The sequence below is a fragment of the Euleptes europaea genome, chromosome 1, assembly GCF_029931775.1.
Source record: "Euleptes europaea isolate rEulEur1 chromosome 1, rEulEur1.hap1, whole genome shotgun sequence".
In the NCBI taxonomy this organism is placed as follows: Eukaryota; Metazoa; Chordata; class Lepidosauria; order Squamata; family Sphaerodactylidae; genus Euleptes; species Euleptes europaea.
The window spans coordinates 175,443,374-175,501,026 of NC_079312.1; the positions used below are offsets into that span (position 1 = coordinate 175,443,374).

The 57,653-nt window shown below is 47.9% G+C and overlaps 3 protein-coding genes across 3 annotated transcripts; 1 reads left to right on the forward strand and 2 right to left on the reverse strand.

Moving 5' to 3' along the window:
- Positions 1-1,055: 1,055 nt before the first annotated feature.
- WDR13 (WD repeat domain 13) lies at positions 1,056-10,939 on the forward strand. The gene is made up of 9 exons (XM_056859478.1): positions 1,056-1,142; positions 3,378-3,618; positions 5,886-5,995; positions 6,721-6,851; positions 7,891-8,198; positions 8,829-9,009; positions 9,667-9,808; positions 9,968-10,086; positions 10,755-10,939. Exons 1-9 carry the CDS (start codon positions 1,102-1,104, stop codon positions 10,937-10,939), a joined length of 1,458 nt encoding a protein of 485 aa, XP_056715456.1. The 5' UTR covers positions 1,056-1,101.
- Positions 10,940-16,062: 5,123 nt separating this feature from the next.
- Positions 16,063-29,837, reverse strand: SUV39H1 (SUV39H1 histone lysine methyltransferase). Its single transcript, XM_056861938.1, has 6 exons — positions 29,819-29,837; positions 22,214-22,359; positions 20,831-21,496; positions 18,300-18,446; positions 17,628-17,757; positions 16,063-16,199 (listed from the first exon to the last, which is right to left on the reverse strand). Exons 1-6 carry the CDS (start codon positions 29,835-29,837, stop codon positions 16,063-16,065), a joined length of 1,245 nt encoding a protein of 414 aa, XP_056717916.1.
- A 5,805-nt stretch (positions 29,838-35,642) lies between these two features.
- WAS (WASP actin nucleation promoting factor) lies at positions 35,643-52,609 on the reverse strand. The gene is made up of 12 exons (XM_056852385.1): positions 52,496-52,609; positions 46,516-46,656; positions 45,205-45,291; positions 44,196-44,292; positions 42,713-42,754; positions 41,544-41,594; positions 40,547-40,724; positions 39,797-39,839; positions 38,822-38,975; positions 37,961-38,388; positions 37,685-37,793; positions 35,643-35,695 (listed from the first exon to the last, which is right to left on the reverse strand). The coding sequence occupies exons 1-12, from the start codon at positions 52,607-52,609 to the stop codon at positions 35,643-35,645; spliced, it is 1,497 nt and encodes a 498-aa protein (XP_056708363.1).
- Between the last annotated feature and the right edge of the window lie 5,044 nt (positions 52,610-57,653).

The following is a 57,653-nucleotide window of genomic DNA, read 5'->3' on the forward strand; positions in this document are numbered from 1 at the left end:
TGGACCCCCCAGAGCATCCTCCCATTTCTTCCCCTCCCCCCCACACACCCCTCTTTGGCTCAATTTATTCCTGATCTGCAGTCCGTGTATTTGGAAACGGGCAAAAATGTTCTGCTGTTTTAAGTTCTCTTGCCGTAGGTGCTTTCCTTCCATAACCCTGAGGTCCCTTTGCACTTTCCAAGGGGGAGGGTCTCCGGTTGCAGGGGCAACTTCCTCAGCTGGAAGCTGGGGCCCGCTTCTGGCCTTCCGTTGGCAGGGCTGGCAAGAAATCGGGACAGCAATAATACGTGGTGGGGATTGGACTGAGACTTCTCTTGGGCTGCCGGTTGGAAATCTAGCACGGGGTGGGGAATGTTCCAGTTGCTGTGTCAGCTACCGGGATGTGGAGACAACATCCTGGCTCGTCTTCCTCCCCTCCCAGACGCACAAAGACGTCCCAATGAAGGGCACACAGTCTCTCCACAATCACCCCATTGGGAGCAGGAGCCCCCCATCCTTTGCTCGGATTGATTCCTTGGGGCTTCTCAGAATCATGGCAAGAGAGCTTTTTTTGCTGCAGCGTGGGGGTGTGAGTTGTGCGTCCTCCCTTGCGTTCCTTGGTCACGGCCTCTGCAGAGTTTAGAAAATTGAGCACCTAAAACAGTGCTGCTTAGGCACCCGTGCTAATGCATGGGGCGTTAAGATTGCTTCAGGCTTTTTTAGTGTAATCCTAAAGAGAATTCCTCCAATCGGCCATTCATTTAAATGGGTTTAGAGTTACTCTGCATAGGAAGGGCCATAGCTCAGTGGTAGAGCATCTGCTGTACATGCAGAAGGTCCTAGATTCAATCCCCACATCTCCAGTTAAAGGGCCTAGGCAAGTAGGTGATGTGAAAAATACCGGTACTCTGCCTGAGACCCTGGAGAGCCACTGCCAGTCTGAGTAGACAATATTGACTTTGATGGACCAAGGGTCTGGTTCAGTATAAGGCAGCTTCATGTATTCATGTGATTGCACGGTTAATCTCTTTCCACGCCAGTCTCCACTACTGATTCCCATTCTTTCACTGCTGCAGGCACCCGCCGAACAGCTCCCCTGAGCGGCTGGTGGCATCGAGGGGTATGGCCGCAGTGTGGCAGCAAGTTTTGGCTGTAGATGCAAGGTAAGTCTAATGGGGTTGGTGGTGTCGGACAGCTTAAACACAGTCCTTTGAACATAAGGAAAGCCCTGCTGGATCAGACCAAGGCCCGTCAAGTCCAGCAGTCTGCTCACACAGTGGCCAACCAGGTGCCTCTAGGAAGCCCACAAGCAAGATGACTGCAGTAGCATCATCCTGCCTGTGTTCCTAAGCACCTAATATATTAGGCATGCTCCTCTGAGAATAGGTATGCATCATGACTAGCTGGAGAATAGGTATGCATCATGACTTTGGTGCTGGAAAGGAACAGAAAAGGAGTTGTGGTTTTTACTGGGGGGGAGGGTTCAGAAGGCGAGTGGTCCTTGATCCACTTTGGGGGGGCTACTTCAGTGCTGTAGATGCATAGCTGTCCACGGATCCACTCTTGATCCAGGGTGATTCATCTGGCGTAGCTATCCTCTGGGTACTGTACACTCGGTCAGTTGCAAGAATTAAACTCACTAACACGTCCTACATACATATGTAAGTGCCATCGAGTTGCAACCTGCTTATGGAGACCTCAGCAAGGGGGCTTTCAAGGCAAGCTACCTTGGTGGTCTCCCATCCAAGTGCCCGACCCTGCTTAGCTTCCGAGATCGAGCTATACCATGCTGCCTTCCCGGGAAGTATGTCTTAAATAAGGTGTAAATAAATTGACCAAATAGGGTGAAAGGCCACTCTTCTATCATGATTTTGGAGACAAAATCTGGCTAAGAATTCAGGGGCTAGTAAATCACACTGTAAGTAGTGTGGCTTAGGATCATAGAATCATAGTTGGAAGGGACGACCAGGGTCATCTAGTCCAACCCCCTGCACAATGCAGGAAATTCATAACTATCTCTCCCCCACACACACCCAGTGACCCCTCCTCTATGCCCAGAAGATGGCCAAGATAACCTCCCTCTCATCATCTGCCTAAGGTCATAGAATCAGCATTGCTGACAGATGGCCATCTAGCCTTAAAAACCTCCAGGGAAGGAGAGCTCACCACCTCCCGAGGAAGTCTGTTCCACTGAGGGACCTCTCTAACTGTTAGAAAATTCTTCCTAATGTCTAGACGGAAACTCTTTTGATTTAATTTCAACCTGTTGGTTCTTGTCCGACCTTCTGGGGCAACAGAAAACAACTCAGCACCCTCCTCTATATGACAGCCCTTCAAGTACTTGAAGATGGTTATTGCTTCTTACAATGTAATTTACAACTGAGGGAATTTCAGTCATCTCTACATGTAGACATACAGGTTGAGTATCCCTTATCCGGACTGCCTGGGACCAGAAGTGGACAGTATTTCGGATCAGTCCATATTTTGGAATTCTTGCATATACAAAATGAGAAATCTTGGGGATGGGACCCAAGTCTAAACATGAAATTGATTTATGTTTTATATATACTTTATGCATGTAGCCTGAATGTAATTTTAAACAATATTTTGTGTACATTGAACCATCAATGGCTCTGCTGAGCGCCTCTGAGTAATGCCTGTATGCCAGCTCAAAAGGTCCAGTTTTCAGATCAGTCTGGATGTCAGATGTCCGGATAAGGGCCACTCAACCTGTAGTCCTGCATTACCATCTCGCAGTCCACATGTGGTAATACATGAAAATGTTTTTACCTATTATCGTCAGCCAACTTGAACCACAAGGAAATGTGGGATTTAAGTGTTCTAATAAATTAATAGGGCACTGTGCTGCAGGGAATCTTGTATGAAAGATTCTCTCCCCTCAGTGGGTGCTAACCTAGAATGATGCTATTATTGTGGAGAGCCAGCATTGTGTAGTGGTTAAGAGCGGTGATTTGGAGCAGTGGACTCTGATCTGGAGAACTGGGTTTGATTCCCCACTTCTCCACATGAGCGACGGACTCTAATCTGGTGAACTTGGTTGGTTTTCCCCAGTCCTACACATGAAGCCAGCTGGGTGACCTTGAACTAGTCACAGTTCTCTTGGAGCTCTCTCAGCCCCACTTACCTCACAGGGTGTCTGTTGTGGGGAGGGGAAGGGAAGGCGATTGTAAGCTGGTTTGATTCTTCCTTAAATGGGAGAGAAAGTCGGCATATAAAACCAACTCTTCTTTATTTAAACCGGTATCCCCCCTCCCCGTTCCAACAGGATCCTCCCACCCTAGGGGAGGAGGAAGAGTGGGGAGGGCTTTGTCAGGGTGCTACTGGGTGCTTGGAAATCCAGGAGCTGACGCGCCAAACCCCCCCCCCCCCAATTGCAGGTACAACGCATACCGCACTCCAAACTTCCCGCAGTTCCGCACGCAGTACATCCGCCGGCGCAGCCAGCTGCTGCGGGACAACGCCCAGGCTGGCTACGACCCCTCGGTCCGCAAGCAGTACCTGCGGTTGCGCAGCCAGCTCTTGGCCCAGCGCTACGGCCCCCTCTCCGAGCAGAGCAGCTTCCGCGCCTACAGCAACAGTATCGTCCGCAGCAGTCGCACGACTCTCGACCGCATGGAGGTAACCTTGACCGCCGTGCCCAAGGGGGGCCGGGGATTTGGAGCGATACCAGCCCACTGCACGGGGGCATGGAGTATCCTGTATGGCACAGGAGTTTAGTTAAACACTATCTAATACAGTGGTTCTCAACCTTTTTTGCTCCATTCCCCCCTTTCACCATTGTTCAGAATGTAATTCCCCCTTCCCAAGATAGTCTAAGTTATTTAAAACAAACTACAATTTTACAGATTGTCATAATCTACAGGACATCACACTTTGCAGAATAGTGGTCCCAGTTCCTCCTCTGGAACCCTAAAATCCCCCCCCCCCGGGGGAATTCCCCCCTTGTTGAGAACCCATGATCTAATATAACAACAACCAATAAATCTGTTTTTCTCATATATTGTGCACAATTGTATTTAAAAAACAAAGGGCCTAAAATACAGGCTTCCTAAAAAGCACAAACATAGTTACGAATATTACCAACGCGTAACAGTTGATGTTGGTACATAAAATGACCAAAATCTGACCGGACGCGTGTCGGCCTTTTACAGTGCTCATACATACACAGTTTTACAATACACATCCTGATATATACACAAACATTGTACAAGGTAAATATATATATAAAAGCCTTTTATTCTGTGTGGCTTTAGGCTAAAATAGTTTGTTGATGTTATACACATTTTGAAATGCTGGACACCATGTACAAGGTGTGAACCGGGAGACATGTTTTAAGGCACATGGACTATTTTAACATAAAGCCACACAGAAAAAAAAGGCTTTTTTACTGTGTACAATGTTTGTGTATATGTCAGGATGTGTATTGTAAAATTGTGTGTATATGAGCACTGAGGAAGGCCTGTAAAAGGCCGACACGTGAGTGGTCAGATTTTGGTCATTTTATGTACCAACATACCAACTGTGTATGTGTTGGTAATATTTATAACTATGTTTGTGTTTTTCAGGAAGCCTGTATTTTAGGCCCTGTGTTTTTAAACACAATTGTGCACAATATATAAGGAAAACAGATTTATTGGTTGTTATATGAGAAAGCGTTTAGCTCAACCTCATTGGTTTCCCCTGACTTTTAGGTTGAGTTTCTTTGTTCCCCTTTTTCTTCGGTTGTGGCACAGGAGTTTGCAAGGTGGCTAATCTTGGGCAGGGAGAGGACGGCAGAAGTGTCGCTGGCACGCTCACTGTGAGGCGAGAACGACCCCTCTAAGCGCACAGTTGCTTGCTGTACAAGGTTATCTAAGCTCCCGCTCCATGTAGCTCAGCATCCTTTGCCACCGTTATCAAGGCCTCGTGTACCGTGCTATGAATATCCAATGCACTTGTGCAAATTAAATAGGCTGCATAGACTCACTTGGCAAAATTCTGATTCCAGTCGTCAGGTTTTCACACACAAAAAAGTACGATAGGCTTGAGTGAAGGGATGAGGAAGGGAAGGGTATCGAAATGGGCAGGGATATGACGTCTCTGTTGTCAGAGACTTCTTCGGATACTGCTAATATCTGTATACAATACAAACGTGGTACAAAACTAACAAAGTGTATTACTGATAAAATCTAAGTGTATAGAATACAAGTGTGTATACTACACACTTAGATTTTGTCAGTAATACACTTTGTTATTTTTGTACCACGTTTGTCTTGTATATTTGCATTAGAGGCTATTCTATGTGATTTTTGACAATATCAGATAATGCATAGTTAGGTGTGTGTTCTTGCTTGTGACTGCTAATGTCTGGGCAGTCCTGAGGCTAGAAAACTGGCAAGCAAACACAGAAGGAACTAAGAACTCTAGCAGAGGCTAGATGACTATCTGTCAGCACTGCTGATTTTGTAAACGTAGGCAGATCATGAGAGGGAGGGCAGGAAGGTTTGCATCAGTGTTTGGCTCTCGTGGCCCCTTCTTGCACACCCAGGGTACTGCTGATTGCCACTTTGGGGTCAGGAAGCAACTTTCCTCCAGGCCAGATTGGCTGGGGATCCTGGAGGGTTGTTTATTTTGTTGTCATCTTCTGGGCATGGAGTATGGGGTCACTTGGGGGGTAGTTTTGAATTTCCTGCATTGTGCAGGGGGTTGGACTAGCTGACCCTGGTAGTCCTTTCCAACTCTTATGATTCTATCCCTGTATCCTGTAGCGGCGCCCTACAGTCGAGTGCTCCTATTCTTCCTCTTGTACACTGGCTCCCTTTCCTGAATCCCTGGCCTTGGACACATGTCGTACCCAGCTAAAACACTGCAACTTTCAAATGTGACTGCTGTGTGTTATGTCGCAGGATTTTGATGACGACCCAAGAGCACTGGGTGCCCGTGGCCACCGCCGCTCCGTCAGCCGAGGGTCCTATCAGCTGCAGGCTCAAATGAATCGAGCCGTCTACGATGAGAGGTACAAGGCCGCTGGAAACGTGATCTGGGGCGAAAAGCGGGCATGAGGAAACACCTCCTTGTGTCGATCTCCTTTGTTGCACTGTTCATGTTGATTACATAGCCTGTGATGACCGAACAGTGCTTGGCTTTGAGAAGTTTGAAAACACACGAAGCTGCCTTATACTGAATCAGACCCTTGGTCCACCAAGGTCAGTATTGTCTACTCAGGCTGGCAGTGGCTCTCCAGGCAGAGGTCTTTCATATCCCCTCTTAACTGATACTTTCAAACTGGAGATGTTGGGGATTGAACCCAGCTGGGCTCTCTGAATGCAAAGCAGAGGCTCCTCCGTTGAGCCGCAGCCCCTTCCCTGAATGTCTTGAACACATGAAGCTGCCTTATACCAAATCAGACCCTTGGTCCATCAAGGTCAGTATTGTCTACTCAGACTGGCAGTGGCTCTCCAGGGTCTCACGCAGAGGTCTTTCCCATCACCTACTTCCTTGTCCTTTTAAACTGGAGTTGCAGGGGATTGGACCTGGGACTTTCTGCATGCAGAGCAGAGGCTCTTCCACTGAGCCACAGCCCCTTCCCCAGTGGTCATAATCGAGATGTCTGAACTTGGTTCTCCCCTCGATACACAGGATGAGGTCTGAGGAAAGGCCTCTGGGCTGCTTCCACCTCCTCTATCAGAAACGTGCCTGGTGGGGTTCCCTCCCTTATCTTGGCATCTTGTTTTCCTCCAGAACCCCAGGCAGTGTGGTCCCCACTTCGGTGGCAGAAGCCAGCCGTGCCATGGCTGGGGATACTACGCTCAGTGAAAACTACGCCTTTGCTGGCATGTACCATATATTCGACCAGCATGTGGATGAAGCTGGTGAGTAGAACAGGAGTGCCGTAGCAAAGGCATTGGGTGCAGGTGGAGGGGAGGCGGGTTGGCTGCGTAAAAAGCATCTCCATTTTGGGTAATTGGGTCATGCACCATTCGAGCCAGGGGGACAGGAAGATCTTTCTTTGCAGAGAAAGATACAAGGTAGGGAGCCAGCAAGGGCCCTGACCTGGATGGCCCAGGCTAGCCCAGTCTCATCAGATCTCAGAAGCAAAGCAGGGTCAGCCCTGCTTAGTACTTGGATGAGACCACCAAGGGAGTCCAGGGTTGCTACGCTGGGGCAGGCAATGGCAAACCACGTCTGTTCATCTCTTGCCTTGAAAACCCTGAGGGGTTGCCACAAGTCAGCTGCAACTTAACATCACATTCCACCACCAGCAGCTATAAAAGGTTGGGTTGTTATTATTCGTGGGGTGGGAGCGAAAACTATGAGAAGCAGAGGGCTGGGAAAGTTCCTATATGCTGCAACCGGTAAGTACACTTAAGTGCTACTGGGCGCTGTCCAGCAGGGTAGGATGGTGCCTTCGTTTCCCGCAGTACTACTTGCCCATTCCTTGGGGAGACCAGGGTAATTAAAATAGGAAGGGAAGCACGTTCCTGATTGGTACCTGGCAACTGGCTGCTTATTCTTGGAAATGCAGAAAGCCAATTGAGACATCTGGGGAAGCACCAAGCATCATGGAGAGGGTGTGCTTTCAACCGCCAGCTGACTTGGGAGGGGTGCTCTTTTAACCGCCAGCTAACTTGTAGGGGGTCTCTCTTTCAACCGCCAACTAACTTGGAGGAGTGCCCTTTCAACCGCCAGCTAACTTGGGAGGGGTGCCCTTTCAACCGCCAGCTGACTTGAGAGGGGTGCCCTTTCAACCGCCAGCTGACTTGAGAGGGGTGCCCTTTCAACCACCAGCTGACTTGAGAGGGGTGCCCTTTCAACCACCAGCTGACTTGGGAGGGGTGCCCTTTCAACCGCCAGCTGACTTGGGAGGGGTGCCCTTTCAACCTCCAGCTGTCTCCCCCCCTTCCTCTCCAGTGCCCAAGGTTCAGTTTGCCAACGACGACAAGCACCTCCTTGCCTGCTGCTCTCTGGACGGCACCATTTCTGTATGCCAGCTGGTGCCCACCCCTCCGGTGGTGCTGCGAGTGCTGAAGGGCCACAGCCGCAGCGTCTCCGACTTCGCCTGGTCACTCTCCAATGACATCATCGTCTCCACCTCGCTGGATGCCACTATGCGCATCTGGGCCACGGAGGATGGCAAGTGCATCCGGGAGATCCCGGATCCGGATGCTTCAGAGCTGCTGTGTTGCACATTCCAGCCCATGAACAACAATCTCACAGTGGTGAGTAAATGGAAGAGCCTAAGTCAGAGGGAATGATGCTTTTCCACCAGTGGCCAAGCAAACAGAGATATACTGGACCTTTGGTATTCAGGACCACCACCACCCCTGTCTGTGATTGGACTCTAATCTGGAGAACTGGGTTTGATTCCCCACTTCTCCACATGAGGGACAGAGGCTAATCTGGAGAACCGGGTTCGATTCCCCACTCCTCCACATGAAGCCAGCTGGGTGACTTTGGGCTAGTCACACTCTCTCAGCCCCACCTACCTCACAAGGTGTCTGTTGGGAGGGGAAGGGAAGGAGATTGTAAGCCGGTTTGATTCTCCTTAAAAGGTAGAGAAAGTCAGCATATAAAAAACCAACTTTTTCTTGCCCCTCTGGCTTAAAATAAGTGCCTTAGTTGGACAGTTCAGAGGAATAGTGTCCAAATTGATGGGTCTTACCTGTTTTTGCAGGCGTGGGAAGGAAGGTGAGGAGAAAGTGTGTTACCTGTGATAACACTTCCCTTCTAGGTATTCCAGCTCCCTAGTAAAGGGGCAGAAATCAGACAAGAAGGTATATGCATTATTTGTTCTCTGCCTCCTGCTTTATGCAGTTGTATGAAACCGGTTATCTTTCTCTGCTCACAAGGTGGGGAACGCAAAGCACAACCTCCACGTGGTGAACATCTCAACGGGGAAAAAGGTGAAAGCGGGCTCCAGCAAGCTGACGGGCCGGGTCCTGTCTCTCTCCTTTGACTCCCCCGGCCGGATCCTCTGGGCGGGAGACGACAGGGGCAGCGTGTTTTCTTTCCTCTTCGACATGGCAACAGGTAAGTCTTGAACGAGAGGGTTGATCTTGAGGTGCATCAACAGAGGCATAATATCCAAATCGCAAGATGTCATAGTCCCGCTGTGTACAGCATCGGTCAGGCCGCACGTGGAGTACTGTGTGCAGTTCTGGAGGCCTCACTCCAAAAAGGATGTGGACAGAATGGAGTGGGTGCAGAGGAGAGCGACGAGGATGATCAGGGGCCTGGAGACCAAGCCCTATGAGGAAAGGCTGAGGGAGTTGGGAATGTTCAGTCTGGAGAAGAGGAGGTTGAGGGGGGACGTGATTGCTCTCTTTAAGTATTTGAAAGGCCATCACTTAGACAAGGGCAGGGAGCTGTTTCTGCTGGCAGCAGAGGACAGGACTCGCAATAATGGATTTAAATTGCGGGCGGATATTAGGAGAAAAATATTTACAGTAAGAGTTGTTCGACAGTGGAATCAGCTATCTAGGGAGGTGGTGAGCTCCCCCTCGCTGGCAGCCTTTAAAAGCAGAGGCTGGATTCTCTAGGCTCATCTTGCATTGAGCAGGGGGTTAGACTAGATGGCCTGTATGGCCCCTTCCGACTCTTATGATTCTATGAATGGGTTTGGTGGGGGCAAGGATGAGTTAAGGCCCAGTTTGGCTACATCGCTGTTCGTCTTCTCCCTCCCCAAAGGAAAACTGACAAAGGCCAAACGCCTGGTGGTGAACGAGGGCAGCTCCATCACCAGCATCTCGGCCCGCTCGTGGATCAGCCGAGAAGCACGCGACCCCTCCCTCCTGATCAACGCTTGCATTAACAAGCTGCTGCTATACAGGTGAGTCTCCTTATGAGGCCCTGCCCTGCTGGCAATAACACTCTCATTAAAAGTCCTACGTATGCTGTACTGAAGAGCGCCGTCTCTTACAGAGTGGCGTGCATGAAAACTAGCCACGGATTCCATCTAGCATCCAATTCTGCTACTTTCCTCCGACAGGGTCGTAGACAACGAAGGGACACTCCAGCTTAAACGAAGCTTCCAGATACAACAGAGCTCCCATCCTGTTCGCAGCATCTTCTGCCCGCTTATGTCCTTCCGGCAAGGAGCTTGCGTTGGTACGATACCAAAGGGGGTGGAAGGCACCTGTGTTATTTCCTTGGATTTTTTTGTGGTTTGCACAGGGCTTCTCCTTTTCAAGGGTGGCCAGTACTAATGGCTAAGGGGTTAGAAACTGCACTCTCTTCAACTAAAAATGGTTTATAGTTCCAGAAACTCTGACCTGGATGGCCCAGGGTAAATCTCATCAAATATCAGAAGCTAAGCTAGATCAGCCCTTGTTGGTACTTGGATGATGACTTGGTACTTGGTTTTTATATGCTGCCTTTCTCTACCACAAGGAAAAATCAAACTGGCTTACAATCACCTTCCCTTCCCCCACAACAGACACCCTGTGAGGGATGTGGGGCTGAGAGAGAACTGTGACTAGCCCAAGGTCACCCAGCTGGCTTCATGTGGAGGAGTGGGGAAACCAACCTGGTTCTCCAGATCAGAGCCCACCGCTCCAAACCACCGCTCTTAACCACTACACCACACCGGAACCACCGAGGAAGTTCAGGGTTGCTGCACAGAGGCAGGCGATGACAAACCACCTTTGCTTGTCTATTGCCGACGTAGTCACCCTAAGTCAGCTGTAATTTGACAGCTCTGCCCCCCGCCCACACACACACACCATAGATAGAGATCCTCTCTAACAACTCTTCTTTTTTTTTTTTGTACATTTCAGTGACGGGCAGCGAGGACATGTGCGTCTACTTCTTCGATGTGGAGCGCGCCACCAAGGCCATCGTGAACAAACTGCAGGGCCACAGCGCTGCCGTGCTGGACGTCAGCTTCAATTGCGACGAAAGCCTGCTGGCCTCCAGCGATGCAAAGGGGATGGTCATCGTCTGGAGGAGAGAACAGAAATAGCGACCCCCTTTCCCTGGCAAGCGGAGACGAGTACACGTATGGAAGGGGTTGTGGAAGGAAGCATCTTATAACGGCTGTCGGGCACCCTGAAAAGGAACCAATGGGCTGTTCTTTCCCTCCCCTTCCTTCTCGCTGGTAATTTTGCACCCACCACACTTAGGAAAACGCTGAGCATATCGCTACACTGGAACAGCAGTCGTTGCGTCCCTGCTTTTCAGTCGGTGGCGCTTTGTACAGGAGAAAATGGGAGAAAGGCCACCCTGGGCCACGTCCTTCCTTTCGTTCCTCGTTTTTCATGTGTGACTTTGCCTGGATGTTCTCTTGGTTCGGTGGCACCTCCAGCTGCCAGCGCCGTCTGCTGAAAAGGGGTCGATAAAACCCCTGGCTAACCGTTAGTTGACGAGATGGGACCTGGGACCACAGGGCCTCTCTCCTGACTCATCCGCGTGGGGGGGGGGGGGTTCAACGGCCATCGTTCTGTGTACAGACTGCTGTGTGAAACGGCGTTTGCTGACCCGGTTCCCCCCAGAACTGCAAAGGCCGGTAACAAGCAACGTAGCACTCATGAAAGCACCAGACTACTATATCATACTGAGGACTAACTTCCTTGCCTCTGTCAGGTATCAAACTGAGCCATCTTCTTGGACAGTTTAGCTGGCAAGATCAGTCTACATTTTGGGCTTGCAGACTCCTGAAGCTTTAATTCCAGCTTCGCACGAGAACATTCCAGTTGCTCGTCCCTGCCCGGGATTCTCTTTTTCCACCGTGTCCCTTGGAAACAAATTTTCAGCGACTTCCCCGTTACAGAAAGGAGGAAGTTAACACGGGTCTAACCGACTGCTACAGAGAAGCAAGTCTTGATTGTTTGGAAGGCTGCCGCCGCTAGGGGTTGTGGAATTCACACAGACTGTGAGTGGAATACTCTGACAGCTGTGCGGAAGGACAAATGCTCCTGGCACCGAGTCCAAACACGGACGAAGCCGAGTTTATCAAACTGCTGTGGAAGCCGTAGGAGGTGAAATGCAGCGGTGTGCTGTTACGGCATACGTAGTCTCGTAATAAGGGATAGGGGGCTAGTTGTAACGAAAACTACTCTGTATTGTGGCCGTGGTAGTGACGTCCCTACCGTTTTTTGTTTTTCTTTAGCGTGAGCCAAGGAACAGGATGTCTATTTAAGTTTCACCAGGCAGCACTGGGAAAGGTGATTGACGCAGTTTTTCAGAGGTGTCCAGATGCTTAAAATCTAATTAAATATGGGAGATTTCTGAATTCCCTGTTAAGCATGAGATTAGCCAAGGGACCAATATCAGCTGAAGTACAAGCTCGACACATCTCTAGGAGATAAAAGCAAGCCGCACAGCCTCTCGCAAGGCTGAGATCTGTGGACACCCAGTTCAGAGAATTACGAGAACGTGTGAATGGCGGTGAACTAATGTTTGTTACAAGCAATGTGATCATTCCAGCTCCAGGAAATTATTTACAGGGGCTGGAGGAGGAATAACTGAGATCAAGCTGTAAAGAGACAGCCTAAAATAGCATAGGAATCTCAAAACAAATTTCCCGTAATCTCATTTATGCAGAGGACACAGCTGCCTTTCTAATGAATTGTGAATGACAGTTTACCTTAATTCTAATTTAAACAATAGACCAATGATGTGAGTTTAACAGACGGTAGTGGCTTTTTTTCCTCTCTTTCTGAAGGCACCGGCCTACTCTTGCAGTGGTGCGTTCTGTCGTTACAAAGCATTAAGTGCGTATCAGATTGTATTACCCGTAGGGAGTCTATGCTGTTGGTACTCTTGAGATTTTGAGCAACTAGTGCTCAAAAACTGGTACCAGGACCAGTTTTAGTTCACAGAAACAGGGAAGAAGTTGACCAAAATGAGATGTAGGCATGCAGGATGAGTTCTAAAGTACGTGGACTTTGTTGCTACGGGCCACTGATGGTGGACGGCTTGCCCTGCTGACCTGAACTGTGGCTGTTGGGTTTTTTTCCTGAATGGCGTCCTCTTTTTTAGGACCTGTAGAAATTCTCAACAGAAGATGCACTGAGGAGGGAAACATCACCTAGTGAATTTCTGCCGTTAACCATGGCAACACCACCAGTTACTTATTCTAAGCAACTAGCTAGATCAGGGGTCCCCAGCGCGGTGCTTGTAGATGCTATGGCGCCCCCTGACAAATGCTTTTAGAAAGTGGGCAGCGCTAAGGGTGGGGGGGCTTTTGCCCAGTAAGGCTTCTGATTGTGCAGATTAAAAGGCATCCTGTTAAACGGAGCTTCTGCCTGGAATGTTGAAGAGGTACTATTAGAGGTTATATATTGCCTTGGTTTATGATGTTTTGTGGTTGGCTCTGCCTTCTCTGGCAGCCGTTTTGTGGCTGTGGCCGCTGCCCTCTGTCAGAATGTCAAAGGTGCCCGCAGGCTTGATAAGGTTGGGGACACCAGAGCTAGATTTCCCTAATATGAAAGCCAAATTTGCACATGCTTGTAACGCAGTTAAATTGTGGATCTCCCTGCCCCAGGATGTGGTGATGGCTGCCAACTTGGAAGGCTTTAAGAGGGGAGTGGACATGTTCATGGAGGAGGGGGCTATCCATGGCTACTAGTTAAAATGGATACTAGCCATGACGCAGACCTATTCTCTCCAGGATCAGAGGAGCATGCCGAATATATTAGGTGCTGTGAAACACAGGGAGGATGTTGCTGCTGCAGTCGTCTTGCTTGTGGGCTTCCTAAAGGCACCTGGTTGGCCACTGTGTGAACAGACTGCTGGCCTTGGTGGACCTTGGTCTGATCCAGCATGGCTTTTCTTATGTTCCAACCAGTGTAAAACTGTATAGTGTGTATAAGGGCTTTTGTTCATCCTGTTGCCAAAAAATGAGCAGCACTGTGATGTCAGATTAGTCTTCCTACGTCTTGTAATGCAAATGGCAAAGCTACATTAAGCCCCTTTGTGCGCTCTCTCTCCAAAGTGAATTTCTTCTCTGCAATGGCCACAAATTAATCCCCCCCTTATTCAACATCACTAAACCCTGGTCTAGGAGCTGCTCATTCTCCATTAGCTCTCTACTTACAGGAGCTACAACCCAGAGGGTGGATTTGTTTCCCTGCTCCTCCACATGAAGCCAGCTGGGCGACCTTGGGCTAGTCACACTCTCAGCCCCACCTACCTCACAGGTTGTCTGTTGTGGGGAGGGGAAGAGAAGGAGGTTGTAAGCCGGTTTGATTCTGCCTTAAGTGGTAGAGAAAGTCAGAATATAAAAACCAGCTCTTCTTCTTCATTACCATTCACCTACAATGTGGGGAGATCTACTCCTCAGTTCTTTCTTCAAAGGGCAGAGAAGGAAGGAAAGAATATGTCCCATTGTTTAAGAAATCTTACAGTGTAAATGGTTGAAGAAAGGTGGGTTGGACTACAAAAGAAATGGAGACCAGGAGGAGATTAAAAATTGTTTTAAAAGGCTGACTAAAGTGAGGAGCCAGCATGGTGTAGTGGTTAAGAATGGTGGTTTGGAGTGGTGGACTCTAATCTGGAGAACCGGGTTCAATTCCCCCACTCCTCCACATGAGCAGCGGACGCTGATCTGGTGAACTGGGTTGGTTTCCCCACTGCTAAACGTTAGGCCAGCAGGGTGACCTAGGGACAGTCACAGCTCTCTCAGCCCCACCTCCCTCACAGGGTGTCTGTTGTGGGGAGGGGAAGGGAAGGTGATTGTAAGCCGGTTTGATTCTCCCTTAAGTGGAAGAGAAAGTCTGCATATAAAAACCAACTCTTCTTCTTAGTGGTAGAGCATCTGCTTGGCATTCAGAAGGTCCCAGGTTCAATCTTCGGCATTTCTATCTAAAAGGATCATGTGGCAGATGATTTGAAAGACCTCCTCCCCCTGTGACCCGGGACAGCCGCTGCCAGTCTGAGCAGACAACTGTAAGCTTGAGGAACCAGGTGCTCTGATTCAATAATAGGCAGCTTCATAGGTTCTAGAAGAGAAACATAAATGCAATGCCCCTTGTCCCACACACCCTTTTCCAGAATTAAAACCATTAAGTGAAACCACTGAGGGCCTGGTATGACTTCCTCAAATGTTAGCCAACCTCAACTTTGCCTTCCTCTTGCTAGATTCGAAATGGCTTCCAGTTCCCGTTCTCTGTACATAATCATCCCGCTCAAACTGTCTGAATTTTTGTTTTGTTCACTTTTTTAAAAAAAGAAACAGTTGATACAAAAAGTGTTAAGACACAAAACAGAATAAAGAATCCAACGATCTAATCAAGTTCGTCAACCAACAATTCGGAAGTCTCGCCGCAGCTCCCCCCAAAATACAGCTGCTTCTAGAAGCCAGATTCTTCGCCCCCAACCCACAAATACACTTTTTAAAATGTCCTTTTAAGAGGAAAAAAATACATTAGAGAGGTGACAACGGCTTGTCTGTTTGCATAGGACAACCCCAAGACATCAATAAGTGCGACTTCAAGTACAAATTATAGTGGACTCTCTCTGGATGGAGATGGGCAGCGGTCCTATGTAATGAGGTAATGCAGAGTTTGGGCCCCGTCAGATTCATTAAAAGCCAAGTGGTTGTGGGGGGGTGGGGGGTGTTTCCCTCCTATATGTAAGGCAACCAGGAAGCGCTTCTGATTTGGAAACGAGCCCTTCCATCCCTTAGCAAATAGCAACGGAGAAAAGAAATTAGCCAGCGTTCTCTGCCACCGCCGCGCCTGCGATCAAGCCTTTTGAGGGACAAAACCGAGGCGGAGAAGACGCCCCCACCCCTGCAGCCTTACGATCCCTTCTGGGACCGTTGTCCTCGAAGCCAGCGCCTCAAGCAGCAAGTCTGACAGGTCAAAACTAATCACCTGCCTATTCCAAAAAAATCCCTTGCATACCATTAAAACACTCCTGTTTGGCAACGAGAAGCCGTGGAGGCTGGGCGGCACAACAGGTGTGGGTTGTTGCCCCCCCCCCCCACGCAGTTCACAGTCCCGATAATCCAGTTTTTTCAAGCAGGTACGGTACTGACCCTTACCCTCTTTGCCTGCCATTTTGTGGCAACTGCCAGTTCAACCTTTCACTTTCCAATTTCGAGCGCGGCTGGACGCCTTCTGAGCAAAAACGGATGGGGAACTAGAAGAGGTATTTCCGGCAGGACTCCGTGCCGCATTTGCACTCGATGCGCATCCGCTTCTTTGGGGAGCCGGTCAGGCCTCCCATGAGGCCGAAGTTAGTGTCCATCCGCGTGCTCTCTGCATTTACTGGGTCCACTGTGGCGGGAGAGAAGAAGCAGTCCTAGGTTCTGACTGAGTAGATAACACCAGCGGGGTATCCATATTACTCTAGCAAACAGAACACACACAGGAAACTGCCTTATACTGAATCAGACCATCAGTCCATCCAGGTCAGTATTGTCTACTCAGGCAGGCAACGGCTCTCCAGGGTCTTTCCTATCACCTACCACCTTGTCCCTTCAGCTGGAAATGCTAGAGATTGGAGCCAGGACATCTGCGCGCAAAACAGAAGCTCCTCCGCTGGGCCACAACCCCTCCAAGAAGTCCAGAGACATCTCAAAGACTAACAACATGAGCTCTGTCTTGTGAGAGGCCATACTGGATTACAGATAGAAGAAGAAGCATAAGCAACAGAGTTGGTTTCTATATTCCAACTTTCTCTACCACTTAAGGAAGAATCAAACCGGCTCACAATAACCTTCCCTTCCCCACAGCAGACACCCTGTGAGGTAAGTGGGGCTGAGAGAGCTCTAAGACTAGCCCAAGGTCACCCAGCTGGCTTCATGTGTAGGAGCGGGGAAGCCCAACCCAGTTCACCAGATTAGCGACCGCCCGCTCATGTGGAGGAATGGGGAATCAAACCCTGTTCTCCAGATTAGAGTCCACCACCCCAAACCACCACTCTTAACCACTGCACCATGCTGGCAGATTGGGTAAAATCTGGAGCCAGGAACACTTTATTTTGTACCATACCTGCCATCATATACACCAGCGTGGGATAGTGGTTAGAGCAGGGGTGTCAAACATAGGACCCGTGGGCCAGATCCGTCCCCTTGAGGGCTCTTATCTGGCCCGTGAGTCAGTTGAGGCAGCCATCACCCCCCACTCACGATCTGGGCTGGTGAGGCATGACCCAGCCCAACCAAGTGACATTTATGTCCTATCTGGCCCTCATAACAATTGAGTTCAACACCCCTGGGTTAGAGTGTAGGTCTACAGCCTTGGAAACCCCAGTTTGAATCCCCACTCTGCTATGGAAGCTTGCCAGGTGACCTTGGGCCAGGCACATGCTCCCAGCCTAACCTTCCTCACAGGGTTGTTGTAAGGATAAAATGGAGGAAAGAATGATGTAAGCCACCCTGAGTCCCACTGGGGAAAGGTGAGGTATGGATGAAGTAAGTTAATTAAAAGATATATACATTACAGCTCCCAGCAGATGGTCCCTGATAGCACAGCTATTTATTTGACCCAACATACTGAGCTCTAGCAACAGCCTGCTTCCTTTAACAGTGGCCTGTCATAATTCTTTCTAATTACCCAACACGGTGTTTTAACACAGACAAAATCTAACTTTTTTAAAAAAAAATAGTTCAACAGGACCCTTAAGTCCTAATCCTTGCGACCCAAAACCGCACGGCGCAAACTGCGACGGGCCCTAAAAACCTTCAAATTTCGGCAGATTACCTTGCATGTTGTAGTCAAAGGTGAGTTCCTCACCGATACGGATCGGCCGAGTAGCAAAGAAGGCGATGCGCGGCAGCCGCTCGTCCAAGTTTTCGATAAAGACGTTGTACACCTGGAGGTTGGGGTTACACTGGAAGCATGGAACAACAACGAGGAGAGGGAGAAATAAAGCCAAATCCTGAATTAAGATGGAATGTTAAGGAAGCCCTGACCTGGATAGCCCAGGCTAGCCTGATCTCATTAGATCTTGGAAGCCAAGCAGGGTCAGCCCTGGTTAATACTTGGAGGGGAGACCACCAAGGAAGACCAGTGTTGCTCCATAAAGGCAGGCAATGGCAAACCATCTCTGTTTGTCTCTTGCCTTGACCTGGATGGCCCAGGCTGGTCCAATCTCATCAGTTCTCAGAAGCTAAGCAGGGCCAACCCTTAGTGCTTGGAAGGGAGACCACCAAGGAAGTCCAGGGTTGCTGTGCAGTGGCAGGCAAAGGCAAACCACTTCAGTTCCCTGTAGGCTGATCCTGCGTTAAGCAGGGGGTTGGACTAGAGGGCCTGTATGGCCCCTTCCAAATATATGACTATTATTCTATCTCTTGCCGTGACTTGACAGCACTTTCCACACACACCCCACCCTAAGTAAATGCCTCCCTCACAGCTACGACCCGCTCTACTCACACTGTGGTTGACAAAATGAGAAATGTTGCCATAATAGGCCGCGTCCACTGTATATACATCCTCTACATAGTCCAGGTCAAATAGGTAAGTGGCACCCTGCCGGTCGTAGATCTGACCCCGTCGCTCTGCCTCCTCCGATGTGATGATCTGGGAAAGATAAGGAAGACGGTGAAAACATGGAATGCGGAAGAGACATTTCTGCTTTCTTAACCCACTTCTGCGAACTACCCTTTCAGTTCCCTGTATTTCTGTGCCCGTTTCTTCTACTGATCCTCTCTGCCTGTCTCTATGCTTTGTACGGCTGTCTACACATATCCTAATATCTTAGTCCTATCTTCAGGTTGACTCAGCCTTCCATCCTTCCGAGGTCAGTAAAATGAGTACCCAGCTTGCTGGGGGTAAAGGGAAGATGACTGGGGAAGGCACTGGCAAACCACCCCGTAAAACGAAGACTGCCTAGTAAACGTCGGGATGTGACGTCACCCCGTGGGTCAGGAATGACCCGATGCTTGCACAGGGGACCTTTACCTTTTTATCTTCAGCAAGCCCTGACCTGGATAGCCCAGGCTCATCAGGTCTTGGAAGCTACACAAAGTCAGCCCTGGTCAGTATTTGGATGGGAGACCACCAAGGAAGTCCAGGGTTGCTACGCAGAGGCAGGCAATGGCCAACCTCCTTTGAACATCTCTTGCCTTGAAAACCCTACAGGGTCGCCATAAGTCGGGCGTGACTTGAGGGCAAACCCCCCCAAAAATCTTCAGCAAGCACCTCTATTAACATTCTAAAGCTCTGATTAAGTCTTAAATTAATTCTGTATTCACAGACCTAGGGAGCCAGTGTGGTAGTGTGGTTAACAGCAGCAGACTCTAACCAGGGGAACCAGGTTTGATTCCCCACTCCTCCACATGAAGCCTGCCCTGTGAGGGCCATTCAGTTCTCTCCAAACTCGCTCAGCCCACACAGAGGCAGGCAACGGCAAACCACCTCCCAACTTCTCTTGCCTTGAAAACCCTACAGGGTCGCCATATGTCAGCTGTGACTTCACGGCACGTTACACACAAACACACTCACAGATCTAACGCTCTTCTCACCATAGTAGGGAGGCTGCCGAACGATTCCTGAAATCTCAAGGAATCTTTGAAGTAGTCACACAATGAGCTGTGGTGAATTACATCTTTTTTGAAATTTTACACCCACACCCGTGACTTTGTGCTACAGATACTCAGTGGATGGTTCCAAAGTATCTCATTATTGATGTGAACCTCTCATTGTGTGAAGCAAGTTATGTTCTAATACATATTCGGTGGGTCTTGTCCCCTTATTATCTTCTAGTACGCACCAACTTCAGTAAGAAGTTTTATAAGCAGCCATGTACAAGCATGACAGAAGATTGTCTTAATTCTGACACTGCACAGTGATCTCTAAGAAGCTGCAACTTTCCAACTGCAGCAGCAATTTATGACAGAAAGGGAGAGAGGAAAAATCAAGATTTTTACGGAGACAAAAGTATTGGTGGGAGCATTAGATGAATATTTCAGAGTATTAGCAACGAGATTCATCCAGTATCTTTTCCTACCAAGCAGTTTTCTCTGCTGGCATTTTATGACCACTATCTCAGATGGGACTCCAACCATGGACTAGACCAGGGTTGCCCAATGTGGCGTGTGTGGGCATGAGCAGGCATGTCCATGTGCTTCAAGAAAGCACGGAAGATCATTGTGAAGGCAGAACCAGTGACAAAATGCCTTCAAGAAATAAAGGGGCTTTTTACATGGATCCTCCTATTAGTCCCTGAAGAAGAATCCAGAATCGTAGAAAAAGGATCTTTTCTTTCCACCACTGGTCATCTTCTTTGTGTGTATGTGTGTTAAACCCCCTTTGGGCTTTGTCTGCCTGTGTAGTTATATTCCCCATCCCCCTTCCTCTTGTGTGTATGTGCTTGGCTCCACCTCTTGTGGCTGTCATTTTATAGTGGCGCTTGCTGCCCTACCTCAAAATTCCAAACATGCCCAGAGATTCAAAAAGAATGAGGACCCCTGGATCAGACAATTTGTTATGCTCACCCTAACTGGCATCTCTGAGGTTCCTATCTTTTTAACATAAGAACATAAGAAAAGCCCTGCTGGATCAGGCCAAGGCCCATCAAGTCCAGCACTCTGTTGGCCAACAGGTGCCTCTAGGAAGCCCATGAATAAGATGACTGCAGCAGCATTATCTTGCCTGAGTTCCAAAGCACTTAATATATAGGCATGTTCCTCTGATCCTGGAGAGAATAGGTATGCATGATGACTAGTATCCATTTTTACTAGTAGCCATGGATAGCCCTCTCCTCCATGAACATGTCCACTCCCCTCTTAAAACCTTCCAAGTTGGCGGCCATCACTACATCCTGGGGCAGGGAGTTCCACAATTTAACCATGTGCAGAGAGCTTCCCTTTAACACGCTTGCCACTTTACCCCAGGTGAACCCAGCTTCAATTTCTTCCTTTCTGCATCCTGGGCTCCCAGTCAACTTCTTTTGCCCATCCTACCTCTCCCACGTATTCCATGACAAAGCTGTTCTTGCGGATCTTCTCCAGCGTGCGCACGCCCCAGCCGCGCCCGTCATCCGTCCGGAAAATGCAGAGGTCGTAACGAATGCCTTTCTGCACCACGCGGTTGGGGCAGTCGAGCCCGCAGTTGCAGCGGGAATTGCACTCGTAGATGGGCATGCCGGCCTTGATCTTCACTTGCCCCAGCTCGTTGTAGGCAAACTTGTGGTGCGAGGCACCTGGGCAACAGCCCCCTGCCACTTCCAACAGACAGTCCTGGCACTCGCAGCCCACCGCCACCTGGTTGAGAGTGATGCCGTCCCCCACCTTGTACTCGTTGATGTAGACGAAATCCCGGGGGGGCCCGTCCAAGTCCACCTCGTTCTCGACGACAATGCGCCCCTTGTGGTTGCGCTTGGCGTTGAGCTGGTACTCCCACTGCTGCAGGGCCTGTCGCTGCCGGGCCTTCTGCACCAGGTAGTTGGAGAGGCCTTGGTCCAGCAGGCTCATGTTCTTCCTGAGCTTGCCTCCTCGCCGGATCAGTGCCTGCTCTAGGTCCCGGTGGAACTGCTTGAGGATGCTGATGCAGCGCAAGTTCTTCCGGGGCTCCCAGGTGTTTTGCCAATCAGGGTAGCCCCGCCATTTCACCAGGTAGTATTCCTCATCCTGAGCAAAAGGTAACCATGCACGATGTCAGCTTGAAACATGACTATTCCCAGAGCTGAAAACAGACCCCAGAAAGCAAGGTCTCTCAGCAATCCCTGCTAAAACCCCAAGGCAAAGATAGAACCTAGGAATCTGGAATGGAATTTAGCAATCCTAGAGTCTACATCAAGTCTTACATAATCCTTTCCCCACAGTTCCAATTCAGTGGCAACCTTAAATTTCCACCCACAAGAGAAGAAGAAGAGTTGGTTTTTATATGCCCACTTTCTCTACCATTTAAGGAAGAATCAAACCAGCTTACAATCACCTTCCCTTCCCCTCCCCACAACAGACACCCTGTGAGGTAGGTGGAGCTGAGAGAGCTCTATCAGAGCTGTGACTAGCCCAAGGTCACCCGGCTGGCTTCATGTGTTGGAGAGGGGAAACCAACCTGGTTCACCAGATTAGTGTTTGCCACTCATGTGGAGGAGTGGGGAATCAAACCCAGTCCACCACTCCAAACCACCGCTCTTAACTGCTACACCATGCTGGCTCTCCATTTCAGTACTGTTTGGCTAAGAATGATGAAATGGGAAGAAGAGGGAGGAGAGGAAGAAGAGACAGCCCAAAATAATGCAAAGACTCTGCGTCGACTGAGAACTAGGAAGAAAGACGCAAGGTCACATAAAAGGAGGTAATGCAAAAGCGGTGGGAAGGCCGGCTGCCAGCAAAACTCACCCGGATTCTCTTGTAGTCACACAGATATTCCACTTCAAAATTATACAGGTTTCTCCTGGTGATGCCCATGGTCGAGCAGCATAACTTTTCCAAGCGGCACAAATCCTGGAGCTGAGACCAAGTGGATTTGCAACAAACAGAGCAGGCTGTTGGGGATGGGGATGGGGAAAAGGACAGATATGAATAGTTAGAAGCACAGTTTTTCCTTGAAGAACACATGAAGCTGCCTTATACTGAATCAGATCGCTTGGTCCATCAGTCAATACTGTCTACTCAGACTGGCAGCGGCTTTCTAGGGGCTCAGGCAGGGGTCTTTCACATCACCTACTTGCCTAGTCACTTTAACTGGAGATGCCGGGGATTGAACCTGGGACCTTCTGAATGCCAAGCAGACGCTCTACCACTGAGCCACAGCCCCTCCCGTGGAGATAGTTTCTCTAGCTAGTCCTTATCAAGCTTCTAACCTTGGGGTCATTACGGGAAAAGAAATCTCAGGACGTTGTGCCAGAGGCACATTTCTAAGCCTTTGTTGCAAGAGAGGGCAGGTAAAGCATCTGTAGCAAGCCATCTTAGAAAGTCTCTGTTACACACCCAGATTTACTTTCACAGGTCAGTTCCATACCAGCCTTCTACTCATCCCAGACACAGGCTTTCTACCAGAGCGCTTATCTGCAGCTCTCTTACTGGCTTTTGTCCTCTTTCATGTGTGCATGCACGTGGAAGCTATGAATCCCTCAGCGTCCACAGCTATCACAGCATTAGACCACCAACACATATACCAAACTACAATACCAAATGAATACCAAACTACAAGCGACACATAACTTGCGCCCACGCAATTCTGACTCCTGTTACGGCTCTCAGCCAGCTCACAGCCATAACCCCCAAATTTACTAACTAGTACGTCTGTATCCCCATGTTTTATTTATTTAAAACATTTATTAGCTGCATTTTTACCTTACAGAACGCAAGGCGGCTCGCACTATAAACAGAGCAATAGCCATAAAAGTACATAAAACAACTTTTCCTCCCAAGAGGTTCAGAGCAGCATACTCAACTCTCTAGTTTTTATCCGCACAACAGCGCAGGGAGGCGGGTTAGAGTGAGAATCTACCCAGTCAGTTTCATGGCAGTGAGATTGTTTGAATCCACATCTCTCAGACACCACATGCTATTGAACTGGCACACAGGTTAGGAAGAGAAGAAGAGTTGGCATTTATATGCCGACTTTCTCTCACACTTAAGGGAGAATCAAACCGGCTTACAATTACCTTACCTTCCCCCTACCCACAACAGACACCCTGTGAGGTAGGTGGGACTGAGAGAGCTCTAAGAGAACTGTGACTAGCCCAAGGTTACCCAGCTGGCTTCATGTGGAGGAGTGGGGAAACCAAACCAGTTCACCAGATTAGCATCTGCCACTCATGTGGAGGAGTGGGGAATCAAACTCGGGTCTCCAGATTAAAGTCCACTGCTCCAAACCCCCGTTCTTAACCACTACACTACGCTGCCTCTCCATGGCAGTAGAACTAGCTGCTTATCATTGGCTAATTGAGCAACAGACATCACCCAGATTCTACAACTGATTTTACATCCCAAGCAAAGAGTCCTCATCGTCGGTTCTTCCAACTAGTGCAAGACCCCAAGAAACAGGCTTATTTCCTCCTTTTACAAACTGATGAGAAGAAAAGGGGAAGGAACTAGTTCAGAAACACACGCCCAAAGAGTCCTCTTTCCAAGGGAATGTTTAGGTCAGGCATTCACATAAAAAATAGTTGTGATTAATACACATTGGAGTCAGGGGTCCACAGGTCATCTGGCATGGTTCTGCAGCTGTTTCATTCCACTACCCTATTTCCAAGAAAAGTCTGGTCAGATAAGTTGAAAAGTAACACTAAGAGAGGTTAAATGGAGCCTACTGATTTAATTCATTTATACCCTGCCTTTCTCGCCCCCAAAAAATGGTTTACATCATTCTCCTCTCCTCCACTGTATCCTCACAACAACCCTGTAAGATAGGTCAGGCTGAGACTGTGTGTGACTGACCCAAGATTAGCCAGCAAACTTCCACAACAGAGTGGGGATTCAAACCTTGGGTCTCCCAGATATGACATTCTATCAAGTATGCCACACCACGCAATTCGCATATACCCCACTAAATCTCCTAATGTGGGAGAAGTGTCTGATGAAGGAGAAGAGGAAGAAGAGCTGGTTTTTATATGCTGCCTGTGTCTACCACTTAAGGAAGAATCAAACTGGCTTACAATCACCTTCCCCTCCCCACAACAGACACCCTGTGAGGTAGGTGAGGCTGAGACAGCTGTGACTAGCCCAAGGTCACCCAGCTGGCTTCATGTGTAGATGAAGGGAAACCAACCCGGTTCTCCAGATTAGCGTCCGCCACTCGTGTGGAGGAGTGGGGAATCAAACCCAATTCTCCAGATTAGAGTACTACACTCCAAACCATCGCTCTTAACCACTACACCATGCTGGCTCTCAAGTCATCTGACATGGTTCTCCGGTTGTTTCATTCAACAATCCTCTTTCCAAGAAAAGGCTGATCAGAGAAGATGAAACATGGCATTAAGAGAGGTTAAGTAGAGCCTATTTATTTATTCATTTATACCAGAGTTTCCCAAACCTTTTGAGTCACGGAGCACTTTTCAGGAGAGAAATTCGTCACGGAGCACTAATTTTCACCTAGCATCTATATACTAAACCAAATGACAGTAGTATTTTTATTTACAATCTCTTCATGGAGCATTAGATATTTCGCAGAGCACAGTTTGGGAACCCTGCCTTTCTCCCCCAAAATGGTTTACATCATTCAGCATGGTATAATGATTAAGAGCGGTGGACTCTGATCTGGAGAACCGGGTTTGATTCCCCACTCCTCCACATGGGCGGCGGAGGCTAATCCGGTGAACAGGATTTGTTTCCCCACTCCTACACATGAAGCCAGCTGGGTGACCTTGGGCTAGTCACAGCTTTCTCAGCCCCACCTACCTCATAGGATGTCTGTTGTGGGGAAGGGAAGGTGATTGTAAGCTGGTTTGAGTCTCCCTTATGTGGTAGAGAAATCGGCATATAAAAACCAACTCTTATTCTTCTCCTCCTCTCCTCCACTGTATCCTCACAACAACTGATAACAAATGACACATAGAGGACGTTTACCAGTTGAATCTCAGAACAAACTACAAATGGGGAAGCAGAAAGCTACAAGATACACATTTAATGGACCTAGTAACCTATGTATTTCTTCTCATCTTTCAGTAAATAAAGTCCACTAAGAGTATTTTAAGCTTATAAACCTGCTTTATGAATTTAGTATTCTAGGGCCCAGGGACTAAATCCCATATGCACCAACAATTTAAACAGACAGAACTGGAAAACTGGTTTGTTGGGGGGGGGGGGGGAAGCCTTTCACCTGCAGAAAATTCATTCCTTTAGAGCAGGGGTGGGGAATGTCAGGCCTGGGGGCCTTTTAAGGCCCGCAAAATCATTTGGTCTGGCCCTTCATGGGTCCTGGCAGATCTCTAGCACAGAAGGATCTAAGACTGGTGATCTGCCTTCTACTGCAGACAGGAATAGCCTCTATTCAAGGCAGATGTGAGTTTGTTTTGCCGAGAAAAAGAACCTTTTTCCCCCTTGCAGAAGAGTCGTTGGCTATGGAACGTCTAGGACTGCCCAAGAAACTGTGTTAACCCTTTCCCACCCGGGCCATGGAGAAACATATTCCCTCTGTACTACAAGAGGGCTGGGGGCGGAAGTGGCGACAATGGAGGGGTTAAAGGAGGCAGGGCCAGAATGAGTGGGGGGGGCAAGTTCTTAGCCAGTGTGTCCTCATTTCATCCCTGCAGGTGGAGGTAGCAGGAGCCGGCTATAGAATCTGGCCCCGACCATGCGGAGCAGGAGCAACTCCGGCGTGCAGCTGGACAGCTATGCCTGGCTGGTGCAACAGACCATCCTGTGCCACCGGTTGGATGCCTACCTGCTTGCCCGCACTGGGGGAGGGGGTCATCTGGGGCAGCTGCCTGCTTGGGGCTTGGCTGGATAATTTTTAAGTTGATAATTTTGTACGGCTCGCAAATGATGTTATAAATGTCCAAATGGCCCTTAGCGGAAAAAGGGTTCCCCACCCCTGCTTTAGAGCACATAATACTAGGTGCAAGGTTAGAATGAGCATTCACGGAAAGGGTGGGGATGAACAGACAGGGGTGATTATCTTTTTTTATTAGCACATAATCATCTGCTCAAGTTCTTATGATGGAGGTTATACATTAGATGCCACAAAACCATAGGAGTCATACTGAAGAATAACAGAACTGTGCCTTCAAAAAGCAAATAGGTGGCCTGGAGTTATAATAAACTTGGATCAACCCCATTCTGGAGGCCGGGTTTTTATTTATCTATTTATTTGCCTCGTTTTAACCCCACCTTTCTTCCCTAAGTGGCTTACATAATTCTCCTATCCTCCATTTTATCCTCACAACAATCCTGTGAGGTAGGCTAGACTGAGAGAGTGTGACCGGCCCAAGGTCACCCAGCCAGCTTCCATGGAACGAGTAGGGATTCAAACCCGGGTCTCTCCGATACCAGTCCAATACTCTGAAGTGCGAGAAATATCATTTAGTTGAGCCATCTCTGAGTGCTGAAAAATCTCCCCTCCCCCCGGCCCCAGTATTCCTAGCAGATTAGCATTCCTGGTTAAAAAAGTCAAGGGTTTTACGTGTAAATTCAGTGTTAGAGAAACAAACTCTACATTAGTTTCAGCAGATAGCCATGTCGTTTTGCAGTAAAAGAGCTAGATCGGAGCCCAGCAGCACCTTAGAGGCCAAGATTTTCGGGGTATAAGCTTTCAAGTCAAAACTTCCTTGGTCGGGTATCTCGAAAGCTTCTACTAAAAAAATCTTGTTGGTCTCTAAGGTGCTACTGGATTCGAATCAACACTGACTATGATTGCACCGTCAAGCCAGAAGTGTGGGAAGAATAGCAGGGATGCATTCCTAAGTCACAGTGCATTCCTAAGGAGAGTTACTCCAGTCTAACCCCATTGAAATGAATGGGCTTAGACCGGAATAACTCTCCTTAGGAATGCACTGTGAGGGAACACAGTTTAAAGGGTTGGTATGACAATGGGAATAGGGAATTGAATAGGGAGACAGCTGCCTTCAGGGGCTAAATCATAAATCTGAGAAGTCAATAGACCAGGTGTCTTTATGAGCTACAGGAAGGTCAATCCTGTCAAAAGTCAAGTCTGGTGACGTTTGTCCCCCAAAAAGGAAAATATTTTGTGAAGACAGGGTGTGTGTGGGGAGGTGGGGGTTATTAAATGGCACAAGGCTTCAGAAAGGTCATTTAGCAGGGCCATCGACCTTAGTGAAGGATCTTCCCCACCCCAGTATTCCTAGCAGATTAGCACTAGTGGTTTAAAAAGTCAGATGTACCCTATCCCCCCCAAATCACATGTAAATTAAGCATTAGAGAAACAAACTCTACATTAGTTTCAGAAGGTAGAGGGGAGCCCATGGAGACCATGTGGTGTAGTGGTTATCAGTACACGAGCACCGTGGACCGGTGGCGGAAAGTGCCATCAAGGCACCTCTGACTTGTGGCGACCCCGAACCGTGCAGACCCGGGTTCCAATCCCCGCTCTGCTCTAAAGTGCATTGGGGCAAATTCAGACCACCACCCTCTTTCTCCCTCAGGCACTTCAGGGGGTCGTTGTGAGACTCAAAGGGAGAGAGGGGTGTGGGAAGAGATGAATACAGGCTTTGAAGGAAACCCATGAAACCTGTGTGTTAATGCACAAGGGCAGCTGAAGCAAAGAAAGAAAGACTCAGCGTCCATAAGAAAAGCCACGCTGGATCAGACCAAGGCCCATCAAGTCCAGCAGGTGCCTCCAGGAAGCCCACAAACAAGACGGCTGCAGCAGCATTATCCTGCCTGCGTTCCACAGCACCTAATATAATAGGCATGCTCCTCTGATCCTGGAGAGAATAGGTATGCATCATGACCAGTATCCATTTTGACTAGCAGCCATGGATAGCCCCATCCTCCATAACAACATAAGGAAAGCCCTGCTGGGTCAGACGAAGGCTGTCGGTTCACACAGGGGCTCCCAAATCAGCACCCCTTTTCACCGTGACTGAAAAGGCCAGAACAGCTGAATATAAGGAAAGCCGTGCTGGATCAGACCAAGGCCCGCCGAGTCCACCAGTCTGTTCACACAGTGCCCAACCAGGTGCCTCTAGGAAGCCCCCAAACAAGACGACTGCAGCAGCATTACCCTGCCCGTGTCCCACAGCACTTCATATATTTGGAATGCTCGCCCGGCACTGGAGAGAATAGGCATGCATCATGACTAGTAGCCACGGATACCCCTCTCCACCATGGACATGTCCACTCCCCTCTGATCCAGAGAATAGGTATGCATCAGGACTAATATTCATTTTGACTAGTAGCCATGAATAGCCCGGTCCTCCATAAGAACATAAGGAAAGCCATGCTGGGTCAGACCCAGGCCCACCAAGTCCAGCAGTCTGTTCACACAGCGGCCAACTGGGTGCCTCTCTGGAGCCCACAAGCAAGATGACGGCAGCAGCAGCATTATCCTGCCTGTGTTTCATGCATTTAATATAATAGGCATGCTCCTCTGATCCTGGAGAGAATAGGTATGCATCATGACTAGTATCCATTTGGACTAGTAGTTAGGGATAACCCCATCCTCCATAAGAACATAAGGAAGGCCTTGCTGGATCAGACCCAGGCCCATCAAGTCCAGCAGTCTGTTCACACAGTGGCCAACCAGGTACCTCTAGGAAGCCCATAAACAAGACAACTGCAGCAGCGTTATCCTGCCTGCATTCCATAGCACCTAATATAATAGGCACGCTCCTCTGATCCTGGAGAGAATAGGTATGCATAATGATTAATAGCCGTGGATAGCCCTCTCCTCCATGAACATGTCCACTCCCCTCTTCAAGCCTTCCAGGTTGGCAGCCATCACCACATCCTGGGGCAGGGAGTTCCACCATTTATGCGTTGCGTGAAGAAATACTTCCTTTTATCCGTTTTTGAATCTCTCCAGCTTCAGCAGATGTCCCCGAGTTTTAGTACTATGAGGGAGGGAGAAAAGCTCCTCCCTGTCCCACCCTCTCTCCACACCATGCATCCTTTTATAGACCCTCTACCATGTCTCTCCTTAACCCAACGCGTTTTAACCGTCACTGAAGGAACTCAGCGGTGTTTATTTTCCCGGGGGGAGTTTTATGACGGGGAGAGCGCGTTGCTACCCCGGGCTCTTCGGGCTCCCGCCGCCCCTCACACGGGTTCCCCTCCCCCCCCCCTTTCCCGCCTTCAGGGCGAGAGAAGCTCAGAGCCCGGCGCGCGCTGCCCGCCCTCCGGACCCGTAACGGTCGCCGCTGCCACCTCCCGCCCTTTCGAACGCGGCGGCCGCCGCCGATTGGCTCCTGCGCTCGCGACGGACAGCGCGGGGCCCCCTCCCCGCCAATCAAACGCCCCCCCCTTCCCTCACGCGCCGAGACCGCGCGCGCGCCCACGACCCTCAAAGTTCCACCGCGCTCCGCTCCCTCAGTCACTCACCTTTTAAATTTTCCGCCATTTTCGGTTCCTTCCCCCCCCTTCTTCCTTTTTTTTTTTAAAAAATTATTTATTTATTTCAATTCCCCCCCCTCCCGTCACCGAGGCCGCCAGAAACTTTTTCATCTAGAGAGCGAGAGAGAGAAAGAGAAAAGGGGGCCGGGGCCGAGCCGCCCTATAGCGCTGGCCCATTGCGCCTCGCCTTTGGAGGGACGCGCGCCGCGCCCAATGGGGAGTTCGGGAGCGCCTCGGAGCCCCGCCCGCCGCGACCTCGAGGGCCCGCCTCCCTTGACCTCATTTGCATGGGCGGCGCGGAGCCTCGGCGCGCCAAGTCCGGTTTGCCCGCTGTTGCAACCTTTGGGCGCGCTGCGCTGGAGGGACAGGAAGTCCCATTGGACGCAGTGGACTTGAAAGCGGAGCTGTCAGTGTCGCAGGAGAGAGCCACGGCCCCGCCTTGCTCTCGACTTGGTGGCTTCTCTTTTTTTTTATATATAATCTTTTATTTTCTTCATTTAATATATCAACAAAAACAATATAATAGTAATAATAAAAAACAAACAAACAAGTGATATCTCTAATTTAACAATAAAATGACTTCCCGCTCTCCCTCTTCCATCTAAAAATGAATTGCATAAACTTTTGCTAACGGGGCTAATCCCAATATTATTTTAATTAGCCTGTTCTTACCTTGTCCAACATTATTAATTCAGTACCTAATATGAAAGTTAATACAAAGTATAAATAAGGGATTAAATCAAAGAGTGTCCTTTAAATGGTCCCGTTAAAAAATGATTTTCACAGTAAGTTCTCCAAGCCTCCCATTCCCCCCAAAATTGAACATTATCATTCTGATTTATCAAAGCTGTAAGCTTCGCCATCTCGGTCAATTCCAGCATCTTTTTTATCCAGTCTTTTTTGTCTGGTATCTCTACTGTCTTCCATTTAACTGCATATATCAATCGTGCAGGACTTGGTGGCTTCTCTGGCCATTTATGCACAGGAGGTTTTTGCCTTGAATTTGCCACTGCCCAGAGGCACATTTTCCCCATCTGAATTCTCAACACTCAGTTGGGCCCTTTCGCTCATGCTGAATAATTCACTTTCAATCCACTTCGAAGCTGCATTTTGCTGTGATCATTTATGCACGGACAGTTTTGCCTTGGATTTGCCACTCTATACATGCATATCTCCCCCATTCGAATTCTCTAAAACGCTACATGGGGGCTTATTTTTGAGGTTTAAGAATTTGGATGGGGGAAATGTGCATCTCTGTGTGTGTGTTAAGTGCCGTCAAGTCGCTTCCGACTCATGGTGACCCTATGGATGGAAGTCCTCCAAAATGTCCTCTCTTTGACAGCCTTGCTCAGATCTTGCAAACTGAGGGCTGTGGCTTCCTTTATTGAGTCAATCCATCTCTTGTTGGGTCTTCCTCTTTTCCTGCTGCCCTCAACTTTTCCTAGCATGACTGTCTTTTCCAGTGACTCTTGTCGTCTCATGCTGTGACCAAAATACGATAGCCTCAGTTTAGTCATTTTAGCTTCTAGAGTCAGTTCAGGCTTGATTTGATCTATAACCCACTGATTTGTTTGTTTGGCAGTCCACGGAATCCGTAGCATTCTCTTCCAACACCATATTTCAAGGGAATCTATTTTCTTCCTATCAGCTTTCTTCACTGTCCAGCTTTCACACCCATACATAGTGATAGGGAATACGATGACATGAATTAATCTAGTCTTAGTGGCCAGTGACACATCCTTACACTTCAAAATCTTTTCTAGCTCCTTCATGGCTGCCCTTCCTAGTCTCAATTTCCTTCTGATTTCTTGGCTGGAGTCTCCCTTTTGGTTGATGGTGGAGCCAAGGAATAGAAAGTCTTCAACAATTTCAATTTCCTCATTGTCAGCCTTAAAGTTGTGTAATTCTCCTGTAGTCATTACTTTTGTATGTGCATCTAGAGAGCAGCAAATACAAGGCAAAACCTCCCATGCGTGAAATGGCAAAATCCACTTGCAATTGATCGTCAAAGTGCATTGAAAGTGGATCAAAAGTGCATTATTCAGCATGTGTGAAAGTGCAAAAATAAACCCCCATGCAAAGTTTTGGGAATTTGGATGGGTAAAAAGTGTGTCTAGAGAGTGGCAAATCCAAGGCAAAATCTCCCATGCATAAACGACCTCTGACAGTATAGATATTTGCAAAGTGAACAGCAAAGGGATGACACCTTTCCAAAACTGTATATTCTCTTTTATTCTAACATGATTGTAACATCTCAGACAGCGAGCACAGGCAGGGATATCTATTCCCTCGTTGTCCATTTATGCATGGGAGGTTTTGCCTAGGATTTGCCGCTCTCTAGATGCACATTTCCCCCATCAAAATTCTCAAAACTAAGTCCCCGTACAGTTTTGAGAATTCGGGTGGGGGAAATGTGCATCTAGAGAGCTGCAAATCCAAAGCAAGAAGAAGAGTTGGTTTTTACACGGGGTGGTGGTGACCCCCGACTCAATCAGTGTACTCTGTAATGTGGGAATCTTCAACAAAACCTCCTTTCCCCAAAGACACGGACAGCCTGTGGAGGCTTCCTCCCAGTGTCTGCCCCCCTCATCCTTGAAGTGAGGTGGCCAAGTTTGCAGATGGCAGCAAATTATTTAGGGTGGTTAAAGCAGAATTGGACTGTGAAGAGCTCCAAAAGGATCTCTACAAACTGGAAGAATGGGCATTAAAATGGCAAATGAGATTCAATGTGAGCAAGCATAAAGTGATGCATATTGGGGCAAAAAAACCCAACTTCTGAAGAGAACTTTCCCACGAGACGGGAGGCGGGGGGGAGAACACAGAGCTTGCTATCCGTTCCCGACTGGGTGCCCTCGCTGACACTGATGGGATCTGTGCTGGCAGCGACAGATCAAGAAAGGGATCTTGGGGTGGTAGTGGATAACTCAATGAAGATGTCAACCCAGTGTGCAGCTGCTGTGAAAAAGGCAAATTCCATGCTGCCCATAATTAGACAAGGAATAGAGAATAAAACTGCTGCTATCATACTGCCCTTGTACAAATCTATGGTGAGACCACACTTGAAACACTGTGTACAGTTCTGGTCACCACACATAAAAAAGGATATTACAGAGCTTGAGAAGTTGCAGAAAAGAGCAACCAAAATTATTAGAGGACTAGAGCAACTGTCCTATGGGGAGCGGTTAGGACGCTTAGGGCTGTTTAGCTTGGAAAGAAGGCGGCTAAGGGGAGACATGATAGAGGTCTATAAAATTATGCATGGTATGAAGAGAGTGGACAGGGAGAAGTTTTTCTCCCTCTCCCATAATACTAGAACACTGGGTCATCTGTTGAAGCTGGAGGGTGACAGATTCAAAACAGATAAAAGGAAGTATTTTTTTCACACAACGCATAGTTAAATTGTGGAACTCCCTGCCCCAGGATGTGGTGATGGCTGCCAACTTGGAAGGCTTTAAGAGGGGAGTGGACATGTTCATGGAGGAGAGGGCTATTCATGGCTACTAGTAAAAATGGATGCTAGTTATGATGCGTACCTATTCTCTCCAGGATCAGAGGAGTATGCCTATTATATTAGGTGCTGTAGAACACAGGCAGGGTAATACTGCTGCAGTCGTCTTGTTTGTGAGCTCCCTAGAGGCACCTGGTTGGCCACTGTGTGAACAGTCTGCTGGACTTGATGGTCCTTGGTCTGTTCTTAAACCATTATCGAGTGCACTAGCTAGAGAATAATGCCGTAATACCATGAGGCTGCTTATTTGGTCAGCTTCACAGCAAGTGTGGGTCAGTTTCAGTTCTCAGAAGGAAAGAACAGAGCCCGGCTGATTGGCTGCCCTCCCCTTATACACGTCCTCTTATAGGCATGAAAGCTCTTTGGGGGGGTTGGTTTGGTTTGTGAGTGCAAGACTACTGACAGAACGATGAATGTCACAAAAGACCTTGTGAGTGGGGAGGGGAGGGGCTGTGGCTCAGTGGTAGAGCATCTGCTTGGCATGCAAAAGGTCCCAGGTTCAATCCCCGGCATCTCCAGTTAAAGGGTCTAGGCAAGTAGGTGATGGGACCCTGGAGAGCTGCTGCTGGTTTGAGAAGAACATACTGACTTTAATGGACCAAGGGTCTGATTCAGTAGAAGGTAGCTTCATGTGTCTTTATGTTCTTATAACCCCTGCATTGAGTTACGCAGAAACAAATAGGTCCGGGTGGTGGGGTTGTCCGGACGCTTCTCTACTTTGGCTGTAAAATGGGCACTCGGTTCAGATCAAATGAAAGAATCCCACTGCGGGGCTGGTGACATATTTTTTTTTAAATACAGCCAATTACAAAGCAGCGTTTTTAGGGGAAAGGGACCCATGCGTGGTTCGGAAGCTGCGTATTTTTGCTGGGGATGTATAATTGATCACAAGATCCTCTTGGAATTTCTTCGGGGCAAAAAGCTGTGCTTTGAGTGTTTAGAGAATTCAACTGCAAATACTGTGCAGTTAGAGTGCAGCAGATCCAGCAGAAACAGACCGTGCATAAAAGACCCGTTACTTGTTATAATATGATTCAGCCATGCTAGGAACTTCGATAATTTTACCATTTATCTTCACAGTAACTGTAGGGTTAACGTTTTCGTGCCTGTATCCCCCCCCCGCCCCCTCTTGCTCAATAACGAATATTTTCTTATCTCAATAAAAGTTCCTACAGGCATTCTGTCTGGTTTGCTGGTTAATAGTTCAGAGAACCGAACTCTACCCCCTTTGCTCTTTTGTATTATCAGAGTTAAAGGTTGTAAATCCCCTTTAATGGATAAATCCTGGAGAACTTTGCTGCTAGGCAGTTTTGCACAGGCAAAGCCTTTAAAATCGTTTAGTGCAGATTCTCTAATAGGAAGCAGGTGGAACTCTCTTTAACTGAAAGACTTAACGGAGTCCCCTGAAGAAGCCTGTTGGCGAAACGCATAGGGAATTTTTAGCTGAGAGAGATATATATATTTTCCCCCAGTAACTGCATCATAATATCCAGGCTTCTAAATTATTGGTTTGGCTTTAATGTTTTGGCCAATAGGTACATTAAAAATACTTTAATTTACAGCACATTTTTCTTGATGACAGCACAAACTGAAAGCAACAGATTTACTGGCTTCTTTCCTCTCAGATCACACCACAAAGTGTTTAACCAGGTTTCCAGTCTTAAAACTTGGAGAGTTTTTTCCCATGGTAAAAATAAGAGAAAACATCCTTATTTTTTTTTTTGTTTTGTTTTAAGGTGCAAAGAATTCAGACAGCTAGGATTTCTGCATGAGTTAACAAAGCAAAGGTTGTTTTATATGACAGGGCTTTGCTTTACATCTTCTTACCTATACATTGGCCTCAAAAAGGGAACCGCTTAAAAAAAAAAAACTTCACAATTATATGGCTAAGAGAAAGAAAAAGTGATGAAGGGGTTGAGTGAAAGATAATATGACCTTTAGAAAGTTAGAAGCAGAAGATTATATATGGTATTATCATGAACAAAGGCGTGAAAAGGGTAGAATTACAGCCTCACATTCTGAAACTGCCGAAGGTATCCAGGTGCGCCTAAGAAAATAAGAATTATGCTTCGGCTTGGGTAATGCTGGAGAGAAGAATGGAAAATAATGACCCTCCAGTACCTGGGCTAAAGAAAACCAGTTCCTGCCATCTACTGGGTCTCAGATAAATCTGCACAGGTTGCCGGATGGGGTAGGGGAACGGGTTGTTGGATGCCAGCGACGAAACGGCAACACAACGAAACGCCCACAGCAATTCAGATAACAGCCAGTTGGCAGAAAAGGCACTTCCGGCGCTGGGCACCCTCAGTCATCCCACTCATCGTCATCATCTTCGACGCCATTATCTTCATCGTCGTCTGTGGATACAGAAGAACTGGTCAAAACGTGTAGGAGGAAGCTAAGCCAGAAGGCGCTCTGGAACGCACATCTGGTGTACGTCCAGATCCCCCAAAGTCATTACTGACGAATGATTTCAACCTGCCCTGGGCCCTTAGTGCTGATACAGACAATGTGTGTGTGTGTGTGTTAAGTGCCTCAAATCGCTTCTTACTCATGGCGACCCTATGAATCAATGTCCTCCAAAATGTCCTATCTTTGACAGCCTTGCTCAGGTCTTGCAAATTGAGGGCTGTGGCTTCCTTTATTGAGTCAATCCATGTCTTGTTGGATCTTCCTCTTTTCCTGCTGCCCTCAACTTTTCCTAGCATGACTGTCTTTTCCAGTGACTCTTGTCTTCTCATAATGTGACCAAAATACGATAGCCTCAGTTTAGTCATTTTAGCTTCTAGAGTCAGTTCAGGCTTGATTTGATCTATAACCCACTGATTCGTTTTTTTGGCAGTCCACGGTATCCGTAACACTCTCCTCCAACACCACATTTCAAAGGAGTCTACAGACATTAGTCTGGGAGTAAGTAACCTGGTGGTGGTGGTTTTTCTTTAATCCATGCAACCACGTGCATGCCCCTGCTAATTTGATCAGGGAAGAAGCGTAGAGGGGGGGAACGATTTAATCCTTTGACTCAAATGCGATTCCCCCAAATGTTCAGAGGTAAAAATTCCCACACAGCTGAAAAGTGACTCAAATACAATTCCCCAGATCAGGGTTGGCAAACATAAGGCCCCTTGAAAGCTCTTATCCGGCCAGCAAGCCAACTAAGCCAAGCCAGCCGCCCCACACCCCCACTCTCGATCCAGGCTGGCAAGGCATGGCCCAGCCCAACCAAGTGACATTTATGCCATACTCGGCCCTCGTAACAATTGACTTCAACACCCCTGCCCTAGATTAAACTAGAATTGGTTCTTGGTATGAGAAAAAGGTCAGTGATTCACTGCTGTGTACTTTATTGGTAAATACAGCTTTTAAAACGAAACAGTGTGTTTCTGAATAGTAGCTTGAATAGCCCATACTACCTCAATCTCATGGAAGCTAAGCAGGGTTGGGACTGGTTAGTACTTGGATGGGAGACCACCAAGGAAGTCCAGGGTCGCTACCCAGAGGCAAGCAATGGCAAAGCATCTCTGAACATGTCTTGTCTTGAAAACATAAGAACATAAGAAAAGCCCTGCTGGGTCAGACCAAGGCCCATCAAGTCCAGCAGTCCGTTCACCCAGTGGCCAACCAGGTACCTCTAGGAAGCCCACAAGCAAGACGGCTGCAGCAGCATTGTCCTGCTTGTGTTCCACAGCACCTAATATAATAGGCATGTTCCTCTAATACTGGAGAGAATAGGTATGCACCATGACTAATGTTCATTTTGACTAGTAGCCATGGATAGCCCCATCCTCCATAAAAACATAAGGAAAGCCCTGCTGGATCAGATCAAGGCCCATCAAGTCCAGCAGTCCATTCACACAGTGGCCAACCGGGTGCCTCTAGGAAGCCAACAAAGAAGACGATTGCAGCAGCATTATCCTGCCTGTGTTCCACAGCACCTAATATAATAGGCATGCTCCTCTGATCCTGGAGAGAGTAGATATGCATCATGATTAGTAGCCGTGAATAGTGTCTACTGCCCTCTTAAAGCCTTCCAAGCTGGCTGCCATCACCACATACTGGGGCAGGGAGTTCCACAATTTAACTAGGAAGGGTTGCCATAAGTCGGATGGGACTTGAGGACCCTTAATTATTATTATGTGTTTCCGAAGAGGAATATTCTCAGTGGAGTTGCTAGGGTGCCATCATGGAATTTTTGCCCTCTGAGTTGTGTCAAAGTCGCTTTTCAATTCAATTGTTGGGCTCAAGGAGGTGTGTTGCATATTTTACCCCCACTTGTACGTTACACCCTTCTGTACTCCCGGACCTTTGTTTTCTATGATGCTTTCTATGAAAGCATCACGACTCACCTGAGGAGTGGATAACCTTGCATCTCTTCTGCATCACATGCATGAGAGCTCCCACCAGGCCTTCAGAGCTTTGTTCGGGTGATGGTGGAGAGTCCAACACATCGGGCGTCTGAAATGAATAGAGAAGTGGTAAATGGGGTCATTTGGGTTTGTCGGATAGAGGCGCCCCTCTCCAGGTCAGACTCCACTGCTCCAAACCACGGCTCTTAACCACCACACCACGCTGGCTCCCACGCTGCCACCACCCATCCACTGAGTCTCCCCCGTACCCCTCACCTTATTGAGTTGAATTCCTTGGCGTATTTGATCCAGCAGTGCCCCACGGCCTGAGGAGGCAGCAGGAGGCAATGGCGGCGGCCCCGTGGAACCAAGCGCTCCAGGGAGGGGAGGGGGTGGAGGACAGGGTCCAGAGCTCTGGGAGGGAGGTGGGGGAGGCGGTGGGGGAGGCGGTGGGGGCGGGACCAACCCAGAAGGGGGCGGCGGAGGTTGGGCCGAGCGATGGGCGGATGGGGGAGGCCCCCACTGGGAGTGGGGGGCTCCCCGAGAGGGTTGTGGGGGTGGCGGGACCGTCCCCCTGTTCGATATGGGCGGAGCGCCTGGTAGCGGGCCTGGGACAGGTGGGAGAGGGCCCGCCCGGGAATGTCCAGGTGGTGGGGGGAGGGGGCCAGATCGGTTTGGGGGTGGGGGTGGGGGGTGCGTCGGACCTGAAAACAAACAAACAGGAACGCATCATTGGAGAGTATCTAACTGAAGAAGAACGGTTTGGTTTTGAATGTAATGAATTCATTGGCATGAATGTAACGCCAACACACTAGTTGTGATTATGTATTAAAAAGAAGCTATCATTTTTTATGATATTGTTTTCCATAACAGAGCCTCGTGCTGTGTGTTCTCTATAGCCTTTACTATTTCAGCATAGGTATCCTTGTTTATTACTAACCTCCAGGTACTAGCTGGAGACCTCCTGCTATTGCAACTGATCTCCAGCCGATAGAGATCAGCTCACCTGGAGAAAATGGCCGCTTTGGCCATTGGGCTCTATGGCATTGAAGCCCCTCCCCAAACCCCGCCCTCTTCAGGCTCCGCCCCAACAAGCTGGTGGCAAAGAGGGACCTGGCAACCCTACCCGGCACTCACCCTGCCTTCTTAGCTCCTCCTTCACCGCCTCCAGTCCTCCTTGGCCTTCGATGAAATCGTAGATGATCTTGGAGGTCTCCGCATCGGTCAGCTGGGCCTCGCTGATCCCCGCCTGGGAGAAGAGCGTCTTCAAGTCGGGGTCTAAGTTGTTCACCTGAAACGGAAATATCGGCAGACGCAGATGTGTGGTGTGCGTCCATGCGGCAAGGCTTTGTTGCCGTGGTTGCGCAATGCCAGGTTCTGAGATCAGCTCACCTGGAGAAAATGGCCGCTTTGGCCATTGGGCTCTACGGCATTGAAGGCCCTCCCCTCCCCAAACCCCGCCCTCCTCAGGCTCTGCCCCTCAAAACCTCCCACCGGTTGCGAAGAGGGACCTGGCAACCCTATTGAGTTGATACATGTGAACATAGGTTGCTGCTCATTGCTTGATGCCTGACATAATCTTGCCACACAATGCCTGGCAACTTGCAGGAGAGTCATGGAGGGGCAGCATCCCAGGAGAAAAATTAAAAATGAAACGAAGACCTCGTCTACCTACAGGAAGTTCTGACCATAGAGTTCCTGGTGATTCCTAGGGCTACCTTTGTCACGTCCAGGTAGCTCTAGGAATCACCAGGAACTCCATGGTCAGAACTTCCTGTTGGTAGACGAGGCCTTATTTTTCCTTTTAATTTTTCTCCCCAGGACAATTGCACACACCCCATTTGGCCCCAGTTTCTACCCACCAATCACGTGAGGATCAGCAGGCGAGGGCCCCAATTACCTGGAGGTCTCCCACGATAAGCGGGCAAATTGAAACCCAAGCCATTAAGGGTACTGATCCACTGAAAGTCTTAGCTCACTTCCAGTCATCAGCGGCTTGGGAAGTTAATTTGTTTGGACTCCTCATCTTGGAGACCCAAGAATAATTTCCCCCCATGCTCTCCTTCTCTCTCTGTCTGGCAAGTCCACCGATTAACCCCTGTGGGTACATACGTCAAATCCACTGTTTGGATCCCAACCGATGTGCTGGATGTGCCTGGAAAGGAATCACAAAAGAGATCCATTGAGCAGAGACCCCCAACTGACAGCCACCTGTTTTCCCATCATTAGGGTTGCCAGCCTCCAGGTACTAGCTGGAGGTCGCCTGCTATTTACAACTGATCCCCAGCCAACAGAGATCAGTTCCCCTGGAGAAAATGGCCGCTTTGGCAATTGGACTCTATGGCATTGAAGTCCCTCCCGTCCCCAAACCCCACCCTCCTCAAGCTCCTCCCCCCAAAATCTTCAGGTATTTCACAGCCCGGAGCTGGCAACCCTATGCATCATGGAGATGGAGTTGAACAGCGCTGCCTAGAGACGTCTTACTCCGTGCCATTTCCTGACCTCTCTGTAGATCCCTCTACTGCAGGGACGGGGAACGTCAGGCCCGGGGGCCATTTAAGGCCCGCGAAACCATTTGGTCTGGCCCTTCGTGGGTCCTGACAGATCTCTAGCTCGGAAGGATCTGACTGGCGATCCGCACTCGCCCATCCTGTGCCACCAGGTGGGCGAGTGCGCCACCGGTTGGATGCCTGCCTGCCCGCGCGCGGGGGGGGAGTCATCTGGGGCAGCTGCTTGCTTGGGGCTTGGTTGGCTAATTTTTAAGTTGATAATTTTGTATGGCCCGCGAATGAGGTTATAAATATCCAAATGGCCCTTGGCGGAAAAAAGGTTCCCCACCCCTGCTCTACTGGATGCACTCACTTGAACCCACTGGGAGCTCCAATGTCAGCCTTGGAAATCTTCTTTTTCCCTTTCTTTTTATCCACTGCTGTAGGAACAGGGAGTCCACGGTACCGGGAAAAGGTGATATCCGGATTCTGGATGTCAACAGTTGCCAGGGGCAGAGCCGATGGTGGGGAGACGGGCTGCCTCCCAGGCCCTGTTGTGAACATAAAATGAGGTGTTGAACTGAACTGAATGGGGTGTTGAGCTTCCCATACAGCTAGGGTTACCAACCTCCAGGTATTGAAATTTATATAGTTGGTATATTGGATACCTGCATATTGGACAGTGGACCACCAGTGCTGGTTCTTTGCAGAACCTCCAGGTACTAGCTGGAGATCTCTTGCTATTACAACTGATTTCCAGCTGATAGAGATCAGTTCCCCTGGAGAAAATGGCTGCTTTGGTAATTGGACTCTATAGCATTGAAGTCCCTGCCCTCCCCAAACCCTGCCCTCCTCAGTCCCCGCCTCAAAACTGATCTCTTTTGTCTGGAGATCGGTTATAATTCCGAGAGATCTACAGGTCCAACCCGGAGGCTGTCAACCCTAGCATACTACAAATGCAGTCTCATTTTCTTTTCTTAAAAATATCCTCCCTTGAAGGGGGGCATCAAGAAGTAAGCGATGCCCATGAAACTATCATATGATCATCTGTTAAGTTCTACTAAGTGAATACAACAAATGGTATGATTGGAACATATGTTGGAACCCAGTTTTGCAACATATCTCGACTGTACAAGGATGTTTAACCTACTGCTGTTGTGTTTTTTTATTTTTGCTGCTGTTGTTATAAACAAAACTTAAAATAAAGAGTTATAAAAAATATCCTCCCTCGTATTAAGCACAAAGATGTGCGGGCATTTCAACAAATGCTGACAGAGACTGCCAATGGCGGGAATTCACACTGCAATCACCATTTGTTAGCTTAGTCGTATCACACGGCGGTGCATCACCCAGGCCAACAGGCAGCTTACCGTTCAAGTCACTTCCAGAAGGTGGACTCCGAGGAAGGGTTACTCTTCTTTCTACCAGAGGCAAAGAGACCAGGGATTAGTTCTCCTTCAAATGCCTCAGGACAATTCTCCAGCTACAGACTTTTAATTTTCCAGAACCAGAGTTGCCGCCAGCTTCTTTCACTGGGCATTTTTCCTCACGTGCTCCAAATAATGAGCTTCAATGACTGAATTATTCTGTATTTTAGTACATTATAAATCACGTTGTAATGCGATTTTATGGTGCGAGCCGCTCTGAGCCCGGCTTTGGCAGGGATAGAGCGGGATATAAATCCAAAAATAAATGGAAATTAAACACATACAAATAAATTTGCACAGGCTGCATTTGCAGTCCCATAATGGGGCAACTAATACCTCCCACAGAGACCTTTCAGGGTGGGAAAATGGCTTGGGGGAAAGCAGAAGCAGACGCCTCCCGTCACGCCACAGCCCTAGTCCAATTCAGGCATTACATTACTTGCTGTCTGGCTGTGGGGAATGCTTGTTGGGTCGGGAGAACCTGACCCAACGTATGGCCGAACGTTTCCTATAGTTTGGCCCCAAACAAGGCTTCTTAGGATTCCTCTTTTTTTCCCTCTACAGCAATGCTTCTTTATCCTGGCAACTAGAGTAACTCCACAAGTATCACGGTGCATTGCTAAACGTTTCTCATCCCAGTTATCAAAGATCCTTTCCCTAGATGATACCCAAAGGAGTATAGAGTTGCCAACCTCTGGTGGGGGGGAAACTGGAGTTCTCCCAGAATTACAATTGATCTCCAGACTACAAATGTCATCTCCCCTGGAGGAAATGGCATCTTCAGAGGGCAGACTCTATGGTATATCATAGAGTCTGGGAGATACAGAAATCCTAGAGCAGCGTTTCTCAACCAGGGTTCTGTGAGCAATTGCTAGGGGTTCCATGAGAAATAGTTATGAATAGGCTAACCATATGTAAATCATATATAATCATAAGTAGGGGTTCCCTGAGGCATGAATATTATTTCAAGGGTTTCGCAAGGGTAAGAAGGTTGAGAAACGCTGTCCTAGAATGACATCCCTGCTGAGCTCTTCCCCTCCCCCAAATCCTCCAGGAATTTCCCAAGCCAGAGTTAGCAAACTTAAGTACGAAGCAAGAGGAAGGATGCCTACCTTCATTGACCGGAGGTGGCGGAAGAGGTAGTTCTCTTTTTTCTGTGACAAAGGGAGAGATTTATGAATGGGGGAATAGGGTTCAAGCCCTTGGTAGACACGCCCAACTTCTCCGAGTGGTGAGAAGTCCTGTCTCAGAGATAATACTTACTGGGGCTGGTTCCCTTTGGATGAGGTGATGGTTGCCAGCTTGGAGGGCTTTAAGAGGGTAGTGGACATATTCATGGAGGAGAGGGGTATTCATGGCTGTTAGTTAGAATGGATACTAGTCATGCTGCATACCTATTCTCTCTAGTATCAGAGGAGCATGCCTATTATTTTGGGTGCGGTGGAACACGGGCAGGACGGTGCTGATGCAGCCGTCTTGCTTGTGGCTTCCTGGAGGCACCTGGTTGGCCACTGTGGGAACAGACTGCTGGACTTGATGGGCCTTGGTCTGATCCAGCAGGGCCTTTCTTATGTTCTTATGAGAGGGAGTACTGGAGACTTGTTGGGGGGAAACATGCTTACCAATAGCATCCAAGCCGGGACAAATAGCCATGTAGAAGTGATCGTTCCTGTGCTCCTTTCCCCAATTTTGTTTTGTTTTGTTTTATGGATCATAACCACAGGGCTGCAAATTCACAGTCAAGTTTGGGTGGACTATTTAATTCTTTCCTCCCACCCACAGCTGTCCCACTGCAGTTTTCCATTCCTACTCTGCTATTACCCTCACTTTGGCCATTTATGCTTGGCAATTAGCAGCGCGTTCCAGGCTGAATTGCCCCACAGCTTTTTCTTAGTTTTGCACGCTGAACCGTCATTCAGGAAGCGACTGCAAAGCCGGCGCATACCTGCTTCGCATTTCTTAAGAGCCCCTTTAACGTGACCTTTTGTGTTTGCTCTGCCCCCGCCTCGAAGAATCCCCTCAAGGAAGCATGCAAAATTCACAGCCGTGCGTTAGCTATGCAAACGGAGGTTGCTAATGGAAGGAACAAAGGAGCAGGCGAGTGGGAGGGGTGGTGGAATTTCTCCTTTTGTGTCGGGACCATGAATGAGCATTTTAAAGGTCGCATTTAAAAAAACAACTTTGAGCGAGCATCAAAATAGACCCTGCATGAATGGCCTTTGGAAAACTTAAATGTCAGAAGCAATGTCATCAGGTTGGGGAAACCCTATAGGATTCCTCTGAATACCTAATGCAATGACATCATTTTCTGGTTTGCACCAAAAGTGACATTGTACTGTTGGAGTTATGGCTGTTTTCCCAGCATTTTTCCCCTGAGCAATGTTGGAGGTCAGGGGCTGCCGGTAGTAGGTGTCCCACTATAGCATGAAACCTGGCAGCCCTTGAGATCCGACAGTGTTGGTGGTATTTCTGGGTTCCAGCTTAGGGTTGCCAACTGGAGAATTAAACCCGGTTCTCCAGATTAGAGTCCGCCGCTCCTAACCACTACACTATGCAGGTGCATCTCACTTCTTCCTTGCCTGAATGCCAGCCTACCTATCCTCTGGATCCTCTTCTGGATCTTCTCTTCCACTGTTTGCTGAAAGTCAAATGCCTCGTCCTCGTCGGCAAAGCTGAGCCCCACCTGGCACTCCTGCAAGCAACCAGAGCACAACATTGCAGCTAGAGAACCTCTGCTGTTTCCCGCAACACCCTACATCTCCAGCTCAACACACCAGTAACCGTAGTTGATAGTAGTAACTGAACCCAGTAATAGTAAGGTCATTTATGCATGGGAGTTTTACCTGAGGTTTGTTGCTCACTGGACTCACACTCTCCTGTTGGGAATCTCTGCACCAGCAGTCTCCAAGCTCAAATCAAGTCCCCGCCCCTTTAAATGCTGCTTTGTAATTGACTTACTTTGTAGAGCTTACTGTGAGGGAAAATCCCACCCCCAGCATTTTAAGAACAAAAAACACAAAACAGAGCAATCTGAAAGGGGGTGGAGAAATCCAAGCTTCAGTTTTAAAAAGTCTTTTTTCTGCCCAGAAAGAGCTCTCAGGAAGCAGGAAGCATTTGAATCCCCGCCCCTTGGATGGAAAACTCATGCATAAATCCAAGGAACAACCGAGACAGACCGGGGGCGAACATGAGTGAAAGTACTCAGGTATAAATGACCTAACTGAACCCACCCCTGTTTTTTGGGTGGCAATGCCAGTACAAGCATACCTCAGAAATATTGCGGGTTCGGTTCCAGATCACCGCAAAAAAGTGAATATCATAATAAAGCGAGTCATACAAATTTTTTAGTTTCCCAGTGCATATAAAAGTTATATTTACACTATACTGTAGTTTATGAAGTGTGCAATAGCATTAAAATAGCATTTTTAAAAAGTACTGCAATAATAATGAAAACGTTTGAAATATTGCGAGAATTACCAAAACGTGACACAGTGACACCAAGTGAGCACATGCTGTTGGAAAAAAATGGCACCGATAGACTTGATCAATATCTGTGAAGTGCAATAAAGTAATGCGCAATAGAATGAGGTGTGCCTGTACTCACATCTCCTGGGAAGGTGTGGAAGTAAGAGGTAGTGGCAGTGTAGACGAGTTGGTTGAACAGTTCCTGTTCCCAGATCATCTTCCTCTCCTGCAACAGGCAGTAGGACACAAAGACTTCTGTTAGATCATAGTATGCTTTGTCGGATATGTCGGATATTTAAGGCCTGATACAAGCTTTAAGAATCAGATATTTATACATAAAACAGCAACTCTCCAATTTGGTCCTGATTCTCATGGCCACACTAAATGTTACACCAGTAAGCATGTTTGGTCTTCACGTCTGTTCTGCATACCTAAATTATGTGTGTAGCCTACTGTAGGGTTGCCAGTTGAGAGTTGGGGGCAATGATTATGGAGGGATTTCACCACAGAATATATGGCATAGTACAGAGCAGGGGTCCCCAACGTGATGCCCGTGGGAGATTCGGGTTAGACCATGACTGGAGACTTGGGTTAGACCACGGTATCCTCGTGATCAGAACTGTGATCCCCAAGATGGGAACCCGGTGCAAATCCCATTTCTCTGATGCTTTGTGAAACTTCATGATACATTATAGTAGCCAATGGCTACTAGCCTTCCGCTTGAATGTATCATGAAGTTTCACTGTGCAATGTCATAGACGTTCATGTATTGCGATCACGAATTCCCGATAGACAAAGCATCAGCGAAATGGGATTTGCATTGGGTTCCCATCTCGGGGATCACAGGTCTGATCACAAAGATACCATGGTCTAACCCATATCTCCAGCCGTGCGAGACCGGGCGTTTTGTCCAGAACCTCCAGCTTGGGTAGATGCTGCCCACCCGGAGCATTTGAATATATATCCTATGTTTCATTTTCTGCCACAGTTCAGAACTCTGGAAATTATATTGAATATTTATTTGGGACTCTTCTAGAAATTGTACATATTTTGCCTTATATTGTTTGGCATTGCCTGTTCTAAAAGTGTAATCAGTATATCACCAGTTAGCTATCAGTGCTGGTTTTGTGTTTTTAGTACCTGGAGGTTGACAACCCTAGCTAACCGTGCCTAAACCTCTGCTGGAGATGAGATGCAGGATCAGGCCATAGGGTTGCCAGCTCCAGGTTGGGAAATACCTGGAGATTTTGAGGGTGGAGCCTGAGGAGGGCGGGTTTGGGGAGGGGAGGGACTTCAATGGTGTATGATGCCATAGAGTCCACCTTCCAAAGTGGCCATTTTCTCCAGGTGAACTGATCTCTGTGCCTGGGGAATCAATTGTAATAGCAGGAGATCTCCAGCTACCACCCGAAGGTTGGCAACCCTATCAGGCCTTGATGGTGTCTGGTACCTTCAGATCGTAGAAGCGGATGAAGTATGAACGCCTGGGGTTATCCTTCACGAAGCACAGGACTCCACAGCCTTGCTTGGACCAGAGTCGGGTGTTCTGGGGCAAAGCCAACAACAGCTGGGCCACGGTTGTGACCATGGTCTGTGCGGAAAGAACAAGGCGTTAGTTACGGATCACCCTGAGCTCAGGACACAAAGGCAGGAAGAGCCAACAGAAATTTTTGACCCAAGAGTGGTAGGCATGTGCTACCTCTGAAAACCACCAGATAATCAAGATTCCAATGCTGGAGAGGAATGGCTAGAAAAATTAGCAGAATATGCAGCGATGGCCAAATGGACTAATATTGTAAACAGAAGACCGATGGAAGACTTTCAGAAGAATTGGGAGATATATTTTGATTATGTATCAAAAAATATATACTTAAGACAGAAACATGTTATTTTAATGTACTAACAATAACAACATATATATATATATATATATATATATATATATATATATATATATATATATATATATATATACACACACACACACACACACACACACACACACACACACACAGACATTCAGATTTTAATTACCATTAGATAGTTTGAGGACTATATAGGTTACTAAAGGTTAAGGTCCCCTGTGCAAGCACTGGGTCATTCCTGACCCATGGGGTGACGTCACATCCCGACGTTTACTGGGCAGACTTTGTTTACGGGGTGGTTTGCCAGTGCCTTCCCCAGTCGTCTTCCCTTTACCCCCAGCAAGCTGGGTACTCATTTGACCGACCTCGGAAGGATGGAAGGCTGAGTCGACCTTGAGCCGGTGACCTGAAACCGACTCCCGTCGGGATCGAACTCAGGTCGTGAGCAGAGCTTGGACGGCAGTACTGTAGCTTACCACTCTGCGCCACGGGGCTCCTAGTATAGGTTGCTATGTATAGATATATTAGCAGACAGTAGACTTGATATGGAATTTCTAGTCTATCTAGGAATGTTTTAAGTCAACATAATTACAAATGAAGATAAACAATCTAGATTAAATGTAAACTAGAGAGTAAATGTTTAAGTATTTGCTTTAGTAAAGAATATAATGTGAGTCTAGACTGAGAAGAAATGCATTAACTGATATAGAATGTATAAGTCCTGCTCTGTCTGTTGCTTGAGGAGGATCTTGTCGTAGATATGGAGTTTAAGGAGTGTGTGATGTGTATGAACTGTGTGCGCCTTAGAAAAAACAATAAAAATTTATTAAAATAAAAAAGATTCCAACGCTGGCCTATGGAGGCATGATTATGCCCCAGCAGTGCAAACGCAATCGAGTCAATTGTTCACATTTTACTGAACTGTTAATTTTATAAGGATCTCAGAAATCACCTAATCTCGCCTCTGCTGTCCAGGTTCCCTGGATACATTAGCCACTCCAGTCAGGATAGTATTTTAATGGTGAATTTTCTGCTTGAAGACAAGAATCCCAACATCTCACATACAGTGGCAAAGTCTTGCAACATTGCTACCACAATACGGAGATCGTTGTTGCAATGTGAAGCAGCTCGCTAACTATACTATTGTACAATTGCGGACTATTGTGATTGCTTTTTTATTGTTATTCTGGTCAATGACTGTATTTAATAAGTCTCACCAGATCATCTACATTCCTTCCCTCCAGCTAATCCTCCACCCCTGCTTCGGTGCCATTGTAGCCTGTCTTAGCCACCCTTCATCCCCCAAAACACATAACCAAGGTTGCCAACAACTGGGATAAAAAAAATGTCCTGTCCCTTGAATAGAGGCCTACTGTATGGAAATGGGCAGGAAATTTTCATGGTATGGAGGTAAATAGCATCACCAAGGAAATAGCATCCCAGTAAGCCCTTATTCAAGGGACAGATCATTTTTTTCTTCAGGCAGCTGGCTAGACAGGACTCAAACTGTTCCTCCCTAAAACTCACACTCAAGTTAGTCTCCTCGATCATTTACCAGTCTCCAGAAAATGAAGAACATTGCCAATACACGTAATTATCAATGTGGCCCCATCTGCAGATACTTAAATCCACAGACCGGGGCCACGTGGAGACCGAAACAGTTCTACAAATAGGGTAAAAAAAAACCCGGGTTTGCAGAAAATTCCAAAAACATTTTTAAAGGACCTCTGTTAGCCCGGCCTGAGGAGGAGGAACTGCCACCACCACTACTGTGTGAGCCACCCTCTTTACCACAAGAGACGCGGCATGCAGAGGTGGCAGTATTGCTGGCTGGCAAACAGGGGAGTGGGAGGTGAAGGGATAGGTGGGCAAGTGGAGGAGGAGCAGGAGCCCCCATCCCCTGCCACCATGTGAGCCACAGAGTAGGGTTGCCAGATGCCTCCCCCAGCCAACGGTGGGGGACGGGGATTAGGATTGCCAGGTCCAGGCTGGGAAACTCCTGGAGACTTGGGGGTGGAGCCCCGGGGAGGACCGGGACCTCAGTGGGGTACAATGCCATGGAGTCTACCCTCCAACGCATCTATTTTCTCCAGGGACCTCAGTGGGGTACAATGCCACGGTGTCCACCCTCCAACGCATCCATTTGCTCCAGGGGAACTGATCTCTGTCGCATGGAGATGAGCTGTAATTCCAGGGGATCCCCAGGTCCCACCTGGAGGCGGCCATCCCTCCACAGAGGGGTGGAGTTTGGCAACCCTAGTTCCTGACAATTTTGGAAGGAAGCCACCATAATTTAAACCAGTGGTTCCCAACCTTTTTTTGACCAGGGGCCACTAGGACTTTTTTGCTCGGTGCAGGGACCCCAAGGTTCAAAATAAAAATTAAGAGAATTTGAAAATAAACTTGAATCATAACTGTTAGTTAAACATTAAACTTAGAATACTATTTGAATATATATTTTTATAACAGAGAACTTTTAATTGAAAATATTAATTCATTATGGGTTTATAACTTTGTTTCGCGGACCTTAATTTAGTTCTTGCGGACCCCTGGGGGTCCACGGACCCCAGGTTGGGAACCAGTGATTTAAACGGATGTAGACTCAGTTCAAATTAGTAGCGTAGCCATGCCCTCTACGGCATCATTAAAAATATATCTGGCATCTCTAGGCCCTATATCTGTTGGCAACGAAGGAAATTGTCTTTGTGTTCTCTGACCCTGTATGAGGCAGCTTATTTTTTTCAGCCTTGCCAGGGGCGGCTATGACTTGAAACTCCACCCCAGCGCTTGCGGCATGTCATCCCTGCCTGCACCCTTTTGGGGAAGTGGTTGTTTCCCCGCTCCCCGTTTCCTGCAAATGAAACCCTCAGCCACTTCCGTCACAAAGAGGGAGGATTTTAAAGATGCCTCGGTCAAACGCGTCCCTCTTCCAGAGCTGCCACCAGCTCGGTTTTTTGAAACCAACCCGGTCAGGGTCGTTTCTAAACCAGTATTCACTAGGGTTGCCAACCTCCAGGTGGTGGCTGGAGATCGCCCGCTCTTACAACTGATCTCCAGGCGATAGGAATCAGCTCCCCTGGAGAAAAGGGCCACTTTGGCAATTGGACTCTAGAAGTCCCTCCCCTCTCCAAACCCCGCCCTCCTCAGGCTCCGCCCCAAAATCTCCTGGTATTTCTCAACCTGGAACTGGAAACCCTAGTATTAACATATTATAAGTGCATGAGTAATCTCTTCTCCTCCCACCCCCGCGTCCCCGGTTGCTGTAAACAGTCTCAACTAAAATGTGGGAGTCCTGACCGTTTTTTTCCGGGCCCAACAGTGGTCCCTATGCCTCAACAAATTAGCAACATCTGTTTATTATTTCAATATGATGATTTTATGGGGTGGTTACATAAGAACATAAGAAAAGCCCTGCTGGATCAGACCAAGGCCCATCAAGTCCAGCAGTCTGTTCATACAGGAGCCAACCAGGTGCCTTTAGGAAGCCCACAAATAAGACGACTGCAGCAGCACCATCCTGCCAGTGGTCCTATGCACCTAATATAATAGGCATGCTCCTCTGATCCTGGAGAGAACAGGTGGGCATCATGACTGGTATCCATTTTGACTAATAGCCATAAATACCCCTCTCCTCCATCAACATGTCCACTCTCTTCTTAAAGCCTTCCAAGTTAAATTGTTAAATTGTTTTATCTTTTTATCGTGATTTTAGTGTATTTTACTGCATTTTATGTAGTAAATATTATGTTGTTAGCCACCCTTAGCCCAGCCTTGGCCGGGGATTGAGGGCAGGGTAAAAATCAAAATAAATAAACGAACGAACGAATCTATCTAATCCAGCATCTCTAGGGTTGACAACCTCCAGGTACTAGCTGGAGATCTCCTGCTATTACAACTGATCTCCAGCTGATAGAGATCAGTTCACGGGGAGAAAATGGCCACTTTGGCCATTGGACTCTATGGCATTGAAGTGCCTCCCCTCCTAAACCCTGCCCTCCTCAGGCTCCGCCCCCAAAACCTCCCACCAGTGGCGAAGAGGGACCTGGCAAGCCTAGTTATCTCACAGTGGTCAACCTGGAGGGCCAACAAACAGAGCACAGAGGCCGAGACTTTCCCCTGGGTGTTGTGTATATAAAGTGTGAAGTGCTGTCAAGTTGCAGCCGACTCGTGGTGACTCCAGCAACGGGGCTTTCAAGGCAAGTGAGATGCGGTTTGCCATTGCCTTCCCCGGCACAGTCTTCCTTGGTGGTCTCCCATCCAAGTACCAACCCTGCTTAGTTTCCAATTTCTGGTGACCCCAGCAAAGGGCTTTCAAGGCAAGGGAGAGGCAGAGGTGGTTTGCCATTGCCTTCCTCTGCAGAGCCTTCCTTGGTGGTCTCCCATCCAAGTACCAATTCTGCTTAGCTTCTGAGATCTGACAAGATAAAGTTCTTATCGTGCTCTGCCATCCTGCCCTAGCTGAATTACTACCCCAGTCTTAATAGTAACCATCGCAATGCGGAGAGTCAGGTTGCCAGTCCCAGGCTGGAAAATAACCTGGACATTTAGAGGGTGGATCCTGAGGAGGGTGGGGTTTGGGAAGGGGAGGGTCTACAATGGGGTAACAATGCCATGGAGTCCACCTTCCAAAGGGGCCATTTTCCCCAGGTGAACTGATCTCTGTTGCCTGGAGATCAGTTGTAATACTGGGAGATCTCCGGCCACCACCTGGAGGTTGGCAACCCTAGCTGAGAGGGAGATCAGGCGGAGAGATAATGACTTGCCTAAAGGCGCCTGGTCTCTCCTTTCCAAGACAAACTCTATTCACTGAGCTTTCCCAAATCTGAGAACGACATCTTTTTTTCTTTTCTTTTTTTCTCCTTCAAATGATTATTATATTGGTTGGTTAAATTCACTTTCATAACTCAATAAGCCGACCGGATCAGGCCAGCACAGAAACTATTATAAAAAATCTGCAGTAACAGGAAACTTAAGTCCATTTACAGACTGGGGGTGGGAAATGGAATGAGACAAGTGTTGTTCTGAGATGCATGAATCTTTTTTGTCTTTGCAATTTCTTCTCGTCAGTTGCAAGCAGGGAAAGGAGATAGCAAATGAATACAGGGTTCTATTAGCTTCCACTAGCTTGCTGTTCCTAGTTACATTACCCTCCAAAAAGATCTTTGAAGTCAAGCGATCCAATCACATCAAAGCAACCTTACACACAACTGGAGCTATCCAGGTATCAAGTCTTTCCCCATTGCACACAACTGGAGCTGTCCAGGTGTCCAGTCTTTCCCCATTGCACACAACTGGAGCTATCCAGGTATCAAGTCTTTCCCCACTGCAGACTGTGAGCTTTTGAATTACAGGAATGACAGCTTACCAGTCTCATAAATGTGACATCTTAAAGGGCCAGTTCCTGTTTTTGGAGGGCCCTGGACAGACAGACCCCGTCTTCTTAGCCCACAACTAGCCAGTACCCCGGTCACAAGTTCCTCCCCCCCGCTGCCCCATTTCCCCAGCACCCAGGGGAACCTCCAGGTCCCACTGAGGCCTTATTTCCCGTGATAGTGGCACAATTACCGTGCATTTCCTGCCCAAGAGTTCGAACACTTGCTGGTTCTCGTGGTCTTTGAGTAAGGAGGAGGGCACGTTGTCCGGCTGCCCCCGGACCCCTGGCTTGGCCCTCCGGCTCATCTCAGCCCCGTCTGATTCTTCAGGGGCTTCTCTTCCTCCACCCCACAATCTCACCCGCAGGGAACTTCCGCGTTGCGAGGGCTTTTTGACAGGAAGCTCAGAAACCACCGAGACAGAGACAGAAAGCGCTGGGTGCCCTGATGACTTCAAAATCCCAGCAGCACCCAATCCTCAGCAAGGCAGAGGGGTAAACAGGAGCCCGGCCCGTGTAAGGTGTAAGGTTGTACTCTGAACAATCAACCTAATTCAGCCAAGAGAAATCCGTGTTTAACAGCGAGATTTTCTGTGTTCAAAATAAATCCTGAAACTTCTGAAAAGATAGCATAACATTGGTTTATTTTGCATCAACACGCTCTGTGCATGTGCTATATTCTTAATTTTCTGGAATCTAGCACTGGGATAGTAATACGTGCAGGCGGATTAGTAGCAGAGGACTCTATGGGTAAGTGTACATCCAATTTTGGGAGAGAAGAATCATAGAATCATAGAGTTGGAAGGGACCACCAGGGTCATCTAGTCCAACCCCCTGCACAATGCAGGAAATTCACAACTACTTCCCTCACACACCCACAGTGACCCCTACTTCCATGCCCGGAAGATGGCCAAGATGCCCTCCCTCCCATGAACTACCTAAGCTTGGTTTTTATATGCCGACTTTCTCTACCACTTAAGGAAGAATCAAACCGGCTTACAATCGCCTTCCCTTCCCCTCCCCACTACAGACACCCTATGAGGTAGGTGGGGCTGAGAGAGTTTGGAGAGAACTGTGACTAGCCCAAGGTCACCCAGCTGGCTTCATGTGTACGAGTGGGGAAGCCAACCCGGTTCACTAGATTAGCGTCCGCTGCTCATGTGGAGGAGTGGGGAAACACACCCGGTTCTCCAGACTAGAACCCACTGCTCCAAACCACCACTCTTAACCACTACACCCCACTGACCTTGTAGCTACGCAGAGGGCTGAAGAAGCAACGCCTTTTCAACAACTGTTTTTCAGAACCCCCAGGAATCAGTTTTTCGAGTGTACTTTCACAACAGCCAAACCAACTGCGAGAGCTGAGCTCTCGAAAGCAAGAGGTCAGATCCTACATAAAATTCTTTCCGTTGCCCAGAACACAGATCTGGTCAAAGGACAGAGAGTAAAGAGAACGGAGGTAATTGTCAGGAAGGCAGACTAGAAAGGGAAACGCTTTGGAAATGCAGAAGGGGTGCGACATCTGGACAAGCTGTTGAAACAAGACTTCCTTGCATACGCAGGAGAATGTCATTTGTATTTCTCATGGGAACTTAGGGTTGCCAGCTCCGGGTTGGGAAATACCTGGAGTTTTTATGGGCGGGATTTATAGAGTCCACCCATCTCTTGTTGGGTCTTCCTCTTTTCCTGCTGCCTTCCACTTTTCCTGGCATGATTGTCTTTCCCAGTGACTCTTGTCTTCTATAGTGTGACCAAAGTACGACAGCCTCAGTTTAGTCATTTTAGCTTCTAGGGTCAATTCAGGCTTGATTTGATCAAGAACCCACGGATTTGTTTTCTTGGCGGTCCAGGGTATCCGTAACACTCTCCTCCAACACCACATTTCAAAGGAATCTACTTTCTTCCTATCAGCTTTCCTCACTGTCCAGCTTTCACACCCATACATAGTAATAGGAAATACGATGGCATGAATTAACTTGATCTTGGTTGCCAGTGACACATCGTTACACTTAAGAATCTTTTCTTAAAGATACTACAATATAAACCCAAAGAGAGGAAAAAGGGCCAACTATCAGGGCAAAAAGTGGTGTATTCTCCCCTACCCGTTCTTTAAAAAAATAAAATAACCCACAACCGAATGAACATTTACATGCTGCCAAAACAGGTATGAATATATACACCACAGCAAACTACTGCCTCCATCAGCAGAACAGAATTAAAAGTCCCGTAGCACCTTAAAGGAGGAGCCCCATGGCGCAGAGTGGTAAGCTGCAGTACTGCAGTCCAAGCTCTGCTCACGACCTGAGTTCGATCCCGACAGAAGTTGGTTTCAGGTAGCCGACTCAAGGTTGACTCCGCCTTCCATCCTTCCGAGGTCAGTAAAATGAGTTCCCAGCTTGCTGGGGGTAAAGGGAAGATGACTGGGGAAGGCACTGGCAAACCACCCTATAAACAAAGTCTGCTTAGGAAACGTCGTGATGTGATGTCACCCCATGGGTCAGGAATGACCTGGTACTAGCACAGGGGACCTTTACCTTTTTTTTTTAGCACCTTAAAGACCAACAAAAATTTTCAGGGTAGAAGCTTTTGTGAGTCAGCAGGTGTATTTTTTTATTTATTTATTGAATTCCAACATTATACAAATACTGCATCCTTACATCAACTTCACATTTGGAATTGGTGTTCCCTCCTCCCTTAAAACCAAGCCCCCCGTCCCAAGCAGAATCAGAGCCCTTGAGTATATATGCAAAGCTATTCTGAGGTCTTTCACAGACTGCAAAAGAGGAAGAAAGGACTGAGGCCACTGTAGAAGTGTACGAGAAAGGAACAGAGCAAACATGTTTGTGAAATACAGCTGCCATGTTGGGAAAACCTGAGCGGGTGGCCAAGAGACGCATGTGTGGCCTATCCACTGGGGAAATGGAACATCAAACCCGGATATTGACTCCGCCAGCTGTTTCACCTAGAACCCCCATTGCTTATAGTTGCAGTTTTAATTAGGGTTGCTGTGAATTTCACCACGGTGTAGGGTTGCCAGCTCCGGGTTAGGAAATACCTGGAGATTCTGGGGGCAGAGCCTGAGGAAGGCAGGGTTTGGAGAGGGGAGGGACTTCAATGCCACCCACTCCAACGACCAAAGTGGCCATTTTCTCCAGGGGAAACAGATCTGTTGCCTGGAGATCAGTTGTAATAGCAGATCTCCAGCCACCACCTGGAGTAGCACTATGACCAAATAATGCCTGGAATACAATCCTATACTATGAAAAGGCTTTATCATTCAACAACAATAGTGACATCAGACATACAAAAATATATACACAAATTAGACCAAACAGAATAACAGAAATTCACATTCAGACCTATGTTGAAATCTAAGAAGTGTATGTAACCAACTAAGAATAAATTTCAGTTTTTGTAGGTTATCCAGGCTGTGTGAACGTGGTCTTGGTATTTTTTTTCCTGACGTTTCACCAGCAGCTGTGGTAGGCATCTTCAGAGGATTAACACTGAAGGACAGTGTCTCTCAGTGACAAGGTGTGTTGGAAGAGTAATATATATAGTCAGAAGAGGGTTGGGTTTGAGATGAGTCATTGTTCTGCAAAAGTATCAAAGGTAATGTGCTAATCACTGTCCTGTAAGTATCATGGTAATGTGCTGATTAGGGTGTGGTATGTTAATGTGGAACCATTGTATCCTGAAGTGATCTGTTAACATGTGGAATCCAAAACTAATCTGCATGGCTATTGTGGACTGTAGTCTTGGTTAGTCTGGAGTTTTTCAGGACAGGAAGCCAAGCCTTATTCATTCTTAAACTCTTAAACATACCACTCCCTAATCAGCACATTACCATGATACTTACAGGACAATGATTAGCACATTACCTTTGATACTTTTGCAGGACAATGACTCAGCTCAAATCCAACCCCCTTCTGACTATATATATTACTCTTCCAACACACCTTGACACTGAGACACTGTCCTTCAGTGTTACTCCTCTGAAGATGCCTGCCACAGCTGCTGGCGAAACGTCAGGAAAGACAATACCAAGACCACGGTCACACAGCCCGGATAACCTACAAGAACTGATGAACTCTGACCGTGAAAGCCTTCGACAATAAGAATAAATTTATTCTTAGTTGGTTAGATACATTTCTTGGATTTCAACATAGGACTGAACGTGAATTTCTATTATTCTGTTTGGTCTAATTCGTGTATATATTTTTGTATGTCTGATGTCACTATTGTTGTTGAACGATAAAGCCTTTTCATAGTATAGGATTGTATTCTGGACATTATTTGGTCACAGTGCTGCTTTGCGGTTTTCCACCACCTGGAGGTTGGCAACCCTACCACGGTGCCTGATGGTTGAACTTACTGTGTTTGAAGGCATTGGTCGGGAGCGAGCTGATCACCCAAACTGTTCGGTTCATGCCGAACAGCTGCAAATGCCCGCCGAACACATTTGTGCCAGTTCTTTTTTCAAAACTGCGCACGCTCAAAGACGTGGCTGATTCAAACCGATTGGCAGCCATTCGTGTCACTAGAGACTACTTAGGTGAACACTGAGGGTAGGATTTTATGGACAGCATTGATTTATGAGTGATTTATATGATCTGTGACTGATTTATCTGTCTATTTAAACAACTGCCTGCTCAGAGTAGACAATTTACACAACAAGGACAGGGGCGGAAGGAGGCAGCAGAGCTCAATCGGGCTGTGTGAGAACGTGCGAGCACAAAAGCCAATTGGTGCTGAACCACAGTTAGGAAGGAATACCATGAAGCAACGTGCCGAAGAGTAGCAAATGGATCGATGAACAGTCGAACTCATCATTAAAAACCAGCTCTCTGTTGATGGCCAGCGAACAGATCGTGAGCCGAACCAGCAGGTGTTAGAGCACGGGTATCAAACATAAGGCCTGTGGCCAGATCCGGCCCCTTGAGAGCTCTTCTCCGGCTCGCGAGGAAGCCGCCCCACACACACTCTAAATCTGGGCTGGCGAGGCATGGCCCTGCCCAACCAAGTGACATTTATGTCATATCCGGCCCTAGTAACAATTGAGTTCGACACCCCTGCGTTAGAGCATCCTTAGTTTTAATCCCAGCCAGTTTGTTTGTTTGGCTTGATTAGGGACCGGGGGGAAATTCGTTTGCCGTTGCTAGGGAATTGCAATAGATGTATGCCTATTTATGTTTGAAAATGGACGGTCAGTGGAACAACATCCGATTGTGGGCCAAAGAAACAGGTACTTAATGGGAGAGCGAGAGGGGGGGTTGGGGAGAATGCCTGGCCATCTTGGACACCCAAAGAAAGCACTGGCATTTTATTTATTTATACATCACTAGGCACTGG

Bases quoted from the DNA above. Each gene is read 5' to 3' on its own strand.
- WDR13 (XM_056859478.1), top strand. From the start codon at position 1,102: ATGGCCGCAGTGTGGCAGCAAGTTTTGGCTGTAGATGCAAG. The intron at 3,619-5,885 runs GTAACCTTGACC...GTTATGTCGCAG, and splicing joins CGACTCTCGACCGCATGGAG to GATTTTGATGACGACCCAAG. The intron at 10,087-10,754 runs GTACGATACCAA...TGTACATTTCAG, and splicing joins CCGGCAAGGAGCTTGCGTTG to TGACGGGCAGCGAGGACATG.
- SUV39H1 (XM_056861938.1), bottom strand. The intron at 21,497-22,213 runs GTGAGTTTTGCT...CCTTTTGCTCAG, and splicing joins GTGACTACAAGAGAATCCGG to GATGAGGAATACTACCTGGT. The intron at 17,758-18,299 runs GTGAGTAGAGCG...CCATGCTTCCAG, and splicing joins CTCATTTTGTCAACCACAGT to TGTAACCCCAACCTCCAGGT.
- WAS (XM_056852385.1), bottom strand. From the start codon at position 52,609: ATGAGCCGGAGGGCCAAGCCAGGGGTCCGGGGGCAGCCGGACAACGTG. The intron at 41,595-42,712 runs GTAGGCATCCTT...TGCCTCTGGTAG, and splicing joins GCCACCTCCGGTCAATGAAG to AAAGAAGAGTAACCCTTCCT. The intron at 38,389-38,821 runs GTGAGTGCCGGG...GTTTGTTTTCAG, and splicing joins GGAGGAGCTAAGAAGGCAGG to GTCCGACGCACCCCCCACCC.